General features: G+C 34.0%; 1 protein-coding gene across 6 annotated transcripts; it reads right to left on the reverse strand.

Moving 5' to 3' along the window:
- Positions 1-4,862: 4,862 nt before the first annotated feature.
- Positions 4,863-32,629, reverse strand: LOC149577467 (tetraspanin-18-like). Of its 6 annotated transcripts, none has more exons than XM_089823965.1 (7): positions 32,379-32,629; positions 31,813-32,201; positions 23,127-23,226; positions 22,392-22,472; positions 22,200-22,304; positions 5,300-5,509; positions 4,863-5,220 (listed from the first exon to the last, which is right to left on the reverse strand). In XM_089823965.1, the coding sequence occupies exons 2-7, from the start codon at positions 32,157-32,159 to the stop codon at positions 5,113-5,115; spliced, it is 951 nt and encodes a 316-aa protein (XP_089680091.1). In that variant the 5' UTR covers positions 32,160-32,201; positions 32,379-32,629; the 3' UTR covers positions 4,863-5,112. The 6 variants fall into 6 exon arrangements, with proteins under 6 accessions (XP_089680091.1, XP_089680107.1, XP_089680096.1 ...); XM_089823981.1 differs by having other exon boundaries at positions 31,813-32,096; positions 32,374-32,629; XM_089823970.1 differs by having other exon boundaries at positions 31,813-32,196; positions 32,374-32,629.
- Between the last annotated feature and the right edge of the window lie 39,460 nt (positions 32,630-72,089).

Below are 72,089 nucleotides of genomic sequence, written 5' to 3' on the forward strand. Positions count from 1 at the left end.
TTGGGAGAGATAAGACCATTGCTTTGGTTGCTGAGAATTATTATTGGCCACAATTGCAACAAGATGTGAAAAAAGTTTGTAGAAAGTTGTAGAGTATGTCAGATGGCAAAAGCAGTAAAGCAAAATACTTGGTTGTATTGGTCATTACATGTACCAGAGAAGCCATGGGAGGATGTGAGCATGGATTTTGTTTTTGATTTACCAAGGACACAGCGAGGGCATGACTCCATATTTGTGGTGGTTGACAAAATTCAAAAATAGCACATTTCCTTCTCTGTAAGAAGACCACTGATGTCATTCATGTGGCAAAGTAGTTTTTCAGAGAAGTGGCGAGACTACATGTAATGCCAAAGAGTATAGTTTCAGATTGAGATACCAAGTTTGTTTGGTATTTCTGGCGTTGTGAAAGAAGTTGAAGATAGGATTGAAGTTCAGTTCATCACATCATCCATAGACTAATGAACAAACCGAAATTGTGCATCAAAGTTTGGAGAATTTGTTGAAATGTTTGATTGGCGATAAACCAAAGGGTTGGGATCTTATTTTACCACAGGCAAAATTTGCATATAATAATTCTATCAACAAAAGTACTGATAAATCACCATTCCAAACTGTATATGAGAGAAATCCCAGAAATGTTTTTGAATTGGGGCGATTGGATAAAGAAGAAATAAGTAGTGCTAGAGCAGAAGAATTTGCTAAGCATTTGAAGAATATCTATGAGAAAGCGAGAAAGCACATTATTAAGATGAATACACAGTATAAAGCTAAAGCATATGTGAAAATGAGGTATAAAGAATTTCATATTAGAGATGAAGTCACAGTTCATTTGATAAAGGAGCATTTTCTAGTGAGTACATATAATAAGCTGAAAATAAAGAAGTTTGGATCGTGCAAGATAGTGAAAATGCATAATTCTGGAAATGCTTATGAAATGTAGTTGTCTGTTGAATTAAATATTTCACCAGTATTTAATATTTTAGATTTGACAGAGTATTATGAAGGAGGTGATAGAGATGAAGTTACACAAGTGCAATGGAGTATTTCAGCAACTAGTATTGCTACAAAGGAGATTGGGGAGATACTGGACAATCATGTTGGTAAAAGTACATAGATCAAAACTTAGGAAGAGTACCTAGTGAAGTGGAAAAGAAAGTCAGTAGGAGATTCATCATGGCTAGCAAGGGAGGAGGTTAACTCTCTTGGTTTTCCTCTGAACCCCTGAGACATGATGAGATCACTTCTCAAATTACCTCAAGTGTCTGATGCAAGAGTATTCTAAATGTAAGAGCAATCTTTCATCACACAAAAATATTTCTTTCTTTTGTTTCTTGAATAAGGGTTGTCTCAATGCACAATTGTTGTTTCTAGAGGCTTGCTACTCAGTAAATCAATCATACGAGATTGAAACGTCCTAATTTCAAAATTAAATGTTCATCTTGGATATATCAACCTACCAATTGAGGCTTCGTACCATGAGTATTTGTAAATTTATTGCAATTTTTTTATATTCAATTTTGGTATAAAAACTTCAAGCGCATTGTTGAAGACCTTAGAGGCCTCGGATGGGCTCCGAAATGGGCTCGATTAGAGTTTATCGCAGCACCATTCTATAGATCAGAAGCTAAGGATTCCAAATGGGGTTATAATAGCCAATCAGAGCAATAGTTCGAAAGCTATGGACTTCTTAAGTTAGGCCGACCAAAAATTTTGAAATAAGTGTCAATGGTGTATCGAGCCGACTTTAGATGTAATTTTAGAGTTAGTCGGTCTCAAGAGTTAGTGTTTTATGTCTATAAATATCTCGAGCGATATAAAAATGTTAACTTATTCTCTTTCTTTTCCAAATTCAAGTTAACTCAATATTTCCATTTCTGAACTCAAGAAGATATTTGAGAGAATATTTGAATTATTTAATAAAATAATTTAAGAAATGCCTGCAGATTGTTTAGGGCAGTGCTTAGTGATAATTTGCAACTCTGAGCTGCAAATCATTGTAAAGAAGGTGCTCGTGTGAGTTTGCATGTATTTCAAAACTTTGTAATCATATGACACTACTTCCCTTTAATAAGTATCTCTTTTGGGCTCTAGTCTCTATAAGTATATTCTACTCTATGTTGGTTTATTATATCATATTTGAGTCTGCCAAGTTCAGCTACACAGGAAGGTAATCAAAAGATTTCTCCTTCAATCTTCATGCGCCATCGTCTCCTGGACTGTTTCAGATCCAAGTCACTAACAACCTGGATCAAAATAGTACCAATACAGAGCTATTCTAATGTTCTACTCTTAATTTTTTCGAATTTTGAATGCGGTAAAAAGTCCCGTGAGCTTTGTAGTGTTTGTTGTTCTCTTGTATGCTGTTTTTCTAATCAAGACCTCCTGTTTTGCGTGTTGAGGATTTGTTTTTGGTCTGTTTGCATGCTATTTTGCAGAGCAACAATCTGTGTTAAAAAAGCAAAAAAAATTATTCATATTATCAAGAAAACGATAATTCATTATACATTAGGAAGCGTTAAAGATAAAACTATGCTCCACTTTACAAGATCTTTGTGCTGCTAGACTATCAAGTGTCCAGTATATGGAAAATCGAGTTGTTTAAAAACTAAGAACAGCTCACATATTTGAGCTTAGATATTTAAATATATTTTGATTGTATAGTTTCCCATATAAAGTTTGTTAGAAATCTTTGTGAGCATTCTTAAACTGGTTTTGTAAAACACTGGTATCAAGCCAGGATGCAATATAATACTGAACTCCATTGCCAAAGCTGGCACAACCCATATGCACAATGTAGGAAGACGCAATAACCATGGTGCATGAAGTTACAGAAAGTGACATCACATAGAGGATGCTGAGGTGCTCATGATGAAACATCACAAACATGCTACAGATGTGATATGGTAGGACCCATAACCAAAAATTACAGTGTCATCCTGAATGTGCAAGAACTGAACCCCCAATTACTTTAACCACTCTGATGGCACAATATTTGAGGGAGAAATCAAAGAAAGCAATGATGGTATAACATTCAAAAGAAGCAAACTGTTTCAAAGGATGCCACATGTCTTTAAGGCCTTAAAGCATCATGCCACAAGCCCTGTTGATACAAAACCAAGAGGGCAGCGGCTACGCAACCATATATTTAGACTACTTACCAAGGGGACTCCTTTTCAGAAAAATAGTTCCCCATGGTAAGTTGTCTAAATATGGCTGTGTCACCACTGCCAACCAAAGAGTCAATAGAAAAGAATCTCAGTGAAATAACAAATCAATATCTACTTGATGTCATGTCAAATAATTTTTAACAGTACATCTAAGTTTATGCAGCTTATCCTCAACAACCCATTATCTGTACCAGATCTCTGACTTAGTGTATGCCTTAACAGGTGACACGTGAGATGAATCTTTTGACCCAATATTTACTTGCAAGCAACTTATCTACATGAGTTTAAAATTACCGTCCCTGTATCTACCCCATAATCAACTCAATTGCAGGCATTATGATTTCAATTTCACATAATAATTTAAATGTACAACACTTTCTTCCAGAAAAAGAAATGTCAAATTTCTTCCAGCTTCAGTTTAACTTGATTCATGTTAAAATGTATGGAAACATGTCATCCTGAAAGGTCTGACAAAAGATATGCTTCCCACAAATTTTTCACGCTATTCATAGGTATTCAATTAACTTGAAAATCAATTAACATTAATATACTAATATGGATTGACCCGTGAGTGAATGCCATGGCTCCCACATAGAGTACTCACCAGGAGATGGGAGTACATGGAGACTTCAGAAACTGATACTTTCAAAAATGGTGATGGGGGCACTTGAACACACCATTCTTCTTAGTATCATGACAGAGAACTTTGAAAACAAGAATAATAATCAGTCGCATAAGAACAGTGAATTGTAAAATTAATTTCTCTTTAGAGCATTACAATGACAGGAAATCAGTCATACAACTGTTTTATGTCCCTCTCAAAATTTCTAGTCTCTAGATGCTTGTACTCAAGTTTTCATGGAATTTTTTGTATCATCCAAAATATCAGCATGAAACCTTATGCAGGCTGGTTTTATTTATTTGTCTTCCTTTATTTTTACTTTTAACATGTTTTGCCCTAAGGTTTTTGGCCCGAGATGTCAATTTCTGGTTGGGAGACATCAGAGGCAGCAGGAGACTGCAGCCAAAAGAACCCTGTACATCTCAGGGAGTGGGAAACAGGTCTCCACGTAACCATATCAAACAGTGAAAAGGCCAGCAAATATTAGTATCAGTGACTGCACCTGGTAGATGCCGGCAACCTTTGGTTTGGAGCCACTTACAACCATTTATACAAGAACCTTCAAGTTTCTGAATTTACTATCAATCATATGCAAAAGTGAGACAAGCTATGTCAATCATGCATATAACCTCTGTATCAGGTTTCAAATAACGATGTTCAAATTTTATTTTATTCTATTGACAATTTTATGAAGGTAAACAAATGCACCTTAGACAAAACATAGTACTACTTTCTCTTTGCACCAGTTAATTTTATGCTTCTACAAATAGTCAATGGAAGATGATATCACAAATTTTGCAGGTGCGGTCATTTAAAATAAAAAAGTGACAGCACTTTTTGACATTGGATAAAATCAAATTTGAAGTTGCACAAATAGTTGAAATTCAATTTAAAAACATCAATAGGGATCTAAAGAGCTCAAAGACAAGAGAGTTCCAGAGGACAAATTCATATTCCAGAAAGAAAGAACAGTTGAGAGGATCTAGAATCAAAAATGGACAAAAGGCCGCACATCTATAAACAGAAAATACAGTCATGAGAGACTTTAAAAAAACTGAATGGAGAAGAGACTGTTGGCGAACAACACACTCACTCCTTGAATAATTATGTTACATCACTTCCACAACTGTGTATACAAATAATGGTTGTTGCACAGAAGCTGTTTAACCATACACCCAATGCAGTCAAAAGATTATGAATCGGAAAATTACTGCATGAATGAAGAAATTCGATTTGCATAATTTTTTCTCTACTGTTCATAGTTGTACCTTAGATTGTTACAAAGAAGAGAGCACTCTTTCCTAAAACCTTAACCACCTATGACTACATAATTGCACATCGGCTTTGGGTATCATCAGTGGATGCTCCATTTGAACTCGAAGCTTTTGGGTCACTTGAATCATAAGTGAAGTCACTGGTGTTCAATCCATACTGCAGAGGAATACAATCAGGGATTAGAGTTTCATCTCATCTATTGTGAATTTTTGGACCAAAACCAAGACTGGATTACCTTTTCCCGCATGCGTTTGCTCCAAGCATCTATACGATTAGGTCTGGTCTCCCCTGTAGCAGAAACAGGTGGAGTCTGGGATGCTTGGTTCTTTAATAAAGGCTGGCGATTGCTGCCTCTTGGAATCATGTAATCTTCATCACTGTCATAATTAATATTCCTAGTTGACACCATTGCTCGAAGCATCATAGCAAGAAGCAAAGAGAACACCTTGCAGACAAAACCAATATGCTATTTAGCTAGAAGAAACAAGAGCGTGTAATTCTAGAGAATTAACTTGCACAACTTTACAAACCTTTCATATGAAACATTTGCAAGAAAACCCCAATTTAGTTCATGACTAATATAAAACTAACAGAGCATGTAGCCTCTAAACACTATCAAAAACATAGGCATAAGCTAAAGGTCAACAATAAAAAAGAAAACTGTGAGAACACAAGAATGCTTTAGGAAAGAAAAAGGCATTGTATTTACTGCAGGTTAAACTGCACCAAATGATCATAATTTGGAGAGCCTGTTAATCTGTAATGTGCATTTAAACGAACTTTAAATCAAGTGATTTGCAATATCCTACCTCTGATTATGACTGGAATTATCTCTCCTCATTTTCCTTCTTGAGAAACATTTTGAAATACCTATTTCAAATCCTCAATTAAGTTCATTGATCAAAGTAGGTATTTGAAGCCTAACACCCTTTCATTGTTGGACAAACAATGACCACTCACATGAAAGAGAAACATTTCCAAACTCTTAAGAGTTGAAAGGCTCCTGTGCATTAATACCCAGGTGTGAGTCCCTCCATAAAAACACACTCAATTCTTGTGAAGATATAGCTACTGTGTCCTGGCTTGGGGCTTAAGAAATTCTCAAATGCTCCTCCCCAGCAACCAATACTCATAGTTCTATGTACCCTATTGGTGACTGATATTTTCAGATCTAGAAATCTCTAGACAAAGATTCGCAGCTGTATGGAATCTGATGTGGTTCAAACTGTAGTGTTCTGTACATGTTACAGCAAGGTCACAATGTGGTCAGTACTCTGTAAGGAGGCAGATGTCACCCTACTTTGGCGCCTTATAAGTATAGTAACTTGTATGATACAGAGCTATGGTAGCCAATGGTCAGGGTACCATTGGTGTATGTATATGCATTTATTTAATGCAGATTGCATCATTTGATATTTAAGAGATACCTATTTGTCCCCTACAGCTTCACGCTGCTTAAATGATTTGTTATTTATATTAACCTATAAGTCTACTATAGTTTGTACTACACCAATGATCTACTGATAATTTGGTGAGAAATGTTTTGGAGTGAATGCACAAAAACCTTATTGAATGAATCAAAATGCTTTGCTCTGATTTATATAAGTTCTCAAGGATTTACCCTTTCGAGTTCAGCCATTTTGATTATGCTTTTTCAATTAGTAACTTTCACATCCATTAACCTACTTCACTTATTCAACGATATTAAGATTATTTTTTCCTTCTTTCCTTTCTAATTATCAGTGTTGTTCAGTGCAATAAGATTTATTTCTTCCATCCTGACTTTCTAGGTTTTACCAGTTCTGATTTCTCTGTTTGATTATGCCTATTTACTATTTGTGTTGTGACTTGTCCAACCCTGGGCATTCATTTATCTCTTGATATTTTAAATTGATGTGCTTTACCATTGACCCAAAAAGTTATTTGAGTGATTGAACTTTTCACACATCTCCCCATTGCAAACGGGGGCCCCCTCTTTTCTCTGAATAAGCAAAGTCTTTCTGCAGTCGGTGTCATCTCCTGACCCTTGAAATACATTGATGAATTGCGCTAAGTCCAGTATCAAATGTCATTTGCCTTTGGTTATGAGGAAAAGAGTTTTATAATTGAGGGATAACCTGTGTTTCATGGCGTTTCTGGGACAAGGATGAGCGAATGACAGAAAGCACATTTCCTGGATGTTTCCTAAAGGGCCAAAGATAGGGGATGACAGTACACAAATGTTTAAAATAAATATATATATGAATTTTTCATTGTATATTAAGACATTATAGAGAGTGAGAGTTGATAACAAGAAGAAAATATGCAAATAAATCATGGATTCACAAGTTAAAATAGCAGTATAACAACATAAATGATGATAGCAGCAGTAAAAATCAGTATAACAGCATTATAACAATAGTCTCAAACATCAAAACAAAGGTCTATCAATATAAATATCCAAATCAAAATGTCTCAAACATGTGTCCAAAAGTCTCGAACATCAAAACATAACAGGCTGCAGCCACAACCCAAAAAACTAAAGTATTTCTATTTAACTAAGTTGCAGGTTCAGATCAGATTCAGGTTGCCAGGCTTGAGATTCGGGCTTGAAATTCGTTCAAAAAAAATTGGGGGTGAGTTCGAGTTCGTTTTGGATTTGTCTGTATATGCAACAACAAATTAGTCCAAACACCACTATGCTAATAGTAAAGCAACATAGCAAAATACACCACCATATCTATGTTTCAGTTCAATAGGATATAAATTGCATTATTTAGCCATACATGCAACATGATACAGTTGCTTGGTCACATGCATGGAACATATTTCTACATCAAAGTTTGAGAATGAGAGGAATCATCAAAAGATATGTGTAGTTATCTGAAATTTTGTTCTGTATTGGTTAGGGAATTTCAAACCAAGCTAAATCAAAAGTTAAGATTCAAATTTTAAGCCCTCGATTCTAAGATATCATAGCTTTTTTAAAGAAATTCCTCTATAAAAGTCAATTTGGATTTCCCCTATTATCAATTTGGGTTTCAACTATTGTTAATTTAGATTTCCTCTATAAGCAAGCTTTCATCATTCAAAAATGCACAAATGACATATAAGCCAACCTTTTTGGCCTTTTTAGTGGTCACTTTTAGGGTTGGAAGGGTCGAATAGACCAAATTAAATTTAAAAAATTGCTTTGAAAATGTCAAAAACATTTGTTTTGAGACGAAATTCAGCCTCAGTTTGGCCGCTAGGCAGAAAATTCGCTCCAAATTATGCATGTGTTCCTCTAACAGAATTTGTAGCAAATGTCTGGCTCTGCAAGAGAATTTGGGGCAAATTTGTACAAAATTGAACAAGACTTTGAAGGTTTCAAGAGAGAATCTAGTAACTTAGCTACTTAATATTAAAAAATTAACATATTTATTTAATACATAAAACTGTTTGTTATGATGAATATTAAAAAATTTAAATTCAATGTTAGATTTATAATTTTAATTTATTTTAATTAACATATCTAATCACGAGTTTTTTTGCCAAATTTTTCCCATGCCAAACTTCATTTGAATTTTGTTGTCCACAATAAATAGATTTGAATCTTGCAGGCCCTCAAATAGTTGCTTTGGCATAGAGAATTTTTAAAAATGTGTTTTTTTGTCCTTTAATGCCAAAAAAACACCTGAATGTGTAGGCGGCGCTTTTTTCATTTTGAGGATGGATAGGGAATGTTACGGGTATTCCCTAGTCGTTTCAAGGACAATTAGCCATCCCCAAATGTCAGGGGGCAAATTCAGCAGTTTTTCAAAATTCGAATGGTTGCAGGACATTTATTTTTTGTCCCACTATCCCCAAAACATTTTGGGGATGAGGGCAAGTCCCCTAGGGAAGAAAATGTGTCGCTGAGTAACATAGGGCATGGCAGAATTTGGCTAAGTATAGAAATAAATGAATCTTTAGAAAGGCCAACCATTGAAGTTTTTTGTGTTAGGGAGAACTTGCTATTTATGGTAATGTCTACTTTTAATGTGTTTCATTGTGTCCTCATCTGGTCTAATTTTGAATTAGGAAGAACTTACTATTTTTAGCACTGTCTATTTTTGACATAATTCTCGGACACTACAAAACTCTCCGAGTCCTAGCAAGTTCCAAGTCTACTCTCCTGGCCAAATCCTAATGACCTATGACTCCAAAAACTAAGCCTGGGAAAAGCTCCCCAAAAACCTAGTTTTTGCCAAATCTTCTAGAGTTTTTGCAAAGTCCCAAGTTGAGTTAGCCTTGTTGAGTTTGTGTCAAGTCTAAGTCTAGGAACTATGGTTTTTAACAAGTCTATTTTTAGTTTCACTATCCCCATTTGGCCTAATTTTGTGTTTAAACAAACTTACTATTATTAGTATTTTTGTTAGCAAGTCTATTTTTAGCAATAGATGAGCACTGACTCAAAAAGAAACAAAGAGTATTCAATTCTAAATCAGTAAAATGAGTGGCTAAGGCAAATGATCCAATTTTGGCTAAAAGTGTAGAGAAAATCCACCACCCTCAAAATGCACCCAAAAGAAGTATTCCTCTCAATCCAAAGAATTCTTCAAAATTAGAAAAATCCTTCTCCCTACCTCATTTGCACCCAAGAGGAGGAATTCCCAAAGTGCCAGGAATTCCTCACAAATGGATAATCTTCTCCTTGCCTCATTTGTGCCAAAGAGGGGGAATTTCCCAGTGTAAGAAATTCTTCAAAGTTGGAAAAATCCTCCACTGCTCGTTTGTGCCCAAGGTGGCATGAAATGTGACAGAAATCCTTCAAAGTTGCAAAAATCCTTCTTCAACAATCATGTGTGCCCAAGGTGGCATGTAACGTGCAAGGTTTCTCAAGCATGGTGAATTCCTTGAAGAACATTCATCAACGCTAATTCGCTAAGGCCAAGGAATTCCTTCAAAGATGAAAAACTCTCCACCCCAAAAAGTGCACCAAAGAACTATTTGTAAAGTCGTCACCTTACAATAGTTACCTTTGGATTGATACGTTCATTATCATGACTTCCAGCACTCTAGGACAACAACTTAATGAAGTCTGTTATGATAACAGGTCTACCATTTATAAGATCGTCACCTTACAATGGTTACCTTCAGTTCATATATGTCAATGAAAAATCGTCACCTTTTATTACATATTAGATGTGAAATATTAACCACCATGAACCAAGTCAGAGGGTGGTACAAAGGCTTTCACCTCAATTCTATCTCATAGAGAAGAATACATTATAATAAATTTTACTTAGAACTTCTCCTCATAGAGAAGATATCATTTACAAAGGATTGCACCTCAAAATTCTCCCTCTAAACATCGATCCTGGGAAGTCAATTCTTGTAGTTACTTCCTCAAAAGCTCTCTTCACTCAAGAATGCCCGTCAAACTCACTCTGAATCTGATATCAATCTTTTGATCTTCTAGTGATAAGTCAATACTTCCTCATGATGCACTCAAGAGTAGGCCCATCAAAATCATGTAGTTACACCAATGTATTTCTAGACTCCCTCTGAGTATCAATCTTCTAAGCTCCTGCTTTGCCTTCGAAGAAGTGTCATACTCCCTCTTAATGTAGATGGATACTCATAATCTCAATCATCAAAGATGTTTGCTTCAAGAACCTCATTTTAGATCACAACTTCTTTGAAACTACTGTCATAAGATTGTGTTTTGCACAATATGTCTAGTGTACCATTCTTCTTTGTAAGATTGTGTTTTGCACAAAATGTCTAGCGTACCATTCTTCTTTTCCTACAAGATCATCTTCACATACAAAAGAAAAAATCAAGGCAAATAACCCTTATAGTATGAATAGAATTACAAATAAGAGAGAGATTACAATAAGTAGATAAATGTGATACTTAAGAATAAGAAACACTCTTCTGGACAACTTTGATACAAATTGCTTCAATGAAGATCCATTTACATCAGTTTAGAAAATGTTTTCTCACATTGTTCGAGAGACATCTCCCCTTTGAATCTTCTCCCCACAAAGGATGGTTCGAGTGGGAATGAAACATTGGTTATAATTTCCCCCACAATGTAAAATTCTCACTCTTATATCGTTGAACAATTTTGCATTATATCAAATATGGTAAACTTCATTTTGTTTTTGTTTTTCTTATTCCTTCTTATACAATCTCAATCATACTAAATTAGTCAATTTGTCGAAGCAATGTTGAACGATGATTCGTAGATGTGATGCCATAGTCAGATTGAAGATTCACTCATGATACTATTCTTGAACCAATTTTAGATATTCACTTAGCTGAATGTTCAATGGCATCCTATGCATATCACTAGGTAATGAATTCATACCCCTAATATGAATGATTGTTTTATTAATAACGAAAAGGGCTTGTGATTAATATCTTATTTGCATCCATAATAATAGGAACTGAGTCTTCATCTAGTCACTACTCATATTAGTACTTGGGCAAGAATAAAGGATTCCCAATAAAATCTAATATTATTTCCTCCCAACACATGAAAGAGTGAGTTCACAATATATCTTCTCCTGAACTTCGCTCTCGTAGAAGTATATAAGTCAGCAATATACAGATACTCAATATTAATGCACCCATTAATACCAAATATATTTCTACTCAATCTACTCATTTCACTAACACTCGCACAAATTTTTGGATTTCCTATTTATTATCCCAGAATTACAAAATTGAGAAGTTTGTTTCCCGTTTATTATGCTCAATCGGTGGGAATAGTTTTATATCTATTCGTCCAATATATTTCGTTTACCTCCTTAGCACTGCGTGAATATAGAACATCTGGTTCTCTTTATATATTTCTCAAGTATGCGGTGGGTTCACCTTGTCCATTCATCCCTCCTTATGTGCTATTTCCTTCCAATCATAATTCCATGCAATCAATGTCCTTTACTTATGTTGACCCTCATTTAACATATTACAGTCCCTCTATATATTTTATCGGGCCTTCCTATTTAAACACTCATGTCTTGGAACATATTTGCTGCTTTTAGATTTACATTATTTCTGGACCAAGTATTGAAGTCGCTAATATTTTTATATATTTGTTCATTCTGATTTGGCAGAAACGATGTCACTCAATTAAGAATCATGGCTGCTGTTCCCACTTTATATTCTTTTCATATTACAGGCTTTACTACCACCATTAATAGTTGTATCCTGTAATAGTCTTTGTCCTTCTCTTTGTTTGACCATGCTTGTCTTATATATTAACGTTGCTTCTAACAATATTTTAATGTTTCTTCCATAATCATATCTTTCCAGGCATTTCTTTCTACACTGACTTGCATTGGAGGCGGCATGACATCTTTGCTTCGAATGCTGAGATTTGTGTCTTCAACATATCACCATCACATCTTTGGTCTGCTGCCCAGAGTAGTCTTAAGAACAGATTGTTGCCTCCTTTCACTTCTATAACAATCGCTCTTTCACTTTATGATTACTCCCTTTTATTTTTGTTGCTGACCTTCGTCTTCGTATTATGGAAAAAAAATCAACTGCATAATTGTTGTCCTTATTTTTCTGGCTATGATAGATACTCTTCTCCTGCTGTAAAACATCTACTCTGTGATACTCACGCACATGTCTTGCCTTATTTAACATGTGAAAATCTTCTGTGATATGTGCAACATATTTTTCAATATACTCATCTCCCCTCTAATCCATGTTTGATTACAACTGAAAACATTTTATGTAATTGGGATTTGGTAAGAGGCGAGTTTCAAGGAAGAGATGTTTGGAAATACAATATCTCTCTCCTAAATTCCTAATCATATGTTAGGCTTATAATAATAGATCGCTCGATATATTTGCTACTAGAACTTCACTTCATTGGATCGTACATGATTTCTATCATCTTTCCTTATCCTTTCTGACATTTGCAATTTGGCTCTGATACCATATTAATTAACATGGATCAGTTTCTGCAAATGTAATTATATTGCCATTGTTACAGATATGTTCCAAATGTAAATCCCAATCTCTTATAAATATGAGTAGGATGTCTTATGAAGAGACATGTCTCTATGATTAATCATTATTAGTTAATATATATTAGCAATATAAACCACAATATAACATATGAATTATATATAATATATCTATGTAATATATATTATATATAATATAATATATATTTATAATATTATAATATTATATATATATGATATATATATCAAATCAACATTGTATCTTATGATTAAATCAATCCAACTATAGCTATAATCTTAACATATATTACATATATTATATTATATATATGAAATTTAAATATATATATATGTATGTGTTAAATATGTTAATTCTGTAACTTGTTATCATACTGACCTGATAACAGATCAATTTGATATGATATGGCATGATAAATATCGAACTAAGTCTTTGCATTGTTCTCTTTATGATATCGGCGTCTATCCTTGTGTTTTAGTTTAAAACTAATCTAAACTTCTTTGTTTATGTTTGTGTTTCATGGAAAGTTGCTGACTTCTAGAGGTTAGGCAAATAAACTTTAGAATAGACATGTCCTTTCTAAGGACATGTCCCTTGATTCCTATATTTATAAAGGGTAAGGTTGAAGTAAAGTACATGTCCCTTGATTCCTATATTTATAAAGGGTAAGGTTGAAGTCTAAGAGCACACAATAACAAAGATAAGTCTGCTCCTTAGTCAATACTGCCCACATACGAATTGCAGAACAAAAGACAGATTTCTAAATTATATATCTTAAGTTAATTCAAGACAATAAACTGATGTTATTCACAACAAGATAAGGAGAGGAAGAAGGTCGAATCTAGTCTGTATTCAGTCATAGAATTTGCAAAAACCTTACATGGTATCAGAGCTCTGGTAGTCAAATAGGCTCTGCAAAATTCAGTAATCAAACTTTATATATATCTAGCAACTATCTCCAATGGCATACACAATCAGACCCGAGGACAAGTTTCATGGGAAAGAACACTTTGATGCCTGGAAATTCAAAATCATGATGATTCTTGAAGAAAATGATGCAAAACAATTTGTTGATAGAGCATCCAAACAACCTAGTATTGAACCTCATAAAACTATATGGAGTAAAGGAAATAGGAAAGCCATTCAGATCATATTAGATGGAGTAAAGAATGATATTGTACTTATGCTAACAAAACATCAAACAGCATTTGATATGATGATTGCATTACTAAATGCATATGAGGTCAATAATGCAACTAGGGTTCTCACACTGAAAAGGCAACTAAATCACATGCAAAAAAAGAAAGGAGAATCAATGAATTCTTATTTCCTAAGGGTTGTCGGCATTAGAGATGAACTGTCAAGTACATGAACCATTATAAGTAACACAAAACTAACACTAATGGCTATAGATGAATTGCCAGATTTGTGGGAAACTTTTGCACAAGGAATAAGTGTCAGAGATAAACTCCCTAACTTCAATAGACTTAAGGGGGATTATCTTCAAGAAGAATCCAGAAAATTAACGAAAGGAGGGAAACTGAAAACAGAAGATGAAGAACTTCATGTTCTTAATACAAACTCCTATAAGGGCAACAAGAAGCATTTCAAGTAGAAAAAAGGAAATCAAAAGAATGGAAAACCCAAAAAAGATCTATCCAAGATAAAATGTTTCAAATGTGAAAAGTTTGGACACTACAAATCTAATTGTCCTAAGAATTCTAAACAACAAGCGAACTATACAAATGTTACTAGGGAAGAAGATAACTATGATTCCAAGAATCATGTATTATATTCGTCACTATCAAATGAAATCTCAAGTAAAGCATGGGTAATTGATAGTGAATCTTCTAGACATATAACAAGATCCAAAGAAGCGCTAAACTCTATATTAAAAAAGGTTAATGGCGAAGTTACTATTGGTGATAATTCAGCACATTCCGTCAAAGGAATTGGAAACTACACCTTGAAAATTCTGGAAATTCTCTTCTTCTCAAAGGTGTACTCTACGTACCAAGAATAAAAAGAAATCTAATCTCAATTACAACACTTGAAGATGACAGGCATAACGTTGCATTCATGGACAGTAAAGTAATAACCAGGGCAAAGAATCCTCAATCAAGAAAGCGAAGTTGATTGGTCAAAGAAAAGGATATTTGTATGAATTGAATTCAAAATCTAGTCGACCTATTCAAGCCTTAATTCATGAAGCTATAGACATAAATGAAAAATGGTATAGAAGATTAGGGCATCTAAATTTCAAAACCTTATCAACTATGGAGAAGATGGTTACTGATCCACTTAAAATAAATAAAGACCACTCAAGCATATGCAAAGACTGTGCACTGGGTAAGAACAACAAAAGTCCATTTCATGATAGCACTACAAAAACAAATAATGTTTTGGAATTAATTCATTCAGATTTATGTGGACCTATGTCTACTCCTTCTCTTAGAGGATTCTGGTACTACATTTTGTTCATAGATGACTTGTCTAGGAAAACATGGATTTACTTCTTAAAGTCCAAAGAATTAGAAGAAATCCTAAAGAGATTTAAGGAATTCAAAACATTAACTATACTTACAAGGCACTCTTAATTTTGGACTCAAATAGGAGAAGGTTGGCTTAGATTTACATGGATTCACTGACTCGGATTGGGGTGAAAGTGTTAAAGACAGGAAAAGTACTTTAGGATACTGTTTCAGTTTAGGATCAGCAATGATATCTTGGATATGCAAAAAGCAGTCTTCAATAACTCAAAGCTCCACAGAAGCCGAATACATTGCAGTAGCAATGGCCTCTCGAGAAGAAGTTTGGCTAAGGAAGTTACTTGTGGGATTCTTTGGGCAAGCCATGAATCCTACGATTATTCATTGTGATAATTAGAGCTCCATCAAGCTTTCGGTGAATCCGATTTTTCATGACAGGTCCAAGCATAGTGAAATTCCTTACCATTATGTAAGAGATATGGTAGACGGGAATTCTGTAAAATTAGAATACATTTGCACTGCAGATCAAACAGCAGACATACTCACCAAACCTCTATCTAGAGTGAAGATAGACCACTTTAGGAGAAGACTTGGTATGGTTGAATTGTAATCCATTTGTATTTTTTAAATTATTAATAAAATAATTTTATTTGTCAGGCTATTGACTGTTATGGGCTCCACCATTTGTATTCATTATTTAAGACGTGATGACCTCTAAGATAATGAAGACTTGTATAAAAGACATTATGAGAGATGATGATCTCTTAGATAATTTGCTAAACAGTAGAGTTCTACTGTAAGACTAAGATGAGTTCAAGATCATATAGTGATGTTGACATTGCTATGTCTATAAGTCACAATTTGGATAAAGGAAGAATTTTATTATTTTTCAGGGTTTATCCTGTACTCTAGTAGATCTTAAACTCACAATCATGTTGTGATATAGGAATACCAGTGTCTATGAGTCACAACTTGGATAAATAAAGAACTTAAATTACTCTTCAGATTTATCCTGTACATTGTATTCTTTGCAATATTGTTATCACTAGTAGCAGTGATTTGTCATATTACACGTTTAGTAATATGACATTGTATCATGTGTTCCATGATATCACATGCTAAGGAGATTCAGATAGATACAGAGTATCAATTCTTGCTTGTTCATCTCTATTGATGTTCCTAGATATGATATCTCTCACTATAATTATCAAGCTAAGAGGGAGTGTTAATTTTGTAACTTGTTAGCATACTGATCTGATAACAGGTTCATTTGATCTGATATGGCATGATAAATATAGAACTAAGTCTTTGCATTGTTCTCTTTATGATATCGGCGTTTATCCTTGTGTTTTAGTTTAAAACTAATCTAAACTTCTTTGTTTATGTTTGTATTTAAACTTAATTAATTCATGGAAAGTCACCAACTTCTAGAGGTTAGGCAAATAAACTTTGTAAGAGACATGTCCTTTCTAAGGATATGTCCCTTGATTCCTATATTTATAGAAGGTAAGGTTGAAGTATAAGAGCACACAAGAACAAAGATAAGTCTGCTCCTTAGTCAATACTGCCCGCATACGAATTGCAGAACAAAAGACAGATTTCTGAATTATATATCTTAAGTTAATTCAAGACAATAAACTTAAGTTAATTTGGATAAAGGAAGAATTTTATTATATTCCAGGGTGTATCCTGTACTCTGGTAGATCTTAAACTCACGATCATGTTGTGATATAGGAATACCAATGTCTATGAGTCACAACTTGGATAAATAAAGAACTTAAATTACTCTTCAGATTTATCCTGTACATTGTATTCTTTGCAATACTGTTATCACTAGTAGCAGTGATTTGTCATATTACAGGTTTAGTAATATGACATTGTATCATGTGTTCCATGATATCACATGCTAAGGAGATTCAGATAGATATAGAGTATCAATTCTTGCTTGTTCATCTTTATTGATGTTCCTAGATATGATATCTCTTAGTATGATTATCAAGTTAAGAGGAAGTGTTAATTCTGTAACTTGTTAACATACTGATCTGATAACAGGTCGATTTGATTTGATATGGCATGATAAATATAGAACTAAGTCTTTGCATTGTTCTCTTTATGATATCGGCGTCTATCCTTGTGTATTAGTTTAAAACTAATCTAAACTTCTTTGTTTATGTTTGTATTTAAACTTAATTAATTCATGGAAAGTCGCCAACTTCTAGAGGTTAGGCAAATAAACTTTGGAAGAGACATGTCCTTTCTAAGGATATGTCCCTTAATTCCTATATTTATAGAAGGTAAGGTTGAACTCTAAGAGCACACAAGAACAAAGATAAGTCTGCTCATTAGTCAATACTGCCCACATACAAATTGCAAAACAAAAGACAGATTTTTGAATTATATATCTTAAGTCAGTTCAAGACTATAAACTGAAGTTATTCACAGCAAGATAAGGAGAGGAAGAAGGTCGAATCTAGTCTATATTCAGTCATAGAATTTGCAGAAACTTTACAAAATAACAGATAATTATATTAAATACTAATGAATAGACATGTCCCATGAAGAGACATGTCTATCCATATTTTCTCTAATGTAAGAGAGATGGCTGCCATTTGGAAAGCACATGCTGCAAAGGAAGTGCAATTACATTTGCAGCTATCCAAAATATCATCATTGTATCAGAGCTAGGCAGCAAATGATATTTAAATGATTGATCAGCTACGGGTCATTGAAAGACGTGGACCTATTTTAAATATTCTCAACTTTTGCTCGGAGAGATTTTGTCATCTGCATTAAGGGTGTTTGATCTCTGCTCTGCATGCCTAATATCTCTGATCTTTGGGTGTCAGTCTTAATTATATTTCTGAAAATCTGTGATTGTTCCTTCTATATCTTGGACAACCATATTGCTGCATTGGTGTCAAGTTTTTCTTTGAACACCAATATATTCCTGTTGCAGCATTGGTGTCATTGGCAGGTCAGCATTAATAACGGAGTAAAATTACAAGATGATGAATAACGGAGAACAACACACCTCATGAGTTGGAGACCATGACTCAGCCCATTAGCAGTCAAAACGGTGCACAAAAGGATAACCATGTATCAAATATGACAACAATCATGCCACCTAGCTGACAGCACAAATACATTCTGAATCTGGTTGCAAAATTGATGCATGGGGAGTTCCAGATTGAGGAGTTGCCGCAAAAAGTCATCATTGATAGAAGTGCAGATGAACTTGTGGGTTTTATTCTGCAAGTGAAAGAACAAATGACATCCATATGGGAAAGCAGGCATTGAATACTAATGACATCCATGGCATCCAGTAAATGGATTAAAAAGGTCCCACAACATTACCAACTTATATAAGGTGAGGGGTAACAATTAAACCAAGGTCCCACCATTTATAAAAAGAAAGTAAAAATTATTATAAGTGTTAGTATATTAGATGGGACTTTCACATTTGCTGTCCACATAATCTTTAAAACGTTCCACCAATGTAAATCATGAATGGACTGTACAAATCGATGGGCCTCTACACGTTTGCATATATATATATATAGTGGCTTAGTGTCGTCGAAAAAGGTGAAGTAGGTATGTTAGAAGAGAATCATATAAGAAATAATTAAACTTTCAAGATAATGAGAGATAAGTATTTTATTATTATATCTCAAGAACTACCTTTATTTATTAATCTCTTATTTGTATTTCTATAAGTATCATAAGAGTTATTTGCCTTGATTTTTTCCGAGAATGTTATTGCAGGAAAAGGGAGATTGATTTCAAACTCAGAGAGAGTTTGACAATTCTTCAAAGGCAACTTTGGATGAGGAGCTCAGACAATTGATATTCAAAGGGAGTTTGAAAGTCCTTGCGTGTAACTATGGTTCTGATGGGCCTACCCCCTATGTACATCATGAGGAAGTGACGACTTCCAAATGATTATCACTTGTATTTCTAAATGCCAGAAGTTATTGAAAGGTGGCGATCTTAATTTTCTATTATGATGGATATCTTAGGATGTCCATGCAAATCATGATAGATTATACTGTGCATGGTGGATGTTCATATGGTAAGCATTATGAGAATGCACATGCATATACCTTATGAACATTTTGAGTACATGGTGAATGTTATGCAAATTAATGGTCACGAGGCCATTACATAGAGTATTTGGTGAATATCATATGAGATGACATTTAGAAGGCCAGTACTCACAATACTTGGTGCATATCTTGCAACTTGACATTTAGGAGGCCATTGCTCAAAGAGTACAGGGTGAATGTCATATGAGATGACATTCAGAAGGCCATCACTCCCAATATCATTACTTGAAGTATTTGGTGATTATCATATGTTGATATTCTGCAAACCAATACTCATGATATCAAATGTGATATCAAAATTTTGAATAGCTTCTGATCTTATATTACATTGAGCCTTGAGGTAATATATGTTCTTGTGTTTATCCTCCCTAACTAAGAGGAAGTGTTAATGTTAGTGTAGTTTCAGTTGGATAAAACTAACTAAAGATATATATGTGTGTGTGTGTGTGTGTGTGTGTGTGTGTGTGTGTGTGTGTGCATGTGTCTGTTAAATAACAAATAATTATATCATATGCTAATGAATAGACATGTCCCGTCCATATTTTATCTAATATAAGAGAGATGGCTGCCATTTGGAAAGCACATACCAAAAAGGCAGTGCAATTACATTTGCAGTGATACAAAATATCAACATAAAACACTCATCAACACTTCCTCTGATTTTCCTGGTTCAATTATTTGTAGGTGTTATCACTAATTTTCTTCTTCTCCCCATTGATCAGTCTAGGCTTTTCTATATTATATTTACTTAAATTTAAGACTAAGGCAGTATGATAGACTTTTCTGCAGTTGTTTCCATCCGGCTGCTGAGAGGAATGGTAAAAACAAATAACCAGGTGCTGAGAGGAATAGTAGAAAAAGAAGAAAGAAAAAGCACAAGTAATGTCATCCTTCCAAAAAGATCATATTAAAATTAAATTACAGACAAAAAACCATACAATTCTTCAGCAAACGAGCAAAGGGCCCAGCAGGAAAATTGGGCCTGTAAAATAGCACAGAATGAGGATTCCACTTCATATAATGTAGCAGCCAGCACAGTATAAGGAAATGGATTTTGTTAAGGACAGAAAGGTCAAAGAATTCTCAGTCTGCAAAAGTCTTAACAAACTTCACAGTGACCATAATTTCAAGTAGAACTAACAAACTTTTAAAACACACAATGATTTTAGATGCCACTAGAAAAAGACCTTAATAAATCATGTGCATATATGTCTGGAAGATTGGGAAAGCAAGAACTCCAAAGTTGAATCCTTACACAGACATTGAAAAAAATTTGTTAACATTGCACTAAAATAAGGCAGCTACAGTAATACCGCTTTTAAAAGCATTGGTCACATGAACTTAGAATCCCACTTGAGCAGCTCAAGGCTTTTCTCTTAGTGAAAGCTCTCCTAGGAGGTGGGATAGAGGACCGAGGAGCGCATTAAGTTTAGATGTCACATCTCCTACAAGAGCTAAGTAGATCTGAAACTGACATTCTGGAGATTCATTCACTACTTGATTCCAGTTTCTTGGTCAAAAGTGCTTGGCCCTTAACACCAACAATGAGTTGCCTTCAAGGATCAATATTTATAGACGATTATAAGGACTACCTAATAAATAAGCTCATTCTTCATATACCTTCCAGAATTTGTGTTAGGAGCTACAGTTACCTCCATGGGTAGAATGGTGAGTTTATTGTCATCGATGTGGTGGACCCATTGCCAAGCCTCAACAGTCTGCTACCCTCCTTGCCCACATCCTGGGAGATCTAGAGAGATACGTATTACAGTTACTAACTACATTCACCATAAAGGGACCATCGACTATTGGTTTTAGGAGTGTTTCTAGGAGATAACTTTCCGCATCCCCTTCGGATTCCCCAGTGAGGATTATTTGACCCAAGCCATTATTGTATAGCATCCCAGCAAGGACTACTTGACCCAGCCATTCTTTTAAGACAACATCTGATCATGTATTGAGTCTTCCACAATTGGTGACTGAGATGCCCATCCTTTTTTCTGTACTGATTAGGAAAAACTTTTGTGTTTTGTCTGCAGACTCTATCAACCATGATCCATATCTTCTTCTCTACCAATCATTTTGCCTCTTGTGGTAATATGCGATGTTTGGAATAGAGGACATATTTTTGGTCTAACGACCCTAATCAGCTAGAAACTAGTTTTCCTCTCTGCTTGTAGCCTCTATTGTATCAACTCTGCATGGGTTGAAGATCATTTTTGACTCGCACTTACTGGTTTGGTTGTCCTATCATCTACTTTGATCATTCATGGCTATTACTATTTATATCTCAGTATTTCTTCCTATTGCCCAATTTAGGTGATGTTCAACATGAAAAAAAATCTGCAGAAAAATAAAATAACTAAAGAAATGCTTAAGCAAATAGAAACACTGAAACCAAAAAGTGAAAGTCAAAAGTCATTTTTAGTGCAAAGTTGCAACACAATCCACAGACCACGAGATGCTCTCAAATACATGCAGTGCTACAAAGTCTATATTATATCAGGAAAATATACGATTTCAAATTTTCAATGCATATCTAGATTTATTAGAAAGGTTGAACCAGCTTTTAGAAAATGTCGCTTTCACATACCTGAATGATTACTATTGCAAGACTAACCCATTTGCATACATCCACATTGTCTTTGATAAACTTCTTAATGTTGTCAAACTCTCCAGTTGGGTCATCAGGAATATCCTATCAAACAAAATTTCAAAAATACAATATCAATGAGGTATAAATACTTTATAAAACTTTTTGTTTCGAACCATTCGAGGGACTTACCTTTTCCCAATGATGATTAAGGAATATATCTCCAACCAAAGCTGCTTCAAGTAAAATAAGGAATATTACAAGAACTGAATACTATATTCAAGTTAAGGGCAACAGAGCATAGAAAATTATAAAAAATCAAGAACAGAATATATAGTTGCAAACTTGCAAGCATCATGACATCAAATATTTTATTTTCATGATAAATAATATAAAAGATAATTTGAATAATGGCACAGCATGCATTAAGGATAAATGATCAATAAGGTAAGACATATAGATGGACCAGGTAGAATGATCATCCTGTCAAACTGATCTATGTTTCCCTGTCTAGTTTCAGACCATTGAATATTCACCAGTGCCCAATAGCCATGCAATAGACCTCTCAAATAAAGCCCAGCTGAGCTTAAAAGCACAAAAAAGGAATTAAATGTTTTTCTGAACTTGTGACATACATGTCCAAGAGTACATTTAAAAGATTACAACCCCTGCAGTAGCTTCCATTCATTTGAGCTTCCTATAACTGCCTATGTTCTTCCTTGAGAACATAAGACATTATATGCAGTAATTGAAGGGCTTTCCACAGATCAACAAAGGTCCGATATCCACAAATCAAGCCTTAGTATAAAAAATGTAAAGAGCTTACTTTTGCAGTACATATTCTCGAAATTGCAGTGATAATGATGATTATTTTAAATGTAAAACATGGAAAGACACAACAGAAGACATGATAAAATTCAAGGATACAAAGCATAAACAACAGCCATGAATTATCTCTGCAGCAATGTGACCAATGAAAGTTATTAAGCAAACAATGATTCCAATGCCAAGAAACACGTAGATAAACCTGAAATACAAAGAATTAAGGTTGTCAGTCCAAAACAAAAAAAAACAAATATTTCATCTTACTTACAATGACTTATTTTCAGTTTACTGGCAACTAAATTCTCATGCAACATATGATTTTGTAGCAGTAAGGTTAGAAACACAAGAAAACAATTTTCTCAGACTGCATCAAATGTTGCACGGTATACTCTTAATCATAAGAGCACTTACAGCACTTGCCAATTGTACAAAAGGAAATACAGAATCAGATTTCATACAAAGCAGTGATAAATCATAAGTTTCAATATATTGATATTCCCACTTTATTGTAAAATTTTGTTCTCAAAAATTGAAATCTGTATTTCTTTTATGCTTTGAAAAAATCTTACAAAAGACACCACTGTAAGATATGGCTCCCTCATAAATAGTAAGAAATAAATATCAGGGAATGCAAACTCCTAAAAAGGGAGCAAGAAAATCCCAGACAATACTGTGAAGCAAATGAAAAGTCCAACAGGTACAAACAGTAAGTTCTCGAATAATAGTCAGAACATATTCAGTACTCCACTCATTTTAGAGTGACCCCAAACAATGCAGAAAATGTCATGAATACTCAAGTCCTTGCCAGGTGATTTCTTCTTTTCTACTTGTTGGCATCTCATTTTACTGTGTCTCACTTCTTCTTCAGCTCGTTTTGTGCATTTGACCATATCCCATTAATAATAACCAATCTGAGGAATAACCTCTTGGGTCACTTGTATTGAGTGTTACCCAACGATATTTGTGCAAAGTGTTTCAATCCTAAAGAAGCCTGGCAAAATTGGCGAAGATTACTCTTGTAGTTAATGTCATGTGATATGACCTTGCCTTGAGTGAGATTTTGCCTTTTGAAATGTGTCCTTAGTTCCTTGGTTCCTTGGTTCTCCCAATTCCCCACAAAAGAGAAAAATAGATTTATCTTGGGTTTGAAGGTTCTTGAGGGACACATTATTTCTTATGATTGAAATTCTCCATGGTGGAGTTTCTTGGATGTGAGTTTGAAGATGTGTTATCTTCCTTGCAAGGCTTCAAACTTCCAGATGTACTTGGCACCTTTGCACCAAGTGCTGAGGTGTGAAAATTTCTCTGAAACTTTGAATCCTAGCCTCCTTTGCTTTTCATCCCGTGTTCCCCGATTTCCGAATTTGCCCCAAGATTTTGAATCCCAACCCACAACCTTAAGTTTCATGCTTATTGTCCCCCAGAAAAGAATCCAACAATCGTGTTTAATCATCCCTTGCCCCCACCTTCAATGATCCTTCTATCTTAAACTTTCAAGACTCCCTTGCACTTTTGCACTTTTCTCCCCCTTCTCAAAATCCAGTAACCTCCCAATTTCTTGACCCTCATGCTTTAACCCTTCACTCCTTGGTGGACTTCCAAACCTTTCAAGGACTTTGGCATACATTTGCGAGTTTTGCCAAATCCTAAAAGACAATCAATTCCCTATACAACCAAAACACTCGTGACCACTACACTCTATTCTACCTATCCTTGCACCATTCCAAGACTCACACAACTAATTATATAGCACAAAATTTGCAATGGGTTTTTCATCTAATTTTCTATCCTCCTCCATGCCCTAGAACATCACAATCGGATCACCATTCATGCTTTGGGTGACTACAGATCAAAAGGGAGTGTTTCTCTATGTCGTAAATATACAAATCGATGTGTTTGTACATGATTTCATCCATCGAGCCTCTAGTGAATGATGCTAAATACGTTTGTGCACCCCTCATTGTTCCCACAATTTTGGCTTTCTGAAATATATTTCACACAAATTGAACATCCTACCTTGGTTGCAATTTGCAAAGAGGATATTTAAGCCTAAAATATCATTGACATACAAATGGATGTTTATTTTCTAAAGGCTTGCAAAGGAAAAAGAGGAGGTAGAACTAGAAAGCAAAAAACTACTACAAACCATAGATATTTATTTCCAACAAATAGTAAAAATATTTTGGTATTATAATAATTTGGGTTGTGCCAAATTTGTAATGATCACATTGTTACCTTTAGAAAATCAAATATAACATGCACTTTAAACCTTGATAGAGTGTATGCATGTGTATTGTGTTAGTTTTGGATGTATTCTTAATTAGTTGTATTGAGACTCATACATGTAGTGCAAGATTTCGCTCAACTCCTTTGAGCACTTAGGCTCCATTTTTCCCATCACATAGAAGCAATCTAAGAAATCTTTGTATGGGTCTTCGTTTGTCAATTTTACCTCTAAATGTTGTCCCCCATGCACCTACCATGCATTGGAAGATGCAAGGATCCTCAACAGTTCTAGCTATGGAGGCTTTCTAATAAAATTTCAAAGGATTGTGTTCAATTTCAAAGTTTTGAAATTTCCCTTATTGACATGTCTTCCACCAACTATATTGTTTCCTTTATTCCTATCAAGATATTGGACTTTCCTATTTTGGTATACATTTCATCCATTCCCACTTTTCATTAACTTTCCTCCTTGGATCTATAAAGTTTTACTTCTCTATCCCTTTCAACCATTCCCTACCTTCTCTTTTGTTGATGTTTCAAACTTTTTCTTACTTGCAAGCTTCCCCCCAAAACCTTGACATTACAATCCTTGCACTGAGTTACCTATGAAGTTGACGTGTTAGCCACCCCTTTACCCATTTACCCAAGTGCCTCTTTATTGGTATCAACATCCACCATTTTCTACAATATACTTTCTTGAAGTTACATATGCAAGAATACTTTTGATGTGGTACATCCTATGAGGTATCCTTATTTAAATACCTCATTAGAGATACTCTAAACTCCCATTCCCAATGTCTCACATTTGATTACCTTATCAAGATCACATGTTTGACCCTATTTGCATACCTTAAGGAATGAATCACTTGGTAACTATGTCCCTAACTAATAACTTCCTTCTTGTTTCCTTTTGAAGATAGGATTAGCAATTACTCTTCTCTATCTATTTTAAGCATAAAGCAAGGATTACTCCCAAGCCCAATCCTCTCCAGTGGCACAAATTATAAGTTGTCACTAACCCCTAGTCATTGAGACTTCTATGTTTTGCACTATTTACCTATCCCTATATGACCCAAGTCATCATTATTGACCCGATTTGGACCCTTCAAAAACACCAAAAAAGTTCTTCCTACTGAAAAAAATTTGTTCATCTTAAGGGTGTGAATTCATGTACAATTCCATAAATGGAAAAAGGAAGGCAACCCATGTTGCTTTTAATTTGATGGCTGAATTGTCAAGCACCGATAGTCCTCATGCCATCTCGTAGTGCAATCATTTGAGTGAATTTCTTAAGCTGCAGCCCTGCACACTCAAATTGAAAGGCACCACTTATTCTCATAATTGCAATCATAAAGAGGACTTCCTCATGACTCCAAATATGTTTGCAGAACTCAAAAGGGTAACTTCCACACTAGGGATGCCAAGGGCACGGATAAGCCACTTTTAGCACAAGGGGATTACATTTCGACTCCCAAAGTCGCACAACTAAGCTGGAGACCTATAGATATGAGCTTAATAATCATTCAAAGGGTTGCTTACTAAACCCATGTTTTAGTCAAGGAAATTCTATAGCTGATTCTAGGACATTGAATGTTGTCAATCTGAGTTGCAAACAAAGGAATATGTCTAAAGATAATTAGGAAGGGTTTATAAAAGCATATCTCCATGTAAAAATATGTCTACATGGCAATTTGTAATGATTTAGGGGAATCAAAACAATGTGTTTTCTGTCACCACATTTGCTAATGTGATTAGAATAGGGTTTACATAAAGAGGAGAAGCTTCTAATGCATTACAAATGCTTTGTCATGATCTTTCCTTTATCGCATGTGTGCTAATTTAGTTCTATTGTGGATTGTTAAATATGTCCATTACATGTGATGTAATCTTTGATTGTTATGTAGAAGAAATCTAGTTTTGTTGATACTTAGTCTGCTGCTATCTCTTTCCTTTTCGCTCTTCATAACTATATTTCGCAAAGGATTAGGCACTAGTCTACATTGATTGAGGATAAAAATATCCATCATTTAAAGACCCTCCATCCATGACAGAAGTAGGAGTAAATTAGATTTAGACCAAAATAAAATTTAATATTACAAGCCAAGGGCTAATCTTAAAGCCAGATAAATAAATCATCATAGGTTTGTAGCATGCATGTTTGCACCCTGTCAATATAAATGATGTAATGAATGAAATTATCTTTCAGGGTTACCAAATTGTTGTTCTCCATAGCTGCATGCACAAGGTTCTTTATCAGCTATATAAGAGGTTTAATGCAGCTAGTCTGTCTTGACCTTGGGACAAATAATAGTCATCAAGTATATAGCGTGTATAGCTGCTGATTGTTACAGTCATGCTACATTTTAATATATTGTATATGTATTGTGCCAAGCATATATTTTGTACAGCTGCTGACTGTAACAGTCATGCAACATTTTAATTAAATTAAATTTTAAACCCCATTAAGAATACTTCCATGAACACCTATCAAGTATAGCTAAGGCCAAATGCAGAAGAAACTACACACTCTCATCAGTTGGCCTCTAACCCTTCTCAGTCCATTAAAAAGCCTTGGTTTTACCTTCTTGATGACACCCCCCACCCCTAAAGATAAGATCATTTTCTAGATTGTAAAGCCATGATTTTTGGGTCGAACAAGTCAGCCAGCCAGATGACTGTAAAATCCTTGCAAAGCTTTTGTGAAGTATCCTTTTGGAATAATAAAAGATATATTAATTATTAGAGTTGGCCCATTTAATATTCTGCGATTTATGTTATCTTTTTATATGTATCAGTATGTATATAACCTAGTTTACATATGCATTTTGGGGAAGGTATAGTGTTCAATGATATCTTCAGCAACAGTAATGGTTGCAATCAGTGCATCTTTTTTACGAGATTAATAAAATTTGCCCAGCTGGATATAGACACCTGTCTGCCTAAAGCTCAACATACCATATCCCATCACACCCAGAATTATCAATCTAAACATTTTTTCGGTTCATGTTCTAATCAATTTTGTTTTATGTGAAGTCTAAATGTGTATAAATCTTTAAACAAATTGAACAGCAGGCTATCTGTTTTAATAAGTTGCAGTGCTTTGAATGTACAGCCAGCATATACAGACCGAGCAACAACCTCAACACAGGTATACTATGCATAGGGTATGATTTTTGTCGAAGTATTTGTTCTCTCTAGTTACATCTACAGCAACTTAAGGAAGCCCCACCATGGCTTAGAAGAGCCAGAAGTCAAAGGTAGTTTTGTCCATCAGTAAATTAGTCCATTGTTGCCCAACCTGGTCATAAGTTTGTGGTTTTCTTCTTAAATTTGACACCCTTTGCACTTGAGAGAAGATCCTACTTTAGGGACTAGGAAAATACAACTCTGTGCACAGACACTACCGGACTCGCTTAATCAGGATGCGACAGAATGGCTTTTTATATTCTCTTTTAGTAAACTAGTTTAATCAGAGGACATAACAAAAATTACCTGAATTCTGGTAAGTAGCATTTATAGTTTTTCCCATGCATGTGCTTGAATACAACACAATAACCCTTGTTGCTAATAGAAAATTTCATGGAGATCCTGATAGGGTCAAGTTTGTGAAGGCCAAATGAAGGGACATGCATAGATCTAGCAGCAAAAGATTCAATTGGAGCAAAAATGAAGAGGAAAGGAGAAAATCAAAAGATGGAATCCAATGATAGCTAAACTGAAACGACAATTCATTCCCGTTGATTATGAGCTTGATCTGCTGAAGAAAATGCAAGGGTTGAAGCAAGCAAGAAGATCTTTTCATGAGTATACATAAGAGTTCTAGCGAGTCCTCATCAAAATAGGTCATGGGAAAATTGACAAGGAGAAAGTTGTCAGCTACCTTAATGGGTTGATGCCAAGCATTCAGAAGGAATTGAGTCTAATCCAAATGAAAAATATTGAAGAGTCATACCAGTTTGCCCTGAGAGTAGAGGAAAAGTTGAACAAGAAGTTTGAGAGCAGGCAAAGCAGAAGAGGTCATGGTGGAAGACCTGGTGGATGGTCTTAAGGAGGCAAAAATGAAGATTAGAAAAAGAAGGATGAGAGAAGCACTAGCAGTCAAAACCAAAGGGGAAACAATTTCAATCATTTTTATGATTAGAATAACAGAGATCGGAGAGAAAGAGGAAGAGGACAAGGATCAGGAAGGGAAGGCTTTTGTGGAACATGTTTTCACTGTGGAGAAGGTCATAGAGCAATTGAATGTCCCCAGTGCCAAGGAAGGGCAGATAGGAGAACTAAAGGCCACGTCAGAGTTGCACATGTGGATGAAACTGCCAAATCATCACATTCTAAAGATGCTGAAAGCAAAGTCCTAGTTAACCAAATCAATGACTTCCCAGTATGAACCAGATCAATGAGTCCTGTTGAGTGGTGAGAATGAACCAGATCAAAGGAGGAGCTTGTTTCGCACCAATTGCAAGTGTGAAGATAAGTGTTGTGATGTAATTATCGATGGTGGAAGCACTAATAATTTGGTGTCAAAAGAGATGGTAACGAAGTTAAAGCTCAAGAGGCGGAAACACCCGCATCCATATCGGATTGCCTAGGTGGAGGATGACCACAAGGTCATGGTCAATGAACAGTGCCTAGTGAAGTTCAAGATTGCAGGCTACCATGATGATGTACTATGTAATATCATACCCATGGATGCATGTCATATGTGTTGTTGGGTAGGTCGTGGCAGTTTGACAGACGTGTTGTACATGATGGTCATGCAAATACCTATTCTCTAACAAAGGATGGAGTGAAACATAAGCTAAAGCCACTAAAGGGCATAGAAGAAAAGGTATACAGTAATGCTAGAATAAGTTTTGTTAATGTAAGAAAGTTCCTAGAAGGTATGAGGCATGAGCATATGTGTTTTGCTATAATTCCAAAAGATGTTAAAGAAGAAGTAGAAGAGGTACTAGCAAAAGTTGCAGTTTTTCCAGATATTGTATCAGATAATGTGCCTGATGGATTACCATCAGTAAGGAAGATTGCTAATCAGATAGACTTGATTAAAAGAACAAAGACAAATCCATTTTTAGTTGGGAGTAGCTCAAGAGATAGGGCTCTATAGTCCTACACCCTCTCTTCCATTCCATCCACTTAACCTGTTGAGAAGCCATTATAATCAACACAACCGGACCAGTGCAAATCAGTGCTTCTAATGTGGTAAAGACTGTACACAAGCATCACGATGAAAGGAAAGATGTTCAAAACCCTGGTGCAAAGCCAGCAGGTAAGTCTACCTCTGGTGTGTCAACTTATAGATCTACTGCAGAAACAACTGCTGCTATATCCAATGGCAGTCACTAATAAAGTAGATGTTTATCCAGTAGCTTATTTAGAAAGCCCCGGCTCGCCCCTATCTTCAACAAACTGGATGCTATTACTAAGCACCGAAAATATCTTGGTCCTTGCATGCTGCTGAGTCATTCTCCATCAATAAAATTTACATTAATATAGTAATAAAAAGGTTTCAATTCACTGAATTTCACCAAAGGCACTCCAGTAAATGAACTGCTCCCTTTGAGAGAAAAATGAATAAAAATACTCGAACTATGAAGACAAAAACAGAATTGCACTGTTGTATATCAGGAGAAAAGGATAAAAAAGAAATATAACTAACACAGATAAGCAAGAAAACAAGTAACAGCACGGTCATCCGAATGCTGCGTGAAAATAACTATTGCGCTAGATATCAACTGGAGCCCTCGTGTCATCTTTCATCCGTTAACCTTGTCACACAAAATTATGGATATCCAAACCGATACGGGATGGCATAACCAGAATTAGGTAGAAAAATGTGTCCTCGTGTATCATCTTCATTTTATTCATTGAAATTATTAATTCAAACACCAAGAAACTATAAACTTTTTATGTGGACCTTCTCTTTTCATTTATTGCAGATTTTAAACTTTGCCCCAATCTAGTATTGTTCTAAGTTTTCTAGATTTTTTTAGGAATTCATTTAAAGTTAAACATCTAAAAGAGCTTCGATCCGTATCGTGCCCAGCAAATTTGGCCCAATGGATGCCCTTAGTCCTTGGCTCTTAGCTGAAAAGGTTTAGCCGTTGGCTTGTGCGTATCTGCCCTTAGTCCTTGGCTCTTAGGACTGTTGGCTTGTGCGTATCTGTAGGAAATATGATTTTGTGTAGGATCTCAAATAAAAACATTGATAAGGACTAATTGCTTCTTCAATTTTTATTTGAAAATGTCTCACTGCGAAAAATTAAGGGCCTGCCTTAGTTTATACAATACAATATTATTTCCATTGAAAATGTAGAAGTTTCTTACACCTGGACCCAAAGCTAATTTTAAAGTTCAATAGTTTCAGGATTCCTGATATTCAAAAATATTTGCTTTCTCATAACTATTACTAATTTCAATTACTCAATTTTATTTTTTAAATGGTAACAAAGAATTAAGAACAATACTAGCAGAAGTTCTGAGCTTCTAAATCTATATGCTTTCTCAAAAATACTACTAATTTAATCGCCATTTTCTTAAAGGTTGCAGAACAATTGGGGTTTACCAGGGTGCAGGAAGTTTCTGGTTTGAAAGATCCAATTCATTCCTTAAACCGGAATGATTCTGTAAAACCTTCCGAAATGGTAGCTGCTGATCTGCTCCAGAGGTAAATCGGAGATTCGAAAGCGGGACCTCCAGATGCCCAACAAACATATGATTCATCATCGACTCTCCAGATAAATCATCGCTAGGTGTGGGTGCGAGCGGTGAAGGAGGATTGGGTACGTGAGATTTCCAATGATTAAGCATCCATATAGCATACAAAATCATTGACACCCCAATGAAAGCCTGAACAAAATTGAAAAGCTTCAATATAAAGGCTACAAAGCCTCTGCATCTCTGGCACGCCATCTTATTACTTTTTACCCGAACGGAATTTAATCTTTGCCTGCTCTGCAAACCCAATTCAACTACAGACCTATAGATAACAAACCTCCTTGAAATTTTAAAACCGAATTTTAAAACAAGCCTGGAGATATCAAAATAGAAAAAAAGAAAATTCTGAAACTTGCAAACGAAATCCACTAGTACGCCTTAAGATGGCAAAACACCGAGATTTACGAACCCAACTTGATAAACGAGCTGAAATCGTCAGAATCCTCTGAAATTTGAAAACCCAATTTAAATGCAGGACTGAAGATAGCAAAACTCCTTGAAATTTGCAAACCCACTTCAATTGCGGGACGAAAACAGATCGAAATCAATTTTCAAAATTATAAAGACCGAAATAGGATATCTTTCACACTGGGCATCTGGATGTGTTTGCAGGCATGTGAGGACACAGGAAAGGACTGGATTGGTAGAGTGTTTGTTGGTAGCGTAAAAGATGACGGAGAATCCAGCTGTCTACATATACAAACGTTCAAATCTCATGTCTACCTATAAATTCTGATGCTGTTTAAATAGTAAAAGGAGACCTGTTGATATATGAGTAAATGCCCTGGATATGGTGATTTTGATATATGAGTAAATGCCCTGGATATGGTGATTTTAACCGTTCGGAAAAGGGCAAAGATCATAAGGGGTCTTTGGATTCTCGAAGGTGTCTACTATCATTCAATTAGAAATCATCCTCATGTTTTTATCTCTCTCCTGATTTTCAGGAAAGTGAAAAATCAGGCAATGGTTAAAAAGTGTGTTTAAATAATGACTATTTCAAGAACTCGTATTTAGTTGCTAAATAGGTGGTCAAACATTTAATGGTTACTCTCTATAATAATAACAAGGGGCGCATGCTCCATAGTTCATGTCTTTGTGTTTTTATGGTTGATTGAAGTAGCTTTTGAAATGATCTTTATCTTGTCAACGCTTCTATGTTTTACGGATGGAAACTTATGGTTCAAGATTATTTTTTTGTCTTTAGTGAGGAACTAATGGAAGTTCAAGATTATTTTTTTGTCTTTAGTGAGGAACTAATGGAAAATGTTGAAGTGTCTTTTAAATGGAAACGTTCATAACATTTTTCTTATATATACAACTAAGCTAGTGTTGATATCAAAGATGCCTATGGCCCATGGGATATAATGTTATATGAAGAGAGAGCTAAAAGAGAGAATGATATGTTATTATAAAGACAAGTAAAGATAAAATAATAGAGAGAGTTGAAGAAAAATTGGAAAATATTAATAATATAATTATTTTAAGAAATATATAAAAAATTAAAAAGATTATATTATGTGAATGAACTACTCATTTATACCAATTCAATTATAAGTGAAATAATTAATTTTAAAAATTATTTATTATTTAAATCAAAGTATCAAAATATGTAATAAGTTTAGGGGTAGTATTAATGGTATAAAAATAAATTAAATAAAATTGTAAAATAGTAGCTAGTAAAACATAATGTAAACTTTTTAAAAATAACATTTCACAATTGTCAAAAATAAACATCAATGTCAAACTAATAAGAAATATATGTATAAGCATCAATGTAAAACTAATAATAAATATATTTAAAATAACAAATATAAAATATTTAACTCTATATTTGATTAAAATATCTTATACAACTTTAAAAATATTTAACTATATAAATTCATATGACTTCTTCTCCATAAACTATCTTAGATAATAAATGTATTTAAAATAAGAAATATAAAACATTTAACTCTATATATAATTAAAATATTTGAATAACATTTTACAAATTACAAAAATAAACATCAATGTAAAACTAATAATAAATATATTTAAAATAAGAATATAAAATATTTAACTCTATATTTGAACTTGGTAAGGAAAATAAATAAGGATATAAATAACAATAGAAATTATATTATATGAATGAACTAGTGATTTTTACCAATTCAATTATAAGTTGAAAAAAAATATTTTAAAAAATAAATTGTTAACTTATTTATTCAAACTGCCAAAATCTTAATAAGTTTGAGGGATAGTATTAGAGCAAGATTGTAAAATAGTAGCTAGTAAAACATAGTGTAAACTTAAAGAAATAACATTTTACAATTGACAAAAATAAGCATCAATGTAAAACTAATAAATATATTTAAAATAAGAAATATAAAATATTTAACTTTATATTTGAATTTCAGATAATTAATATTGATCAGACATTCATTGATTAAAATATCTAAATTATACAACTTTAAAAACATTTAACTCTATAAATTCATATGACTTTATAAATTCATATGACTTCTTCTTCATAAACTATCTTAAATAATAAATTTATTTAAAATAAGAAATATAAAACATTTACCTCTATATTTCATTAAAATATCTATATTTGAATAACATTTTACAAATTACAAAAACTAAACATCAATGTAAAACTAATAATAATAAACATATTTAAAATAAAAAATATAAAACATTTAACTTTATATTTGAACTTGGTAAGGAAAATAGATAGGAATAATTAATATTGATTGGACATTCATTTGTGAAGTGGAAGATAAAAATCATTGTTTTTTTTAAAGTTAATCCACTTGTCACAAATTTGGAAAATATAAATTTGTAATTAATGCATTCATTAATAGAATTGTTAGAAAATATTTCTATTTTTGTTAAAGAAAATTGAATTTTTTCATTGTCTTTTTTGTCACAGGCCGTATTTTTCAATTTGAAAAAAACTTGCAAATTAATATAGCTTTTGAAAACATTAGTATATCTTCAAATTTTTATATTTATGTGACTAATATGGAATCACATGATTTCATTAGTTTCCGCCAAAAGTAGTAACTAATAATATTTATGACAAAGGTTAACTAATTTTAAATTGATATTACAAATTAGAAAAAGTTTGAAAAATGTTTCAATTTGTTAGTATTTAGATTTTTTTTTGGATTATTCTTTGTTTGATAATAGTAGTAATTTAAGAAATTTCTATTGTCTTTAAGTCATTTTATCTTTTGTAAATATCATTGTTTATTTTGTTTGTGAATATGATTTTCCAATTTTCTCGCATTAAGTGAAGGAGATTTATAACATATAATATTCATATTTCATTTTTACTTTATTCATTATTGAGATTGTTTGTTGTAAGGTTTTAAATTTAAAAAAAAAAATCAAAAAAATTGTTAGTTGTTAAATTTGTGATGTCTTGGTTTTGGTCTTTCAACTAATAATTTTTTTTAGAAGATGGAGCTTGCAATTATTCAATTTGAAGCAATGATTAAGTGCTCAGGGTGTAAATAACATCGATGAAGAGTGAAAGAAGTATCAAACTGGTTAAGGTAAGGAATGTGCATTGTTTGTTATTAAGTATGAAATCGGTTAAGGTGTGGAATGTGCATTGTTTGCTATTATCGATCATGGAAAATATGTTTGGTGTGCACTTTGAAGGCTTAAATATGCAAACTCTACTTATTAACTAAGGTTGGAATAAGTGTTGAATTTTCCATCTCAAGCAAACAAATCTTCCACCTTAACTTAAGTATCTAGTCTTTGACAAATTGAAGGAATATTATTTTCAATATCTATGGGTCACATTTGGAATGGTAATTCTGCATGGTTTTCCCACCTAAGATCTTAACTTGGCTCAAATGAGTGGAAATTACATCTAACCTACAAAGGATGGTGATAAGTAATGTGAAATCAAAATCATGTAGATTTTAAATATTATTATTTTGGGTGGTTCCATTTCCTAAATAACCCCCTTATTTTTTGTTGTTTTAATGTCAAAATATGTATTTATTTGTGTTGAAATGAAACAAAACTTACATGAATATAATGTATAATTGATTCTTAGATTTATAAACAAACAATCAAAGATTAAAGAAAAATATGAAATAAATAATTAAAGATGGAAGGGGTTGACTCTTGATCGTTTCCTTCACCTTCTTAATATGTCATGACTCATGTAACAAAATGACATTCTAAGTATAAAATTATTAATGGAAAACAAGTAGATTCTAAAATTGATAGGAGGAACTATTGGGTAAATATTAGAAATATTTAAACTAGATTCCAAGTGGGAAATTACATCATTATGGGGGACATTAATAATCCCCTAAGAGACGATGAGAAACAAGGTGGTTTAGCCCCAGATCTAGATAGTAGGCAGGACGTCTCTAATTTTATCAATGATTTGGCTTTGCTAGATGTTGAACTTCGGGTAGACTTCTTCACCTAGTCCATAGAAGAGTTGGTAGAGATTGCATCTAAGTGCGTCTAGACAGGGCTCTCATATCTTTAGATTAGATGAATTCAAACAATTGCAATTTGTCCCTATTGGCTTGAACTGGTTCAGATCACTCACCTATTTCTCTCACTCTTGACCCCCTATCCATCAAATGCAACTTCCCCTTCAAATTCAAAAAAAGTGGACTTCCCACCCAAATATATCTCTTTGTATCTCAGAGTGGTGGAATATTCACATGGAGGGCAATGCAATGTTCAAGGTGGCCAAGAAGTTGAAACATATAAAAACAAAATCAAGAAGTGGAATAAGTTAGATATTGGTAACATCTTCCATTCCAAAAGTAAGATCTTAGAGGACCTCAACATCATTCAAGTTGTCATTTAGAAGGAGGGTTATAATGAGAAGTGGTTGGAGGAGGAAAAAGTTATTCTATCTAAGCTTCACAACATTATTGGACAAGAGTAAGCTCTTTGGAAACAAAGATTGAGAGTTGGCTGGTTAAAAGATGGAGTGATAAAAGCACAAACCTGTGTCACCTTTTATAAAGGAGAAGCGATATCAGAATTTAAAGTCTTCAACTTTAATGACATAAAAGTGGCATTTGTGCTTAGAATTTAAGATGATGTAAACTAAAGAAATGTGTAAAATTAGATGAAGTTTATGTCTCTAATTTTTTTGAAAAAAATTGAGTGAAAATTTTATCTATTTTTTAATTTTTAAAGTCTATTTTTAAATTTTTTTTAAATGCTGAAAATATAGAGTTTTGTTCCCATCAAACAAATATATGAAAATGTTCATATTTTGGTCTGATTTTGGAATATGTTAGAGTCAACATGTATACCTAGTGCACCAAAAAAGAAAAATTGAAATTTAGCTAATATTTTTTAAGTTATAACTGGTCAAAGTCAAAGTTATCAGAAATTGACAGTTTTTTTCTCCCGTCAAACTTTTTCCATCAAATCTACATATTTTTTAAAACAAATTACATATTCTTGAAGAAGACTCTCTCCTCTAGTGCAGCATTAAAAAATAATAATTTTTGAACATGATTTACTATTTTTTTCTTATTTTTGAATAAACATCTTCCTGAATCTTAAAATACCTACTTGTACTATTTTCAAATTATAACATATTATCCTTAATCAAAAATTTTAAGAAATTATATAATCATAATCTTGACTCCGAGACCTACAAAACTATATTTTTAGTTTTAAAAAAAACTTCAATTTAGTAAGTCAAATTGGCCTTCAAAGTTAGAAGTTTGCATAAGTTCTTATTTTTGCTTGTGTGGCTGCCACCTAGGATGCCACATAGGCAGTTCTAGCCGAAACTGGTTCGGCCGTAACAGTTTCGATCGAAAGGGTTTCAGTTGTAACCCCCTAGTGTATAAAATTATCGTCAATCACTTTTTGGCTATTTTTATGATCTTTTGAGTCATTTGAAACATGGGGGTTACGGTCGGAACCGTTTCGGCCAAAAGTGTTTCGGTCGTAACTGTGCGTGCCACGTCGACGAAAAAATTTGCCACATATGTATGGCCGAAACTTGTTCGGCCATAACCATTACGGCCGAAACTATTTCAGCCGTAACACCTCCAAATATCACAAATGGTGACACAGGTTTGTGCTTTCACGTCGACGTTGAGGACAGATCAAAACACTAGATTCTTCCATATCCCTACTTTGAAACACAAAGTCCATAATAAAAGAAGCAGACTCAAAAGGGGGGTTGTTATTTTGGAGGAAGAAAAATATATAGTTGTTGAGGCCTTCTCTTTCTTCTCTAATCTTTTGTCTAGAGACCTCAATCTTTTGGAAGATCAGTAGGACATTATTTCCAACATCTCGACTTTGATCCAACCAAAGCACAACTTTATGATTGAGGCTATTCCTTACCCTCTAGAAATTGAGCAAGCAGCATTCTCCCTCCTTGCGAACAAATCCATGGGACCATATGGTTTTCCCACTGTCTTCTTCCAAATGTTTTGGCAAGTGGTTCAAAAGGATGTTATCAAAGCAGTCCAAGAGTTTTTCGGAGCTAAAAGTTTGTTGAAGGGGTTAATGCTACATTCTTATTGCTTATCCCTTAAGTTTCAAGGGCAAACTCTATGGATCTTTTTAGAGCTATCAGCCTCTGCAACTCTTTCTACAAGATTATTTCTAAAGTCCTAGCTAATAGGATTATCATGATCCTCCCTGATGTTATTGCTCCTCTATAGTCTGGTTTTGTTCTGGGAAGGCAAATCTTGGATTCTATCATGAAGTTGTTCATGAAGTCATCCATTCTTTGGAAGAAGGCAAGTGAGAAGGTTTTATTGTCAAGCTCGACTTGTCCAAGGCTTATGATCGGGTTGAATGGTCTATTCTCATCAAGGTTCTTAGAGCCTTTGGGTTTGATTCAAAGGTCTACAAGCTTATCAACCAACTGACTTCTACTTCTCTTTGGATTTTTGGTCAATGGTTCTCCTTTGGCTTTCTTCAAACCCTCAAGGGGTTTAAGGCAAGGGGACCCCTTATCACCCATTCTCTTCATCATTTTGGCTGAGTGTTTGGGAAGGATGATTTCAACTAACAAAATTTTAGGGGCATTAAAAAGAATCAAACCTTCTTCTAGTCCCCTAGTTTTCTCTCATCAACAATTCATGGATGACACCATTTTGGGGGGTAAAGCTTTAGTTGTGGAAGCTAGGGTGATCAAAAAGATTTTGAGCTCTTACACTAGGGGAATGGGGTAGCTTATCAATTGGAACAAGAGCTATATTTTTTTCATCAATACTTCGATTGTGCGATAGAGGAAGATGACCGCTATTCTGGATGTGGCATAGGTAGCCTTCCCTCTATTTATTTGGGTCTCCTCAAATCCCTTGATTCTTTCTGGATCAGTCTTCTTGATAGGTTTAACAAGAAACTAGTTGGCTAGAAGGGTATAACCCTTAGCCAAGCAAGCAAAATTTAGTTGGTCAAATCTACCTTTCAAAATCTTCCAACCTATGTGTTGAGCCTCTTTGGGATTGAGTCTCTCTTCATTTCTCAAAAGGTGGGTCGACCCAATAAAAATTTTCAAACTACTAACAAGCAAGCTATTTTTTTTTCTGTCCAACCCGACATCACCAACTCTTTCCCCAACAAGTATGTTGACCTTATGGAGAAGATCCAAAGGAATTTTCTATGGTCTGGTTCGGAAGATCATAGGAGATTTTCTCTCACTGCTTGGGACAATGTCTGCTTCCCGAAACAGAATGGTTGTTTGGGTATCAGAAAACTAAGACCTTTCAATAATTCTCTTCAAGCTAAACAATATGGAGAATTTTTTCTAGTAAGGGGGATTGGAGAGATATCGTGGAGGAAAAATATCTTCAGAGACCTTCCATTCGATACTTATTCAATGAAGGAGTCATTCCCAAGGGTTCAAATATATGGAATGACATGCTCAGAGCTAGAGATATTGCCAAAAGAAATGCGAAGTGGAGAGTGGGGAATGGTAATGATATTCTTTTCTAGCAGGATAATTGGTTGTTCCAGGAGCCTCTCCTCAATTTCCCTACTTTTGACAGATGGGCTAATCCTTGCATTCATATGTTTGGTATTAAAGTTAGTGACTACACATTAGGCCAAGAGTGGAGAGACCTTTCTTCGATCTCTAAGGATCTCAAGCCTCTTATGACTATCCTCCACTCTATGATTTTGAACAATGATCAATACAAGTTAGTGTGGGAGAAAATTTCTAATGACATTTACTTGGTGGCTTCTGGGTACCAAGCTCTGATGAAGCAAGACTCCAAACCGGTATGGGTGAATGCCTAGTACCCTAGCCTTATTCCTAAAATCAACATCTTCTTTTGGCTTTTCGTCCAGAATAGGGTTCTAACTATTGAGAATCTTCGCAAATGCTGGAGCTCAAGGCTGCTAAGCTGGTCAAGACTACGGCTCCCTGATTGGTTCCCTTGGCTTTTCTGGTTTTCCTTTGGTTTCTTGTTTGCTAGGCTTGTTTGCTTTTTCAGAGGTTGTGTTTTATTTTGTCATGTTCTCCTGGCCTTCTATGGCCTATTGTTTCTTTAGTGTTGCAGACTTAATGTCGGTTCTTTTGTTAGCTATGGGGTTTCATGCACCCATTAAAACTTGTTTTACTTAATAAAAAACAAGTATATTCTAAAATTGTTGGTGTGTTAGACACCTTTGCACATATACTACACTCATTTTTACATGTTTTAGTTCTAATAAGAAGTCTTATCATCTATTATGAATGACTTATGAAATATTTTTGCTCTTATTTATGAGTGTGCACAAGACAAGGTGATGTTGAAAAATATTTTAAAGATATTTTATTTTCAAATTAAAACTTATAACTTCCTTATTAGTATGAGGAATCATTTTTGTCATGCACAATAATAATAATAAATAAAAATATCATTAAAATATACTAGTATCTAATGATAAATTTATAAGATAGATTAATGTAATATTTTGAATATATGTTCTTAAATCGCTTGTTTGCTTATATTTTTTAAATGCTTAATAAATTATCTTTAAATTTCAAAATCACAAATATTCAAGTCAAAAATTTGACATATACATAAATCCCCAAATATTAACATAATTGAAAAGATTATAAGATACCAAGAAAAAACATGACATAACCAAAATAGGTGATACTCGTGCATGTCAAATCACCAATTCCTTTTAAAATATATATATATTGTCTTTTATAATTCAGTTACACTGAAGAGTTTTATAATTCAGTTACAATTACATTAAATGCATTAATTTCGAAAGAAAACCAGTGTATGCGCATATACAATATATATTCTCCACGTATTTATTATTATTATCTCTATTATAAAGGAAAAAACATTCTCATGAAAGGGCATTTATTGTATTTGTTAATTATTAAATTATTAAACTAATAGTATATCATCCAAAAGTAAGAAATATTAAACGCTTCCGAAATTAAGCAGGTCCGCCGACATAGAAGGTGACGCCAAATGGAAAATAATATAAAATTTACGTGTTGCTTTATAGTTTGTCTTTAAGACAAGCCGTCCATTTGTCTTTGATTTCTGGTCTGTTTCTTATATTGTATTTTTCTATTTGTAAAATTTATTTGTAGTCGACGATACATTTACTATTATTATTACTATTTGTATTATTAATTAAATTATAATAATCAATAATAAAAAATTGTAATAAATATAATTATAAAATTTGGATCAAATGTTATTAATTAATTATTATTATACAAGTGAAAATAAATGAAGGAAAAATTAGATGACTAAATTTTAAGTCATTTAAGAAAATTTTGATAACTACACCTAGTTATTAATCTTTTCTAGTTCAATTAATTACATGCAAGTATTTTTCTTTTTAATCTTAAGTTAAATTTTTTATAATGTTTATTTGTGATATATTTAATTTCTCAAATTCATAAAATTATTTTACTTGATTGGTTGGCTTATAGACCCGTCTACTATTTTCGAAAGTGAAAAATTAGGCAATGGTTAAAAAGTGTGTTTAAATAATGACTATTCCAAGAACTTCTATTTAGTTGATAAATGGGTGGTCAAACATTTAATGGTTACTCTTTATAATAAAAATATTGATGACAAAGGTTAACTAATTTTAAATTGATATTACATATTAGAAAAAGTTTGAAAAAGTTTCAATTTGTTAGTATTTATATTTTTTTTGGATTATTCTTTGTTTGATGATAGTAGTAATTTAAGAAATTCTATTGTCTTTAAGTGATTTTATCTTTTGTAAATTTCATTGTTTATTTTGTTTGTGAATATGATTTTTCAATTTTCTTGCATTAAGTGAAGGAGATTTATAAAATATAATATTCATATTTCATTTTTTCTTTATTCATTATTGAGATTGTTTGTTCTAAGGTATTAAATAAATTTATTTATTTTTATTTTTTTGTTAGTTGTTAAATTTGTGATGTCTTGATTTTGGTTTTTCAAGTAATAATTTTTTTTTGACAAGATGGAGCTTGCAATTATTCAATTTGAAGCAATGATTAAGTGTTGAGGGTGTAAATAACATCGATGAAGAATGAAAGAAGTAGGAAATTGGTTAAGATGTGGAATGTGTGTTGCTTGCTATTATCTATCTTAGAAAATATGTTTGGTGTGCACTTTGAAGGTTTATATGTACAAACTCTACTTATTAACTAAGGTTGGAATAAGTGTTGAATTTTCCATCTCGCTGAAGCAACTGAAAGTTCCACCTTAACTTAAGTATCTAGTCTTTGCACAAATTGAAGGAATATTATTTTCAATATCTATGGCATACGTTTGGAATGGTAATTCCACATGGTTTTCCCACCTAAGATATTATCTTGGCTCAAATAAGTGGAAATTACATCTAACCTACGAAGGATGGTAATAAGTAATGTGAAACCAAAATCATGTAGGTTTTCAAATATATTATTTTGGGTGGTTCCATTTGCTAAATAGCCACATTTTTTTTCCTTTTGATAGGTAAAAAGTGGGATTAGGGACCATGATTATCTCATAAAGAACATAATGATCTACAATAGGTAGCACGTCTCATGATATCCATCAAAATGCTTAAGAGATACTAAGTAGGACATATTTAGATATCACCTCACTCATGATATCAAGCAGAGATTACTTTAGCGGCGAATCTTCGCCATTTGGTGATCCTATCTCATGGGTTGATCATCATTTGGCGAATAGCGCATGCAACATAGGTCAACTGCATCGCCGAATATTTATCAGATTTGGGTCCAACACCCGTGGTAGTTGCCCATTAGTTATCACATGATTGGTCAAAAATATTGGTCCAATTGCCAATGCAATATACATTTTGGATACATTTATTTTAAACATTTCGTCATCCTTTGCATGTTGTTTCTTATTGGCTTATGTTCTTTCACCATTACTACAACCAAATAATTTTCTCTTGGGTTGGGTGTCACCTACCATTTTCCTGATGTGTGTCGACCACTAGCCTTGTTTAGCCAATTGTTTCCTACTGTGGGCTTGCATGGGAAGGTGTGTTTTACGCTACATTTGACATTCTCGCTTGTTAATCCCGTGTAATTCGCCAACCTAGATTGGACTATAAGATATTATTATTCTACACAATTCTCTCTTTTCTAGTTTAGAGAGTAGCATTTATTATTGCTGCCGAAGTTTTAGAGTGCTGAGTGCATTGCCCATTGACTTGTGGACCCTAGTTTTCGTACAAGGCAAGTGATTTTTTAAAAAAATTATGTCGACAGTGGTACTGGTTTTTTTTAGTTTTATTGTCCGATGTCCATTGGTGACTGGACATCTCACATGCTAAGATAGCCTATAGGTTTGTGAATTATATTGGGTAGTATCATAGATTGTAGTACCATAGTAGTAGTACCCTTTTTTGGAGAATGAATCATGTTATTGTTATTATATGTAGTCTAAGTAGTCTACTATCACTAGTCACAGTCTTTGAGTCATCACCATTTGAGTCTTTTGTTCAACAACTAAGTTGATTTATTTTTTGTAGCCTTTATCAATTTGCAATGTCAAACAAGAAGGGTAACAAGGGTTTTGGTAGGATCCTTGAAAGCGAAGAGAGGCCACCATTACCCAAACGTAGAACCATAGCGACATATTTTGGCGGTGGAAATGTTGGCAAGCTACAAGATTCACAAGTTGGATCTCTAGTGCTTATTGAAAAAGGAGATTCATCACAAGTTGGAGACTCATACCATATTGAAGAAGTTCAAGATGGTGAACTTGATATCTGAGTCGAGGACAAAATTGAACACAATTTGGAGGCACTTCCCCTGAGTAGGGAGTCACAAGTTGATATTACAGAGTTGGAGTCGGTCCCAGACCAATCGGGTGAGAAAACCAAAAGTGATTCCATAAATCATGTTCATGCATCAAAGGGGAAAAGAAAATTGGAATCAAAGAAAGATCCATCTCGCTGGAACCTATCCAAAAGGAATTTTTAGTTAGAATGGGTGGAAAAGTACTTATTCATTGAACCAGTGGCCAATCCAATTGATGGTGAGCCTCTTGTAGAATGCAAATGTAGGATTTGCACAGAGATAACAAAGAACGAGAAGAGGTTGCAGCTTAAACTTGATACCATAGAAAAGAATGTCAGTGAAGTTTACAAAAAGGAAACTATAGATGGAGTTGAAAAATCCATGCTAACTTGAAAAAAAAAGGACAACTATCTGCATAACAGGAATGCCAAAATATACGAGTTACACCAGCAATTACGAGAGAAGTGTTATGCAGTAAAAGGTTTCATTGAATATTTCATTGGGAAAGCAATGGAAGTGCAAAATATGGGAAAAGTAGTTCAATTAAGTGTAGTCTTTTATATTTTGAGTAGAGGACATCCTATGACAAACTACCCTTCAATTATTGCCTTATTGCGTGTAACGCCCCGCCAAGGGACCCAAAAGAATTAACCTAAAGTTTTTACTAAGTTTGCTAAACATTTTTTTTTTAAAGTAAGAAAAGTATAACATACACATCAAACACATAGTAACGGAAGCAATAACATGTAATAATCAACAAACATACATAATAGGTTACATTCCTTAAGGATCCCAAGACGTTGAGTCACATTTAAAATTAATTAATTCTAAGTCTAACAACTACTACATCCACATGAAAGAATAATAAGAAAGTCCAATGTCCATAATATACATTTTTTCCGAATGCCTTTTGGCAAATTAATTCGGAATGCTCAATCATCCACTGCACATGTCACAGGGTATGAAAGGCTTAAAAGAATATACATATATAAAAATAAAGATACATCATCCTCGAATCCATGATACAAAGTACAGTAAAATAAATGAAACTAATAATATACATGATACATCCATACATCCATAATGATATAACATCCATCATAAAATCTAACCATCCATCATAATAATCCATGAAAAGAATGAAAGTAAATGCCAACCAAGAAAGCTCCAGCCACGGTGACCACGAACAGATCTCAATGGTAAGAGTAAAAAGCACTACCACTCGACTGCGTGGAACCTAAATGGCCCACTCTCACCGTGTTGAGGAGATAGTCTCAAGTCTCAAACATGATAACAAATCACATTACACAAAGCACAAGTACTCTCTAAGTCTGAGAAATCCTAAAAGTACACTAACTCAAAGGTTCCAACATAGATAGACATCTAGACCCAGAGGCACAACAAAGACACGTAGGAAACCTGCTAAGCAAGTGGAAAAGTGTCATCACAAAAGTCACGTCGGAAGTTATCTGAGCAATGCCTTAGGAATCTCGGGTCCCCTGTGATCCTGCGGCCACTAGTATCCTCTCGTACTGACGAGGCATACTACAGAGTGCAAGGTCGTAACCAACCGTTCTCTCTACCCCATCCTAGTTTGTACTAGCACTCAAGGCATGGGAGAGAACATACAGTTATCTTATTAGGTTCATTTAAGTTAGTATTTAGGTGAGATGTTTTCACTTATTAAAACAACTTACAATGGGTTTCTCCAGGTAGCCTCTTAGGGCCCCGACCCCCATTGCAAGCCACTTCCCGACACTACACATAGATAACCTACCCTAGGCTCGTGAAATCACGAATCAAAGAATCATAATAAAATCAACTCAGTCCTATACAAGTGACTAAAAACATCATAAATATAATCCACAATCATCACATCAGTTCTCCATGAGCAACTGAATAGCATCAAATAATAAACATAATGATCACAACAAATCTCTATCAGCATCCGAAGGCATCAATAATAAATCACAATATCCAATGGTTCTCCAATGAGCAACCAGAAAGAATCCCAATAATAGAACACAAAACTGATCAAAGACTCCAAAATGGTCAAGTCAAACATGTCACAACATGACATCATCAAGAGCATAGCAAAACACTTCAGTCCCATCAAGGCAACTAGAAAGCAACCCAAGTATAACTGATCGATGACTCAAAAATGGTTAAGTTAGGTAACTCAAATACATACACCTCAGCCTCACACAAGGAAACTGGAAAGCAATAACAACTAGTAAAAACATCCATATCATAGAGCACTCCATCACATTACCATGGTCGGGTTAAGAAAGATCGAGACCAAATCATCATAACATCACTTTCACAACCCCCCCCCCCCCCCCCGAGCCTCTGGTAACAACCTAAATTGGTCAATACTAATCAACCCCAAAGCATAGACAGTACAAACAGAATAGTACAGTTTCATGTTTTGGTTTGTTTTTGAAATCACATGGTTAAGTTATATATGAGATTTCAGTTTTCATTTTCAGTGTAAGTTTTTCAAGTAGAAAGAATCACAAATTTTACCCTTGCAATTAGACTCAATCTTGTTTATAAAATCATATCATGATTTAAAAGTAATCATTTATTTTAGATAATAATAATAGTTGATTACTAAATAAAACTAAACCTAAACCCATTAAAAATCGAATTTCTAAAAGATAAATATACTTAACATTATTAAGTGTTATTTATCATTAGCTCAAATCAATTTCAATATTCATTTACAATTTTTCAAAATTAATAATTAATAATTATTTAATAATTATTAATTAATTAATCAACAATCATTAACAATTTTCTTTAAAACAATATATATATATATATATATATATATATATATATATATATATATATATATATATATATATATATATATATATATATATATATATATATTTATATTGTTAATTAACTTAATTAATTAACAACTAAAATTTATAGTTTAAACCTCTTAATAATTATTATAAAACTTATTATTAAAATAATAATAAAGTTATTATAATAAAAATTATTAATAAAATTATAATTAATATTTAAAATTTATATAAAATAGTTTCAAGTTTATATTATTAAAACTTATAACAAAATTGAATTATTATATTATTTTTATCTTTTCATATAACAAAGGGCATAAAGTTTTTATAAAACGAATGTTATAAGTGATTTAATAAATCGCTGCCCACACATGTATACTATCACGCAGGGTACTACTGCGTCAGCAGTGCCTGCTGTCGTAGTGGTACTGTTGCCGCAGTAGTACACACTGCGACACGCGATGGTAGATGGGTAGGGGTGTGGTTCAACAACCCCCCCCCCCATATTTATATACATTTAAAAAAAAAAAAAAAAAAATTCTGTCATTAATATTATGTTTTGCAAAAAGTCTTAAATAATTTTATTGATTTTATAAACTTTATAAATATATCAAATTTAATAAACAATACCTTTCAATCTTGTTTAAGGTTTAATAATATATGATTTATTATTATTATATATATAAACATTTTATTTTTATTTATATTTTGATTATAAAAGATTATAATTTAATCTGATAGGAAAATAAATCGAACCAATCGAATTTCATTCTAAGATTTTTTTTTAAATTTCCAATAAATTCAATTTTAATTCAACCCAAAACCCGATATAATCCAAATTCCCTTTTTACCTACGAATGAGGTTTTCTAAATAGTTTTCCAATCTAGATTTACAAATGAAATCGAATAGCAAAAGATCTAGAACGAAGAATTCACACATTCGAGAAGACGAGTTCTTACAATCACGAAGTAGACAGAACATATTAAATTTCTTAAATCAATTAGGGGTCAAGATACCAGACCCTACCTGAACCTGATGCTAATATGTAAACCCCAAAAACTATAAGAGAACTCGCCCCTCTTTAATAACTTTCTTCTGAAAATCTTTCCTAGAATTCTCCTTTTGAAATTTGCTTCCAAAGTTCTTTCCCAAAATTCTTGTCTCCAAAATTCACCATCCAAATTCGTGTCCCTCAAAAATGAACCCCCAAAGTTGTGATAAGGAGTTTTCTCCTCAAATCGAGGCACTAATAGTGCGTTCACCCGAGAGGACTCTTTGCTCAACTGAGTTAACTCTCAAATTAACTTGTATTAATCATTGCTTTATCTTTTTGATGCACATTAAATGAATTATTAAATAACTTTATTTAATTTTTCCACTTGACTTCTATTTTTAATCTTTATTACTTTTAAACTCATGCGCACTTTATGAAATTAAAATAACATTATTATTTTCTTTTATTTATTTATTTTTAATTAATTTCTTTTATTTTCAACTCAAACTCACATTATGCGATCTAGAAACTTTAATAATTTAATATCTTTTCACTTTTTAATTTATTTTAGAAACTTAATTGATAGAATATTTAATTAACTTAAATAACAATAATATTTAGCATTTATTTAAAAATGAACTCTAAATATATTATTCTTAAATTAAATAAATATTATCATGTTCTAAATTATCTTTAAACTTTTATCTCCAAATTTAATTCTTTTATTTAATTAATTTCTCAATTAATTAAATATAATTAAATATGAAAATGTCATAATAATTTTCCATTAAATTAAATCATTAATTAATCTTTTTAATTAGACTTAATTAATAGAAAATACACCAAGGACTCCTGAAATAACATATGACAACCCATCATAGAAGGACACATACTAAATAAAACAAAGGGTTATAATCACGAATTAACATCATCTGACGCATTCAGAGGGTACTCAACTCGGATACTTGTCCTAATTATCAATTAGGACAAATGGCTAAAGGGTTTAGGATTTGGACTTAAGATTTATCTCCCCTCTCTTACCATTGAGATAGTGCGATAGGGTACGCTCATCCTGGCAATTCAGGTAAGTCGATACCCAGTACCTGCAACCTGCATAAAATTCATGCATGTACAGACACAATATTCTAAGCTAAACAAGCAATGGCAAGAAGTGGTGCATCGTGTAGATCCCGACTAGTAGGCGACCACGACTCCCTTCCTTAACCACATCGGAAACACCATACATAAAGAAAACAAACACACACACACCATACACATGCAATATGGGGTAAGTATCCATAAAAAGACACGTGATAATAAACCATCTAACTAATCATCATCGATAATTGAAAACACTGAATATACATACATGAAATATAGAGTACCAAGTAATCTCACTATATAATAAATTGAATGAAAAACAATATATGATAATCTGAAAGTAATGCTACTAAACATCAAGTATAAAACTGGCCTAAAAGAGTTTGGCAATTAAAACAAAATGTGAACTAGGGGTAGGCACTACATTGCACTTTTTCAAAGTTTGAAACTATCTAAACAGTCACTGGTCAGTAAACAATGGATGGGAATGGGCTAGATGTCTTGCACAGGTTGAGAAAGAAGATATGAAAGAAAAAATAAAACACTCAAATTTTATTGCATTGTCTCTAGATGAAGTTACAACAATTGATAATACTTCCTGGGTGTGTGTGCATGTTTATACTATAAATGATCTTTGTCATCAACCCTTTCTACTATCTGTTGCCAAAGTGACTCATAGTGTAACAACTAAAAATTTATATTAATTATTAAAGACTACTCTAATTGAATGTGGAGGTTTGGATAACATGGAGATTGCCAAAAATTTGGTGTGTGTTGGAGTAGATGGAACTTTGGTTATGCAAAGTCATAAAGGCAGTCTTTGCAAAAAGATCAAGAATGATTTGGCACCCTACACTATTCCCATTCATTGCATGGCCCATCGAATGAATCTAGCTTTTAGAATTGTCAGTGATTTTGGTTGTGTAAGTAAAGTGGAATCTCTAATCAAAGAGATTTACCGATACTTTTTTCAAAGTCCAAAATGAGTTCGAGAATTTTAACACTATGCTCAAGGACTTACTAATGGGAGGAAGCTTCTTAAAGACAATGATACTAGATGGATCTCTTTGGATGGACTAGGGCATCAAGTAATCTTTAAATATATGTCATTGCTTGGACTAATCCACTCTGTGCAAGATAGATTCCCTCAACTATATTCAAGTCTAACTAATGTTAAGATACTCTTAACTTTAGCGACTATTCTCCCCATGCTACAGGACATGAGAAATATTATAAAAAAAGGTTCAACAAAGAGCTATGTACATTGCAAAATATAATAAGCTACATAAAATTACATGTAATAGCGTAGATACTCTATATCGATTACTACCATTAGATGAATGAAAGTTTGCAAAGTGGATAGAAATCACAGATTTGAACAATCCTGGGAACTTTTTACATATTGGTGCAAACGATGAGGTATATGCTAGGGTACATGGAGTTGGCATACCAATGCAGTACTATGTTTGTGTCAACCCTGACTCCAACCCCAATGAAGTAGGAAGCGAAGTTGAATCAGAAACAGAGAAGGTACTTTCATGTGTTACAAGTGAAGACTTCAAGAAGATCAAAGACTCTATGCTTGACTCTGTCAAGTGAGTTTGCTACAATCTTTCATCATAAATTTGATTTAAATTCCTTCTAAAGGAACTGCTCAAAGCAATGTCAATTGTTTTTCCACAATATTGATCTCTAAACTATCCAACTGATTTTTGAAGAAGGATGATGAATTTGATTCAGCATTTTTGCAAACCTAAAGTAATCAATGAAGTAACTATAAATGGAATTTTAGATGAATCTTGACTGAGAGATCAATCGTATTCTTTTGCAAACATAATGAGGGAACAATATGATCTTATGGAGAACCAAAATGAAGAGGGAGTGGTAACAAAGCTTTGGAAAAACCTTGGTGAGAGCAATCAGTTGAGAGAGTCAATACCATAATATTTCAAGCTTACTGATTTATGTTTGACAATGATATTGGGTTCAGTGGAGGATGAGAGAGTTTTCAGTACTTTGGGCTTCCTGAAGTCAAAGATTAGAAACAAATTAAACAAAAATTTGGATAATTATTTGAGGCTCTATAATTCTAAGTATGAGGTAGATAGTTTCCCTTATGACAGGGCTCTCAACATTTGGAGAAACCAATGTCAAAGAAGAGGGATTGCCAACATTTCAAACCCAACTGGCAGTGGCAGTGGCAGTGGTTCATGTCCTGATATTGGAAGCAATGAGGATGATGTTGACTTTTGCATGCATACTGACGCTGATAGTGAATCTAAAGAAAACATAATGAACAATGAAATGTTATATGCAATAAATGAGGAGGATTATGATGATAGTAATGCTAAGTCGATCCAAGTGGAGTGACAACTATAGCAGCTTCTCAACTTCAAGTTCTAACTTCTACGTGAGTTAGGTAGTAGGCTAGAAGCTCTGATCTAAGACTCTATCTACTAATTAATTATGTTTGTAGAAGTTAATTTATAGCCTTCATTCACTTTTCTTTTATAGATGCTTCAATTTTTTTTTGAACATGTTGTTACAAACTTACATGTTGAGATGTTCATTAAAACTAGTTATTACTTTTAGAGTCTACACATGTTGAGATTTTCATTGATTGTATTTTTCAAACATGTTGAGATTTTCATTTATTCTAGTTTTAATACAATAGTACATGTTGAACTTGAGATTTTCATTCATTATAGTTTCTAGACATTTTTACTTATAGATTTTCATTGATTCTAGTTTCTTTAAGAAATTGTAACATAATGCATTTAATAGAATAAGCTCTATTTAAACAAATTGTATTATAATTTATAATTATAAATTAGCCTATAACATAATACATTTAACAATTACAAACAATTACAACCCTTTGCAAATGACTCAATGTCAAATTGAAATGACCTTGAATTCCCTTTTGCAGATACAAGGGAGCAACAGTAGTTGTAGGTCGGTTTGTAATTGTATATATAATCAGATTATTCTACATAATACATTATGTGTGTACAATCACATTGTCAATTTGCCACATTGCCAATTGTACAATTTTTTCAAGTAGGAGTAGGTTAATTTTTTCCATCTGCTCTGTGTAGTAATAGTATGTCAGTGCCTGGCTATCCAACTATCCTGATATGTTGGCTCTTGATTCCTGTAACAATTAACATTAAACAAAGTTGAAATTAAATCCAAAATTTGAAATTAAAGATCAACAAGTAACAAAATGATTATAGTATTATCAATTACTAAGTTGTTACTTCTTAGTGCTATCAGCTATGACTGCCAATGATAGCAAAAATAACAATTTGAGAAGATGACCCAGCTCCAATGAAGTTCTTTAGGGTGCTCCATTCTACATCATTTGGAAGCTCCATTTCTTTGAGGTTGTAGCTAAATAGTTGTAACCTCATCAACAATGAATACTTCAAAGAAATAGTTTTATAAGAATCAAGGAATTTATCTATAATTGCATTCATTGTTGATAGTGGTTTGATGATGCAACTTGCAATTCTTTCTGGAGTGGTTTCTTTAGGCAAGTTGCCTAAATCAGAATTCATGGTGTTCTGCAACTTTTTCATGTAATCTTCTTTTCCAATGAATCTGCCCTCTAAGTTAGCTAGATTTGGTAATCCAACATTTAGCAAGTTCAGTATGTTGCGATTCATCTTCATCAAGTCTTTGGAAGCAGATTTGAGAGCTTCATCTATTTTCATTACTTGTTCACAATTGTGATAGACAGCAAAGGATATTACAAAGGCATCCAAGTGGTTTTTTATTCCATGGTTTGCCAAATCCCTATCATTGGATCTCCGTAATTTACTCAAAATTTGTTTAGCATGATTTTTTAAGGAATTGTTGAAGATTCCTCTTTTAGCTTGAACATCTTTTTTTACATTTTCAAAGAGAAGTCTGAAGTTGCTATTTAAATCAAGCCATTCAAACAAACTATCACTGTTCTTCATTATTTTGTTCCAATTTTCTTGTTTGATAAGCTTAACCATGTTTATTATAGTATCCTTCACATGATTGTCTTTGGAAGATGTCATTCTATTTTGTGCAATTACATTCTCCATCTTTTTCTTCATTTCAGACATCTCTTTTTCACTCTTTTTTTGCATTTCCTCTAGTTGCCCTTGCCAATTAATTGCTCTATTCCTCTCAACCTCCAATTTCTTCTTCAAATCTTGGATTGTATTTGCAGTAGTTACATCTTTCTTCTTCTCATTCTCAAGTTCCCTTTTCAAATCATGGATCGTCTTTGTAGCGGACTCCTCCTTTTTCTTTGCATTTTCCAATTCCTTCTTCAAATCATGCGAGTGTTTGAGTATACTTCTCTTTCTTTGTGTTCTCTAGTTCCTTCTTCAAATCTAGGATTTTCTTTGCAGCTAACTCCTCTTTTTACTTTGCATTCTCCAATTCCCTCCTCATATGGTGGATTGTGTTATTGCTTGCAGTAGCACTAGACTCTATTTTCTTCGCATTGTCTAATTCCTTCTTCAAATCAAGGATTGTTTTTGTAGTTGACTCCTCTATTTTTTCATATTCTCTAATTGCTCATTTAAATTGTGGATTATGTTTGCATTACACTCCTCTTTTTTCTTCTCATTCCCATGTTTTGTCTGAAAATTATAAATTATCCTTGCCTTAGACTCCTCTTTTTTCTTTTCATTCTCCAATTCATTCTTCAAATTATTATTTTCCTTGACAGCATAGTCCAGATCAATTTTCAATTTATTATTGACCTATGCACTACTCTCTACAGACTTGAAAAATTGTGTAGTAGAGGCTTTTTCATGCTGAATTCTTTTTTGGCACTCATCCAACTCTTTAGTCAAATTTTACACTTGTTCATTCATCTTTTCTTGCTGGACAATTGCCTCTGTAGGAGAAGAATTCTTTATCCTGTTTTGCAATTCTTTGAACCTACTATCTACTACTTTCTCCTTGGCTTGCACACTATCAAGGTCTGCCTATAACTTTTCTATTTGCTCTATAAGCCTTTTTTTTCCCTCTCCACTTTCAAAAGTGTAAAGTAGACCATTTGTTGTTCTCTTTTGATATATTGATTTTGTTAATATTTTTCACTTTTGACAAACCTATTTGAAGATTGGTAACTTGTACATCGTTGTGATTTATTACATTTTTTTGGTGGATTATTATCTCTACCTAGGGGCATAATAGCCATGAAGTTCATCATTTCATTATTTGGATCATATGTTGGAAATATTCTATTAGTAGATCCTTGACATTCAACAACTGCATCACTTTTCAAAGTCTTCATAATTTGCCTATTTCTTTTGCTTGTTTGCTCAAACTTTGATGCAAACTCATTCAAACTAAAATATGGGTTTGCTAACACAATTGAGTGTTTAAAAGCTAAATTATCAGTTGTATTGTTGTATGCTCCTCCAACTCTAGTTAAACTTACTCTACCTACAATTGTATTTTGAGGATTGCCAACATACTAAAGATGGCCCATTCCAAATCTTGGCATTTTAGGACTATTTTTCAGGGTTTTGTACATAAGCTATTGGTGCATACATTGGTGAAGTAACTTCTAACATTTCTTGTGGTGTAACTTTCATAACTTTTTGCTTTTTTGAACAAGGGTCATCCATGCCAGTGCTAGTGCCAGTGGGATAAACTACAACTAGATTTGAAGATTTAACAAATAATGTGTTGGGATGACCTTCAAAAGCAAAAGTATAATGTTTTTTGCCCTTTCTAGATGAATTATCTTCAATCTCATCGGAGAATCCAATGATTGGCTTACTTCCTCTTTTGGGTGGGTCTGGTACTAAAACTGGATTCCAAATCCCTTCACCACTTGCACCAATGGGCCCTATACTTGCATAACCCATTTTTGGTATCATAGTTGCCCCTTTACCATATGTTTGTTTAGTAGAATCACTCATTTAAAGATTAACAACATGTCTACCCCTGGTTGACTCAAAATCCTAAATACCTTGAATGTCAGTATCAAACTCGAGGTCCTTCTATCTTTCAATATCACTGTCACTACAACTGCCAAAATCATATAGTACAGTTGGATGCTCTTTATTCCAATAATCACTAAAAAGTTCATCCTCCTTAATTTCCTCAAAACCTGCTGATGTCATTGGTTCACCCAAATTTTGCCTCATTTTCCAAAAATCAGTCATCTTGGTTTGACACCACAATTTAGCTGTGCATTTCTCTTTAATTTCTTTCGGCATAGACCTCTTAGAAGGTTGAGATGCTTTCTTGTAGAAATTTAAGTATGTTAGAGGCTTTGATTTGTGTGACTTTGATATGTGAAATGCCATAATTTGGGATGACAATTCCTGCATTGAAATATTATTCTTTGTTTCATGTTTCTCCATCTCTTTCTTAACCTCATCCCACGAATCCTTATTTTTTAACTTTTCTATCAATGGCATCTCCTGATGTTGATATTTGCTTGTAGAGTTCCCATTAGCAATAAGTCTTGTTTTTATTATGTTCAGTGGATCATAATTCCAAAAAAAATCAAAGCCATAAAAAGTTACCAATTCATTTGCCACTTTGAAAGACTTTCTCTCAAATGTGAGGCCTCTAATTGTGAAAGGCAAGGAAGGAAATATTGTTTTCTTTTGTTGTCTAGTGAAAAGTTCATCTACGCTCTCTATCTACCATACATATTCTAGTACAAAAAACCTTTCTATAACATGCATTGGAAGTTTGCAAGGTTCAACTGTTGAACCATAAAACCTTAAGAAAATGTACTCTTCCATGAAGAACTAGTCAACCAATTGAATCTAACTTTCCAGTTGAATGCAATATTTACAAGACATAGGCAATCTAGTTGTCGTAGTGCCTATGATTTTTTGGTAAATAGATGCCAAAAAGAAGTCTGCAAAAAATGGTTGTAGTTTTTATTGTTAGCAATCATCCTCATCTTATGTGTCCACTCATATATTGGACTTGGAGTCTTTGATTTCTTCTGGGTTTTCTCATCAAACTTATAGACCTCAATATCAAGCTTGTTGTTCTTTGTCTCAAATATTGGGTGATGATTTTCTAAGAGAAGGTAGCATAAGTAACTTTTGAACCTAAATGTCTTCGTCTTGCCTGTAGTTGTACTTTGTTTAATCATTAGTAATTTTTGTTGCATAGATTCAACAATGTGTTGAAAAAAATTATATCTTACATCTACCTTCTCAATTTATTGATCTTGACAATGGATATTATAAATCATTTCAAGACCACTAGCCCCCACTTCCTTGTTACTGTCCAATCCCAGACAAAATGATAACAAAGAAATAGTATTATGAACCCATGGCACAAAAATATCATACTAATAAGGAGGCTTATGGTCTATGTCCAGTGTAATACTAGCAGAGGACTTTGAGTTTATTAAACCTTTAATATATGAATCTTGAAAAACTCTTTCCAGTTTGTCATAAGCCTGTGCTAGTTTATCCAAGTCAATGTGCTCATTAAAGCTTTCTAGTTTAAACCCTAGCCCTAGGTCTAACAGAGTGAAAAATTCACTCTTAATTATGGATAAAATTTCCTCTTAAGTGTTTTGGTTTACAATTGCCTTTCTATTTTCATCATAATTCTGAGCACATAGCATTACAATTTCAGGGCAAGGGAATACTTCAAGTACAGCGAGGTTTGCTAATCCAGTAACCAAAGCAGTTGATTTATTTGTATGTGCATGAATACTATTTGTATATTTGAAATAAATTCTCCCCTTTTGTGGATCTTTCCACTTATTAAACAATGAATGTCTAATTCCCATGATTCCAAAATCTCCATGGATAACAGGATAAAAAATATCATGACATTCATCGATGAAACCTGGGGTTTGTAGCACTTGCTTGAGTTCTTTAATGTCTTTCTTTTCCTTTATGCTTGCACTTGTACAAGAGGTTTTTGACTTTGTTTTTCCCATGCTTGCTACTAGTTATTACACAAAATTCTTCTTCAAGCCCTATTTAAAAAAACTGTAAAGTGTAAACCTAAGACAATTAAACTCAAGATTTCTATTGCTACAAATTGCAATGAATTTTTAATTTTTTTTTTTAAATACCTAGAATCGAGATTCGATAATTGGTGTTGTCCTTTGATACTCAAGTTTCATAGTTTTAGAATTTAGTCTTCAGAACACAAAATTGAATTCTTTTAGTCTTTGAAAAGTTGAAATTTGAAAACCCCATCGTATCAAACTCTCGACTTGCAGAACTTTCAACTTCATACTCTAAAAGCATAGAAGGTTAATAGTTAAAAGTTAAAACGAAAGTATTAAGTAATTAATAGTTTTAGGTACTTTACTAATAGTATGTACAGTGTACATGTAAATGACATAAAGACTCAATAATGTAGTTCTTTACATAACTATAACAAAAAAAAGCTAAAATTTATTACATTAATATGCATTTGAATTTTGAAATTTTTTCAATGTTCATTTTAAATAAATAAATAATTATTGATATGATTTTTGGGTCAATTTGTGGAATGCTATTGCTGTTGTCAAGAGTCATTAGAATCGTGATACTTGTCAAAGACACGTGTCACGATTCTGGATGTTTCTTGACAACAGCAATGGCGGACCCAATATTTACTTGAAATTCATCTTGATCCATTGCCCTTGGAATTTTTACTTTACAATTGCGGCATCGCTAAGTCGAGATTAAGTAATCATTTTTTTTAAAAGACTAACATAATTATTAATAATATTAATCGAGTCTTGACACTTAATTGAGCTTTGCAATGACTAGACATGTGTCATGATTCTAGATGAATCTAGGCACATTGAAAAACATTCCCCAAATCCTCCCGAAATTCATCTCGAGCCGTCAATCTTTCTTTTAGTCAACCATCAAGATTTTGAGTAGAATCTTCAAGTACATGTGTCCTGATTTTGGGTTAATTTAATTATTTATATAAAATATTATATATATATATAAATACAATTTATAATAATTATTATAATAGTTATAATATAATATAAATAAAGGATTTTGTTTTCTATTATAGAAATGATTTTCTTTTCTATCATAAACTTTTTATTATAAAGATGATACAAAAAATTCAATGAGATATATTAAATTTTATAAAATAAAATTGGTGCAAGATATGAAACAAGTGCCGCATAGTGCCTTTAGTTTTTATATAAATCTAATTTAAATTTAATAAATTTATTATAATATATAAAATATTTTAATTAATAAAAATGTTATATAATTATATTTTTCTGTAATGATGTTAATTTAAATTTAAATTTTATTCATAAATATAATCATTGATATATATATGTTCTATTACATATATATAATATGGTTATACTTATATTATATTATATTAATTATAATATATGTTCTATGGGCGGGGGCCCTAGCTCGGTTGGCTAAATCTTCCCTGTTGTAGGGGGTTGGTCATGGGTTCTAGTCTCCCCTGTCCCTGTGGTACTGGTGGGCGTGTCGCGCCAGCGCTACCAGTCACGTTAAAAAGTTTACCCGGTGCACTGCAGTTTATAGGGGGGGCTATGCTGCACCTGATTCCTGCAGTCTAATAAAAAAAAAAAATAAAAAAAAAATGTTCTATTATATAATAAATAATTATAATATAAAAATAATAATATTTTTATAATAATAATAAATCTTAAATGATTTTTTATTGAATTATAAACTAAAATAAAAAAAATGGCGAGTAGAGCAAAAAGTAGAAAAGTGAAAAAAGAGAAAACATCTCACCCAAAAGCAGTCAATCATTACATTCATAGAAATACATACCCTGAAAATTAAGGGTTTCCAAAATCAAGCCCAGAGCCTCCACCAGCAAATAGATTAAATCTTCATACATGCAGAGGCACGTGGGCACATAAATCTTCATGCAAATTCCTTCAAGTGAGCTCATCTTATGATGTAAAGACCTCTAATCAGTTCTCCATGTTAATTGGTTTATAGGACCATAAGGCCATTGATGCCCTGGATCTATGCCCTAATTGGAGAGTCTTTCCTCGTCCTTATCCAAACCTAGGCAAAAAATTATTGATTCATTCAATGTTGAACCTAGATAAGCAGATCTACATCTTCAATTAAAAAAAATATGCTAGCCACAACCTTAATCTCTTGTATACCTAGTAGACAGGATTCACCATTAAACCATCCATAGATCAGTCAAACCAAACTCAAAAATCTTTAGCTTTGGACTCCCCAAGTATATACATCCTGCTACATCGGAGGTTGCCTCTCTCTTATCCCTACCTTCATTCGACTTCTTTAATCCATCAACCTCCCAATGTCGCACCAACATATTAGGAAGACAAGGTCATAAGCAACCAAGACAACAAAGAGTGTTGGTAGGAATTTCAGGAGGTGAATTTGGCTACTTTTTGGAATGGCCCTAAAGTAGAGCTACATAATCTAATCGACTGGTCGGAGGACTATTGCGGCTACTAGGTAAGTATTTCTCACTATACTGATAGATTGGCTTTCATATATTGTAGTGAGGAGGATGTGAAAAGAGATTTTCTTTCTGATTCTGATTATTTTTATAAGGGTCATGCACTTAAATTTTTTTACTGGACACCAAACTGCAATGAAGATAATTTAAATTTTTTAATTCCAATGTGGTTTTCCTTAAACCCTATTCCCCTGGAATTAAATCAAATAGGTATTATTAAAAGGATAGGACAATCAATGGGAGAATTGATCGGACTAGATGCCTCCTTTGAGAGATGTAACAACTTAAAACTTCTAATCAAATGTAAAACAAATAATATGAAGCTTAAACCAATCAAAATCATCACCAACAAATCTACATATACAAATTGAACTTTCAAAGATATGAGAGAAAAATCACAAAGATAATCAGACTTAATGATGAGTAGAAGATCTCCTTCAGAACATTGCAAAAGACATTAGATTTCAATATATCTCATTCTATGATCAGAATAAGGCATCTAAGTATGTTACAAAAGGAAGATGAAGATGAGGGAGTTGGCTTAAAGAGCACAAAAGACATATCAGGCAAAACAAGGGAAGAAAAGCTAAATAAGGCTAAAGTAAAATATGATAATAGTCCTACATTCCAAAATAATGGAAATCAATAGGAAAGAACCATATCACTACAAGAGAATAATAGAGGGAGTCCACAATCAAAAATGACCAAAAAATAGACAAGTGCAAAGAAAAGCTACATTCTCTAGAACTGATGGAGTAGGACAATCACAGCTTCAGCTTGGAAAAGTTGCCCAAATCAGATAAGAGGGCCAAATTATAGAGCATAATTGTTCATAGCAAAAAAAATAAGAGGAAAGAAAAGAAAGTCAAAGAAAGGAAAGGTGCAACAAAGTTAGATAGTGATCAGAAGAGTTCTTCATAAATCAATCTAGCTGGTTATAAGAGTTTAGATTTTACACATAGAAATATTGATGACATAGAACAATCATTCTTATTCGAAGAACCTCTAGCGAATGAAAAGAGTAAATACATTGAACATCATACGAAGGTTCAAAGGCAATAGTTTGAAGAACCTTCTTTGGTGAACGCAACATCAGATAAGAAGACTCTGAAGTGGCTTACCAAATTTTGGTAGACTCCCTCCCCAAAGAGAGAGCATTCTAAAGATAAGATCAAAATTAGTACATCAGAAGAAAATAGGTCTGAAGATATACCAATGCAAGTCTTTCAAGATTTTTTAAATAAGAAGTTGGAAGAAAATGAAGACTTAGAAGTAGAACTTTTAAAAGAGGAGGAAAAGGAGAACATAGAAAGGCTCTTAGAGGAACTGATCTAGGTATTTGACCCCAAAAATGAAGATAATTGCAGTACATCACAAAAAGAAGAACTTTTGTGACAAGTATTATAGCTAGGAGGAGATAATTATACATTTGAAGATCTTAGAAGGGACCTATCTTTTGAAGAATAAAATAAGTCAAGCAAAGACACTATGATAGTGAGTAGGTCATATGAGGTTGAGGATAGAGTCACCATGGAACTCCAATGCATAATAGAATAGATACTACAAGAGTTGGGAGATAAAGAAGAGGAAGTCAAGGGGAATAATCAGTCTGACACAATTAAAAGTGCATATGAGAATCTAGAATAGCTAGGCATAATAAAGAATCAAGAAAGGGTTAAAATCCCTAATTGTGGCAAGTTGAAATCTAAAAGAGGAAGAAAATCACTCAAGGAACTCAAAGAAGTGGATGGTAAGGCATGAGAGCAGCAAAAAATTAGTCAACTTTTTAACATAGGGAAGGAGAATATCCTTCCCAAGGAGTCGCGAAGATCACAATGTGGAATGCTAGGGGTTTAAATGCCCCTAGCAAAAAAAGAACACTAAAACAAAATATAAAACTATTTGAATCCAAAATTATTTTATTACAAGAGACTAAACTAAATAAGACAGAAGGAATTAAATTAGGTAAAAAGTTAGGTAATTAGAGCATTACTATGCAAGAATTTGTAGGTGCATCCAAGGGATTAGGTGTCATCTGGAACCATAGGAAAGTAACCTTAGATTTATTAAGAGCAATTAATAATTGGATTAGTGGTATGGTCAAAATCTTGAAATCAAATCTCAATTTTATTCTAATTAACATTTATGGCCCATTCAGTAATACAAAGAAAAAATCAGTCTAGGAAGAAATTAGCCAATTTATAAAAGATTATTAGAACAATCTAATGTTTTTAGGAGGAGACTTCAATACTATTCTAAACTTAAATGAAAAAATAGGGGGATCTCAATAGATCCCTCAAGCTACTAAACATTTTTAAAAATGGTGTGAAGCTCATAATTTGATTGATATCCCACTTAATAATGGGAATTTCACATGGAATAAAAAATAGAACGATTTTGCATATATTGTTGAAAAATTAGATAGGTTTTTTTTATTAAAGGAGATTTAGACATAAATAGTCTAAATATCCAATCCTCGATTCTACCAATTGCTGGATTTGATCATTTTCCAGTTAGAATTGAACTGAGATCTATTAGATTTCCACAATCCATGCCAATGTGCTATCAAATTTCTGGATTTGATTGTGTATAATTTTTTTAACATCAACGTTTCGGATCATACTACATGATCCATCATCAGGATGCTAGAGAGAAAAGAGAACATGAAAAATTAGAATGCAGATCCAACCAGCTGAAGAAATAGAAGGGAGGGGGAAGGGGAGGAGAGAGAGTTAGTTGATGAGACATGCCACCTAACTCATAAGGAGAAAAATGAATTAAAAATAAAAATAATCCCAGGGGGGAAAGAAGGGGGAAAGAAAGACCCCAATCAGAGGAAGCCACCAAGCACAAAAAATAACTTAAGAAGAGAAAACCGAAGGAAAAGGATCGAAGAGAGAAAAATACATGCACCGACGAACTAAAGGTGCATCAACTTGAATAAAACCAAGCAAGCAAAAACAAAGAAGCTCAAGAAATGTAAAATTACAGAAAAGTCAAAAAATCGAAGGGGACTAAGCCATAAAAGAAGAAAGAAATATAAAAAATCCACCGAGCACGACAAAGAATAAAGGGGGAGAACTAAGAACCCAAACACTCGAACATCTAAAGAAAGAAAATACAACACTAAAAAACAAAAAAGGAAAAAATTAAAAAAAAAGGATAATATAGAAAAATGTATATATACATGTCTATACGTGTATGTATGTGTATATACATGTATACATTTATATATGTATAATAAATGTATACATATATAAATGTATACATGTATATACACATACATACACGTATAGACATGTATATATACATTTTTCTATATTATCCTTTTTAAAATTTTTTTTCCTTTTTTGTTTTTTAGTGTTGTATTTTCTTTCTTTAGATGTTCGAGTGTTTGGGTTCTTAGTTCTCCCCCTTTATTCTTTGTCGTGCTCGGTGGATTTTTTATATTTCTTTCTTCTTTTATGGCTTAGTCCCCTTCGATTTTTTGACTTTTCTATAATTTTACATTTCTTGAGCTTCTTTGTTTTTGCTCGCTTGGTTTTATTCAAGTTGATGCACCTTTAGTTCATCGGTGCATGTATTTTTCTCTCTTCAATCCTTTTCCTTCGGTTTTCTCTTCTTAAGTTATTTTTTGTGCTTGGTGGCTTCCTCTGATTGGGGTCTTTCTTTCCCCCTTCTTTCCCCCTTGGGATTATTTTTATTTTTAATTCATTTTTCTCCTTATGAGTTAGGTGGCATGTCTCATCAACTAACTCTCTCTCCTCCCCTTCCCCCTCCCTTCTATTTCTTCAGCTGGTTGGATCTGCATTCTAATTTTTCATGTTCTCTTTTCTCTCTAGCATCCTGATGATGGATCATGTAGTATGATCCGAAACGTTGATGTTAAAAAAATTATACACAATCAAATCCAGAAATTTGATAGCACATTAGAATTGAACTTTTTGAACCTCAAAAACTTGCTAAAAATTCATTTAAATGCGAAAAATGTGATTTTTAGACTCTAGTTTTCTAAGTAATATCAAAGAATGGTGGTCACAAGGTAACTTTGAAGGATCTAGAATGTTTATTTTTGTGTCCAAAATGAAGATGCTCAAAGAAAAGATTTTTAGGTGGAACAAAGAACACTTTAAGAACATTTTTAAAGAAAAATTGGACATTGAAGAAAAATTAAAGGAACTAAATATAGAAATTATTGAGAATGGTATGAATAATGATAGCTATAATCTAGAAAAAGAACTACTTGCTAAGCAAGAAGATATATTATCCAAAGAAGAAATTTTTTGGAGACAAAAGTCATAAGAAAGATGGTTAGAAGAGGGAGATTGGAACACAAATTTTTTTCATAATTTGACCCTTTATAATAGAGATAAAAGTAAAATAGTAAGTATTAGAAATCATTTGGGTGTTTTAACTAATAAATCAAATGAAATAGTAGAGATTTTGGTGGATCATTTTCATAAAACATTAAATAATTATGAAGGGTCAAATAGAGCATATCAAGCTAATTTGCTTGAAGTAATCCCTATATTGGTCACTCCAGAGGATAATAAAATATTAAATAAATTTATATCATTAGAAGAAGTAAGAACGGTGATGTTCAACATGAATCCAGATAAATCTCCAAGTCCAGATAGATTTTATGCAGTTTTCTATCAAAAATGCTGGGATATTATTGGTTTAGATCTTTGGCAGGCGATTGAAGCATTGGGGAAGGGTGGAACCTTGTTATCTAAAATTAATTACTCCTTTCTCACTCTGATTCCCAAAAAGACAGAGCCTGAGAGTCCAGGAGATTTTAGGCCCATAGCATTATGTAACACCATTTATAAAACATTTTCTAAGATATTAGCAATTAGACTTAAATTAATTCTCCTAAAGATTATTTTTGAGGAACAAATAGGGTTTGTACTAGGCAGATCTATTCTGGATGGCATTCTGATCATTCATGAAACAATTCACTCAGCCCAAAAGATTAAAAAGGCTTGTATGTTTATGAAGTTTGACATCCAAAAAGCCTATGATATGGTGGACTGGTGGTTCCTCTGTAAAACATTAGAAGCGTTTGGTTTCTCCAACTAGTGGATTAATCTCATTTTCAAATGCATCTCATCCACCAAAATTTATGTCCTCATTAATGGGTCCTTCAAGGGCTTTTTTGAGATTTCAAGGGGCATATGGCAAGGAGATCCTTTATCCCCATTCTTATACATAATTATGGCTAAAGCCTTTGGGAGAGCTCTAACTGAGGCTTATAACAAAAAGTAAATCAAAGGTATCACTATCACCACTAATATCCCCAACATAACTCATCAACAATATGCAGATGACATGATTTTGTCAGGTGAAAGTTCAAAGAAAGAGGCAATTAAATTAAAATCTATCATAGAGCGATACATGAAAGCATCAAGCCAGAAAATGAATAAATCAAAATCAGAGATATATTTCATTAACATAGATTCTAAGGTGGAAGACTAGATCTGTCATATTATGGGATACAAAAAAGGTTCACTCCCTTGCAAGTATCTTGGCATTGAACTAGAGAAGGGTGCGAAATCAAGAAAGGTTTGGAATAATATACTGGAGAAGTTGGACGCAAGGATCAGATGCTGGAAAGATAAATGACTCATGAAAGCAAGAAAGAGTATAAAGATAAGCTCGATTTTATCAGCCATTCCAATATACCCACTTTCCTGCCTTCAGCTTCCCAAGTACCTCCATCACAAGATGGAATCTAAACTTAGAAAATTCCTTTGGAATGATTGTGAGGAATCTAAAAAACTAGCCCTCATTAAATGGGACAATATCTTCAAACCAAAGGAATGTGGAGGGTTAGGTATTAAGAATCTTCAATGGCAAAATGAAGCATTAGGGGCCAAATTAATATGACATCTATACACACAAAGAGTGCATAAATGGGCCAAGATAATGTATAATAAGTATTTGGATGCAGAAGACCCTATTTTGATTTTTAGAATGAAGACTCTTCCTAAAGAATCAGAAAGTTGGAATTTCATGGTTAAGAGTCGCCACCTCGTTAGCAAATATCTAACTTGGGATATTAGGGAGGACGAAGATGCCCTTTTTTGGGAAGAATCTTGGGATGTGCACCCACTGATAGACAACAACCTTGTCTCAGGAAACCTTAAAGAAAAACTAACTAGCCGATGGGGCAGGAAAGTAAGCAATTATAGAACAAAGATTTCTACGAGAGATCATGCTAGATGGATCTGGAAACTGTTGGAAGATGTAGAGATGGATTTTTCTGAAATCAAGACATATGAAAAAATCATACAAGATAGGAAAGTCAAACAACTTGATATGTAATGCCCCACCTGGAGATCCTTGGAAACAAGGATGAAAAACAAGCCAGAACAGTTTTATTATTATTTTAAAACAGGTGTAAGTGCACATGATACAACCTACACAAACCAAAAGATCGCAACGGAAGACTGAAAGACAACCAAGCACCAATGGATCTCCAAATGCCACTACCAACCAGAACACAACCACAAAAACCACAAAGACCTACCAAGCCGAAAGACATAAGCTGACTCTTGGAAACTGGCTAAGTCTGAAATCCTGAAGCCCTAAAATTTGGCTAAGTCTGAATTTCTGAAGCCCTGATTTTTCCTAGAATCTACAACTTAGCTCGTAGAGGTCTGAAACCCATCTCAAATGAATCATTACATATATTAAAATATATCTTAAGTATTCAACTTATACTTAAACGATATATTTTAAACCCCGAAGGACAACAACAGAAACCCAAAAACTGAATTTCAAAAAAACCTCCTAAATTCAAAATGCAACAACATAGGCTTGAAGAATGCCCAAAAGGGTATCTAGATCAACTCTCAAAATGATCAGAACACTACAAAAAGTGCCCGCTGTTGGCATGCGCAGGTTTGAACAAAAGGGCGTGCAACACTTTTTACAAAGGGAGGGCGACACTTCTCCCTTAGTGCGTGCGACACTTCTCAAGAAGGCGTGCGATACTGGAAAAGTATCGCGCAACACTTCTCATGAAGCTGTGCGACACTCTTCCAGTGTCATACGATACTTCTCCAGTAATGCGTGCGATACTTTATAGTATCGTACAACATTCTTTCTATGGGCATGCGATACTTTAACAGTGTCGCACAATGCTGAACAAATGTCGCCCATAGAAAACAAAAACACTTAAGGAAACTCGAAAAAGGCCAAACACACAGAAAAAACTCCACACCAGGGAGTATCGGATCCACATTCCGAGGTGAGAGCACTCGAACAATAACAGAGTAACTGAAAGATAAAACACTAAAATCTAACCATCTACCAAACAAAGAAGGGAAAAGTACAGGAAGGAAACATCACATTCAACTGAAAGAAACATTGTAATAACCTAGTTAACATTGCAATGAGCAAAATAACCAAGTATGCGGTTCCTCCCAACCATCAATGGCGTCATAGGACCATTGTGGGCCCTAGCCATCCCCCGCGCATAACATCCTTAGCCACCAATCAAATCATTGGTGCTGTCGTAATAGGGACGTCACTACTAAACATGCTACAATGTAAGTAAATAAAATCTAACATGCTAGTAGTAAGCATAAGATAAAGCTGTAATCAGATAAGATCATCTACTACATGCTAATCATCATAATGAGGAATGTGTTAAAACTAACATCATCCAAACATGATAACATCATAATGAGAGCATAAATCACAAAAAGCATACTCCGTATACCAAAGTACCAAGTGACACATCCAGCTACAGTCGTACTAGGACAATAGATCGTCTTTGTACACTGGTCCCTAGTAGTGGTGAGGGTTGCTATGCCTCCCAACCACGTGGCACCCATAGGTCCACACCCGTTGTGCTGATGGAGCTAGTGATCCAACCACAAACACACAAAAACACAACAACCATGGCTAACACTCATGCCAAGCAGTATGATGACTGAAACCAAGACATAGACAATGCATAAACTACAGGTCCTGGTCAGACACCTCAATGGGCTTACTATGTAGGGGCTGACATCATGGAGAGTCGCTTGGCATTGACAAGCCCAAGCTCAGATCGTGTGTCCTCAAACTTAATTAGGTGCTCACACATTGTGTCCTCGAACTCAATCGGGTGCTCACACATTTTATTATCTTAAATTTAATTACCTCCCAGTGTTTTCTTTAATTATCACTTATATAAAACTTCCTTTGCCAACCCATGACATCATGATCGTCGGGCTGCAAAATAGAATCCCCCTCCATATGCTACCCTACCCTACCCATGCTCATCCAATGATGAGTGCCCGTAGGCATGCAAATTCCCAACCCAACTCCAATAATCATAACTTCTAAAAGTGCTGCAGAAGGTCAGGGCTTGCAAGTCATCCGACTATGTACGCGCACGTACTCATGTGTGGCGCACCACCATCACGAAAATCAAATAAAAGGACTGGAAGAGAACACAAAGCAACAAGTCCCTCAATTGTAAACAAAATTGAGAGGACAGATGCAACACACATCCCAATGCAAAAAAAGATGCAAAAGTGGTCTAACTGGTATCCAAACAGATCACCCAGGTCCACGAACCACAATGTGCCAAGAAAATTTGATAAAACAAGTCGGCACGCAAGATGAGGTAAAAACCCCAATTTTGAAAAAATTCCAAAATTAAAACCCATTTGGCCCTTGGGTTCAAAAACCCCAAAAATCCAAAAATAAATGAAAGTGAACACCGTATGCAAAAAAAATGGCTAGCTTAACGGCCCAAAAACCTAAAACTCCATTTCAAAAATAGGGAAAAATGTTCATACCCGACCAATCGGGCAGAACTAGCAACCAAAAACGGAGGGGAACACTAGTTCTCAGCCTCCTAACATATTGCTACAAGAAACGGAAGCTGAAATGGAGTGAAAACTATAAAACAGGAAGGCCCTACTTAAGGAAAAAGAGGCAGAAACTGAAACCCGCACAATAAAATAAACCACCTACCAAAATAGTTGAAAATGATGGCAAGGCATAAACTCCTCGAGCCGAATCCAATGAGACCAACCTCATGCAGATCCCACACTCACAGCTCCTAGAACGAGCAAAACAAGAATCCTTCAGAAGAGGATTTCCAAATTTGCTCTACAATTCTATTTTCAAATTGTGAAAAGTGATTTATGAAATCACTTTTCCAATACTTATTCACTTTTTGGGTGAATAGTCGATTCTGGAAAATAGCTAGTTGGAGTATTTAAACTCCGAATTGACCCAAACGAAGACAGGTTATTATCCGCAACAGGATTTCACCTAAGGCAAAGCTGCTAGAAATTAAATCTGAAAAGATTAAAATCTGAAAACCCCAAAAACATAGAAAAACACTTAACACTTTGACGACAAATGCGAACTTCTAAATGCACAGACACACTCACTAGTCTAATCACATAATGCAAATGAGTTCGGATTTACTAATCACCGAAAGGTTTTGATCTAAACAATAACAATAAGGGTATGTCGACCATATAGGAACGACATAGGTAAATATGAATAGCTGAATCACTAACTCCATGTGCCACTGCTAGGGATATAATTTCTAAACACTAAAACACACGATCAAGTGCAATGGCAAATAATATCATAGCTGAAGCAACATGTATTAAAATACCTATTTAATCCATTTACATCACTCACATTCGCAGAAAGCGTAACGATACAAGAATGAAGTAAATAACCATAGCATAGAATCCATCTCATAACATAGTCAACAAATAGCTCCAATACATCATATAACCAGATACCATCATAGATCTACTGTCATCTCAAAATGGCATCCATATGCAAATGTGATAAACTGAACAGTATAGCAGTAAAGCATCTATGGTACTGAATCCAAGTATAACATTCGACCCTCAGGTCATCATAAGGTACAAAATAATAAGAGTATCAAGTATCTCTCAAATCAAAATAGACAAGACATAGACTGCAAACATGAGAGGCACTACATCCTCCCCCACTAGCATAGGCTTACTCCTAGAAGCCAACAAAAAGATAGGGGTACAATTCCCTCAGTCGTGTAGCATCGTCCCAAGTCGCAGAGGTCTCATCGCTTGGGTCCCATTGGACCCTTACTTGCTCTATGTCCTGACCTCGCAAGATCAACCTCCGGTGCTGTAGGATACGAATGGGCTCCAAAGTAAGCTTCCTGTCCTTTACCTATAAAGCATCCCAATCAAGCACATGGGTCACATCTGGAATATACTGTCTCAACATAGAAACATGAAAAACATCATGGATGCGTGAAAGGCTAGGTGGCAATGCTAGACGATAAGAAACAAGACCAATCCTCTCGAGGATCTCAAAAGGTCTGACAAAATGTGGCGCCAACTTAGATCCCTTCCCATAATGGATGGGGCTCTTCCTCGGCCACACTCTCAAAAACACCCTGTCACCAACAGAAAAGTGACGATCCAACCTATGGGCATCTGCATACTTCTTTTGCCTGTCCTGAGCAGTAACCAAATTCTCCCTAATGCAAACAACCTACTGCTCCATATCCTGAAGCATCTCTGGACCCAAAAGAACATGATCCTCCAAACGATCCCAACTCAAAGGGGTACAACATGGTCTACCATACAAGGCTTGAAAAGGTGACATGCCAAGAGAACTATGATAACCGTTGTTGTATGCAAACTCGACAAGGTACAAATAGTCCTCCCACTTCACCTGCCTATCCATAACATACATGCGAAGCATATCCTCCAGAACTTGATTCACTCTCTCAGTCTGACCATCAGTCTCTGGGTGATAAGCTGAACTAAAATTGAGTTGTGCGCCCAAGGAATTCTGGAGAGATGTCCACAGTGTAGAAGTAAACACTGGATCTCTATCCGAAATGATCCGACGAGGAATCCCATGCAAACAAACAATATCTGCCAAGAAAACATGCACTATAGAAGAAGTTGTGTAGGATGCTCTCATGGGTGAAAAATGTGCTACCTTGGACAACTTGTCCAATGTCACCATGATACAATCATGTCTCCATGATGACATAGGCAACCCTATGATAAAATCAATGGATATTGTATCCCACTTCCATTCTAGAATGGCATGTGGCTGCAAAAGACCCGCCGAATGCTGATGCTCTACCTTCACTCTCTAGCACTCAAGACATCTAGCAACAAAATCAGCAACATTGCGTCTCATCCCTGTCCAAAAGTACAACTATTTGAGATCATCATGCATCTTCTTGACCCCGAGATGTGCAGAATATGGTGCACGATGCGCTTCTGACAAAAATAAGGTACGAAGATCACCCAACAAGGGTACATAAATACACCCTGAGTGTCGCAATAGTCCATCAGACTCAAGCATATAACTTGAAAATCTCCCTTCAAGGGTGCGTCTAGACTCGATCTCCGCCCTCACCTCCTGATACCAAGTGTCACTAGGCAAAGCCTCCAAAATACGGCTTCACAAATCCACTCCCAATGACAACACTGATACCTCATGTCGCCTCCTACTCAAGGCATCTGTGACAACATTCTCCTTCCCTTTGATGTAATGAACATCAAAGTCATACTCGCACAGGAACTCCATCCAACGACGCTATTGTGCATTCAAGTTTGGTTGAGTAAAGATATACTGCAAGCTCCTATGATCAGTATGCAACTCAAACCTATGTCCCAAAAGAAAATGCCTCCAACGGACAAGGGCATGCACTACGACCATGAGTTCCAAATCATGAGTGGGGTAGTTTAGCTCATGGTCCTTGAGTTTTCTAGACTCAAAAGCAATCACTCGACCATCCTGCATTAACACCGCACCCACGCCTTCCAACGAAGCATCTGTGCAAACCATGAAATCACCTACAGGATTAGGCACTGCAAGGATTAGTGCACTGGTCAAACACTCCTTAAGAGCATTAAATGCTACTTCACACTGGTATGACCAAACAAACTTCTTCCCTTTCCTCTGAAGAGAACTGATGGGATGGGCTACTCGTGAGAAATCCTTCACAAAGCGATGGTAGTAACCCGCTAATCCCATGAAACTACGAACTTCTGAGACATTAGTGGGTGCCGGCCAATCCATGATAGCATGAATCTTCTCCGAATCCACTGCAATTCCATCACCAGTGATGATATGTCCCAAATACTTCACCTCTGACTGGAAGAACCCACATTTACTCAAGTTCCCATACAATTGATGGTCTCTCAAGCACTGCAATACCTGACGCAAATGGACCTCATGCTCCTCCTCAGTCTTTGAATAGATCAATATGTCATCCAAGAATACAATGATACACTGATCGAGGTAAGTACGAAATACACCATTCATCAAACTCATAAATGCTGATGGTGCATTGGTTAACCCAAAGGGTACAACCATGAACTCATAATGCCCATATTGTGTACGAAATGCTATTTGATGAATATCAGCCTCTTGGATACGAAGCTGATGGTATCCCAACTTCAAATCAATCTTTGAGAACACTCATGCCCCCTTCATCTGATCAAACAAGTCATCTATCCTTGGCAAAGGATAATGGTTCTTCACCATCACCTTATTCAACTGTCAGTAG

Source organism: Cupressus sempervirens, chromosome 1, assembly GCF_028749045.1.
Source record: "Cupressus sempervirens isolate cs-2001-9-10 chromosome 1, ASM2874904v1, whole genome shotgun sequence".
NCBI classification, from domain to species: Eukaryota; Viridiplantae; Streptophyta; class Pinopsida; order Cupressales; family Cupressaceae; genus Cupressus; species Cupressus sempervirens.

What these genes read in the sequence shown, in the direction of transcription:
- LOC149577467 (XM_089823965.1), bottom strand. Translation starts at nt 32,159, where the DNA reads ATGGCGTGCCAGAGATGCAGAGGCTTTGTAGCCTTTATATTGAAGCTT. An exon ending in CAGAAACTTCCTGCACCCTG is followed by an intron (nt 23,227 to 31,812) that starts GTAAACCCCAAT and finishes TTTGTATTTCAG; the next exon opens with GTTTATCTACGTGTTTCTTG. An exon ending in GCAAACGCATGCGGGAAAAG is followed by an intron (nt 5,221 to 5,299) that starts GTAATCCAGTCT and finishes ATTCCTCTGCAG; the next exon opens with TATGGATTGAACACCAGTGA.